The 71,757-nt window shown below is 42.4% G+C and overlaps 1 protein-coding gene across 1 annotated transcript; it reads left to right on the top strand.

Annotated features, from left to right (window-relative positions):
* The first annotated feature begins 15,171 nt into the window (after positions 1 to 15,171).
* Positions 15,172 to 37,966, top strand: ZBTB44 (zinc finger and BTB domain containing 44). Its single transcript, XM_085316782.1, has 5 exons — positions 15,172 to 16,237; positions 20,973 to 21,057; positions 26,848 to 27,011; positions 29,336 to 29,636; positions 31,699 to 37,966. Exons 1-5 carry the CDS (start codon positions 15,220 to 15,222, stop codon positions 31,979 to 31,981), a joined length of 1,851 nt encoding a protein of 616 aa, XP_085172908.1. The 5' UTR covers positions 15,172 to 15,219; the 3' UTR covers positions 31,982 to 37,966.
* Positions 37,967 to 71,757: the final 33,791 nt, after the last annotated feature.

The following is a 71,757-nucleotide window of genomic DNA, read 5'->3' as shown; positions in this document are numbered from 1 at the left end:
GAAATATTCCCTGGTTCTGTTTGCTTTAAACCTGATGCTTGGTAATTGCACTGTGTGCCTCCTGCTTCTTGTAGTACGAGAAAGAATAAAGAATCTTTTTCCAGGCACCACCTCATTTGCAATTTTATGAATCTTTGGCTTCTCAGTTTTCTCTCTTTTTTTTTTTTTTTCAAGCAGAAGACTCACAGTCTATTTAGTACATCTGTCTACAGAGGCTGTACTATATCTTTTTTTCTTTTCCCCCCTTTGAGCTCTACTATATGCTTTTGAGTTGATTTGACCAGAATGTTCATTTCCCTGCTTTGCCTGAGAAGGCTGAATAAAGGCATTTTTTTTTTCAGAGCGTGAAGAGATGTGTTCTTGTAAATGGACACTTTGTAGCTCATCTGTGATAATAATGCAAGCATTTAGTGTGTGTAGTGTTTTACRTTCAAAAGTGCAGATAAACATATTAATTGTGAAAGCTCTTTTACTAGAAATAAAGATACTCAATGTCTTAGTTTATAAATTTGGCTACTGATGGTAGTTTATATGGCATATTGTGTCTGCATATCACAGAGAGAGTGCTTTATGAAAAAACAGCAATTATTGTGAATACTGGACAAAATTACATCTTTTGGTTTTGGCAGCGCTAAGATGTTGTGTCCCATAGGGACCCAAGGGCCCTAGCGATTGCTAGTGGGTTAAGGTGTAAGTTGGTCCTGTGTTAGGACAGGTGGTTAACTGTTAAGATATTTATGTAGTGTTAGGAACTTCGGCAGTTCGTTTTCATTCAGTGCCTTTGTTTTTTAGCGGATAAATATCCATGTAAAAAAGATCTGCCCTGAGACGTTTCTGGGAAATGTTAGTAAAGGGGCCAGAAGCTTAAAAAGGGYGGGAAAAAAAACCCTTCCTATTCCCAGCCTGAACCATGGATAGGGTTCTYCCAGTCCAGGATTTAGTCATACACAGGAAGAAAGTTAGAAAGCTTGCATTGTTACTGTTCATCCGATACCTAATTTGTGACTAAATAAAAGGATCTTTAGTTTTCAGGGCCAGGAAGAACTCCTTTTTGGGTATTTAATTTTACCTACGTAATTGAGTCATTAGGAAAATAAAGGGTAAAAGGGTGATGACACAACCGCATTCCTGCCTTGCTTAAACTTGTTCAGGATTCTTTATAGCCACTTCCGTTTCAAAGGTGGCTGTTTGTTTATACGTCTGTGACACCCTGACTAGCTGGCCATGGGTCACRTTGTCTGGATTAGCGATTTGTTTTTGCCTCTTGAGATTGTGCGTGATCAACGACTTTGCCTCGATCTCTCTCCTTTGCTCTTTATGCAGGTTTTCTACAGTGTTGCTTTTTGGTGCAGGCTTCTGGTACTTCTGGCGTTAATGTGGCTAGCGTGCTTCGGGGAGGTTTAAAATTGTGCTTCAGAAAAATTCATTTGTTTTAGTTAATGTGCATTTCATTAATCAAGCTGTAAGACTTGCTTGCTAATCTGGAAAAAGCGAGAAGGAAAAGTGTCATTTACTGTAATAAAACTTCAAACAACAAATCAGTTGACAGGTAAGCTTTGTGTTGAACTAGTAAAACCTAGCACTTAGCCAGATTTGGCTGTCACAACCCTAACGATTGTGATACGCAGTTACAATYATTTGTTTCTATAAAATGAGGAGACAGGTTTGTCATCTTCGAGTGACAAAAGTTAAAACCTCACATACAATAAGGTGGAAGGCACTGCCTGGGGGTGATGAGAGGGTGATAGCAAGGGGGTGGCAAAAAAGGTATTTTTCAGATGTGGGARTTCTGTTGTTACTGGCAGCTCTTAGGGCATAAGACACCCGATTAGGCCCTGTTCTTGTCATGGAGCAAATGAAGGAACAGTTTATTTTCCGAGCACTGTTTTAACTGTGCCATCMGTTAAAATGGTCTCTGAAACCATGAGGCATGTGCCCTTTTCTTTTTTTAAAAGACGTGTAGTAGTACTTGACAGCATTCCACAAAAGGCATACCCACGTGTGAGGAAGCACCCAGGTTTTTGTTTTCTTCATGGGTCTTGTGTGGTAGTGGAAATCTTGAATTATACTAGAATATTTTGGCATGCAGATACACAAAACATGCCATTTTTCTTCARATCTCCTTCACATGGTACTTCCAAAAAAAAGGACTTGGGGATTTTTGGTTTTGTTAGCAGTTTGGGAAGGAGATTGGCTTGAGTAGTCTTTTTTGTATGTGTTTTTTGTCATGAGTTCGAATTTATTGATATGCTTGAAGAGCTTCTGAAAGTGATGATTGAAATGCTATTGGTAGTCATGGTAAAACCAGAAGAAATAGCTTTCTGGAATTAGTTTAAAATAGGAGGTTGCTTCCATTTGACAAATAAGTGCTTTCTGGATATTTTTAGGCGATTCATAGTGCTTAGATGAATTTAATGTTTAACTTGTATTTTTCCAGCTATTGCATTTGCACATATTATTCTTGTGGGACAGAAGAATTACTTAAACTGGTACTTCCTGCCCAACATACTGAAAAGCTAAAAAAAATATTTGCTACATAGGTATAAGGTATGTGGGAAGGGAAGGAGTTGTGAGGATACCTGAACTGTAACAGCTATAGTACTTATAGTACTGGTGGGAAGCTCTTGGCCCGTCATCTCTGTGGTGGTTTTTACCATTAGTTGATGCTCGTATTGAATGTAAACGCATACAGGTTTGGTCTGTGATTCCACAGGAAGCTGAACTGACCGAGTGACCCCTTGCTTGCAGAAGAGGAGAACAACAGAGGTATTTCCCCTTCCTTTGCTTTTTCTGAGCTGTTGGGTCCTGTTGTGTCCCACCTCAGCCAATTATTTATGTTGGCTCTGGCACTTACAGGGCCTTCATGTGAGCCTCTTCCTTTTGCTGAAGTGTCAAGTAGCTCTTGAGTTTTGTGTTGCTAATTTGTACTGCTGTTAAAAACCATGAACAATAAATGTAAAGCTTGCTGGTTGTTACCCGGCCTGGGGAAAGGCCATATAATGGTTTGTCTACATTGAGAAATTTGAGGGAAAAATAATCCAGATTAGCACAGAGCAATATTTAGATCACATTAAAGTCATGCATAAACACTGTCATCTGGAAATAGCGGTTAAGTTTGAATATGTGCCTCAGGGATGTAACGWGCAGTCCATTCAGTACACTCGTATTTATGTTCTGTGGGGCTTGGCTATAAAAAGGTACAAAGAGGAATATGAATTCATTTGTTGCTCTTAACTACTAAAAAAACAGGAATGCATACTGGATTATATGCTGATGGTGCAAACATATCTAACATGCACTTTCAGGGCAAACTCTCAATCTAATAGTTTGGTCATGTGCTCTTTCAGAGTACTGGTGGAAAAGAGGAATTGCAGGGCCATGAGTCTGATTTGAAATATCACAATAMGTTCTATCCAGTGATATTTGCACATTATTTTTTATTATGAAAATAAATATAGTTCACTGCATAATGAGACCTTGTAGCAGTAACAGTTCATGCTGTTAAGTGAATCTCAGTTTCAAGTACTGTCTGAAAATGTACTTCTCTGGGTTATATGGAACACTACTGTGAGATTCTTGTAATGAAAAGTTCAAAGTGCTAGAGGCAGGGAAAATGACATTTATCTAGTTTGCTTGTTTAACCRTGTGAAAGCTGTGTTAGGCACATAGTTTATACTTTACAGTTTCAAAAAGGCAGCAAGTTAAATCTGGGGTCTTTGAAGYAGTGAATGGTAACATTCTGGTTTTCCCAAAGAGCTGACTTTGAATAGTCAGACTAAAAGTTGGAAAACTCTATCATATCTAGAGAAAAAAAGTTTTTTTTTTGTTTTGTTTTTTGTTTTTTTTTTTAAGTGTGCCAGGGTATAAAAATGTAGCCAAATAAGTGTACCTGATTACCTTCCTGAAACTTTTTTCACGTTCTGCACCAAATTGGTGGAAAGTTACTCTTTTAAACTCTACCAGATKAAGCTTTCTAAGCGTTCAGCTGGGGTGCATCACACATGGAATTTGGAACCAGCAAACTTCAGTTATGTAGAAAGGCACCAAGTCTGCAAAGAATCTATGACACCTATTATCCTTGGCTTTATGCATCTGTAAATGTTTTTTAGAAACATCAGGTCTTCCTGGTCTTGCTTAACAAGTTCAGTAGAATAAGATCAACAATTTGTGTATGGCACATGCTGTTGTACTGCCCTGATTATTGTGATCTCTTCGTTTGATTAGATTTTGAGATTAAGATCTACCTTGCTGATCGGTTCACTTAATATATGCTGTATGGGTTCTAGCTGCTGCATGTTTTTATCTGAAATTCATCTGGTAAAGTCAAATCATTTGAAAAGATTTAAGCATGAAGTATCTCTGCTTTACAGATAAGTTAAGAGGCAGACACATTCAGGGGAGGAAAAAACACACACCCACCCCCAGTGGAACCTTTTAGGAGGTTGAAATGGGTAATGACTAACACCTGACAAAAATAGRTATCAAAACAGTCTTGATTAGTCTTTGGGTCTTTCAGTTAGCTAGTCGGTCAGTCAGCGTACAATCGTTTAATGTTTTGAGACCTTTCTCTATAGCCACTTTTAAGTGATTAGCTTCCAGAACATAGCAGAAGTCTGTTATTAACTCCTGGTACATAATCTCAGGCTTTTACTTCTGTGCTGTTGGATTTCCCATGAATTTCGTTCTGTTCTTAGGAGTCCAGTTCTGTCATTTGTTTTTATCCTTTGTGTTGATGATAAATCTTAACCTTCTCATCAGCATATTTTGACCCAGTGTCTCTACAGAAACACTTGGAGATTATTGCTCAAACAAGTCCTTATAGAGCTTTGCTGGCAAATTCTGTAACCTGTTGTATGAATTAACTCCTCTCACTTTCTTTTCAACCAGCTCCTTAGCTAACTTACCATTCTCTATTCATCTCCTTATTTCACTAATAACTTTGTGTGTCACATTGTTCAGAGATTTTGATGAAATTTTCTTCACACATGGCTTTTCCTTTTTTTTTTCCCTAGGGAAAAAAAATGTTATCAAGTTAGTTTGACGTACTTTACCTTTATTAAACACAGGTCGTATCATTTTTTTTTTCTTCCTTATCTTCAAATAGTTTTCATTTGGCCACATTTCTGCAGTTGTATGCAAACATCTCGTCATAGTATTGCTGCTGATCTTTGAGAGATGAAAACGTCTTTATATTTGTAAACAATCGGAGCTTCAGCACTAAATATTTGAGGGATGGAATTAACACAGTGTTGATGTTGCCAAGCTTTCTGGCAGGTGTGTACCACAGAATGAGACAATCTTTGAACAGTCTTGCCTCTTTTCCTAGTAAACCAGCACCTTTTCATTGAGAGTTAAAGTATTGTTTGCGTGTTTATAATCACAGCAATTTCTAATTGAAACATTCTTTGACTGACTGAAAGGAGTGGTACATGTTTCACACACCTATAATGTGATCTTTAATCTTCAGGTTTTATCTAGACTAGGAGTTGTAGCTATGCTTTAATCTTCTGGCTGTATTAATCTAGCGCACTCAATGCCCACGTACAGAGCACTCAGTTATCTGTCAGAGGTTTCCAAGCTCTTTCTGTTACCAACTGGTGTCAACTCAGTTTCTCCCACCRGTCTGAATGGTCTGCTGTTGGCCTTGGCTGCTTGCAGTGCTGTGCAGACTAGTTTTTATTGCTGAAGAGCCAACAGCACCAAAACCACTAGTAACTTAAATTCCACTACTTCGCTATGAATGCCTTGAATTCTGGCTCTGTGATGCTTCTACAGCAGCCATTTTCTGATTTATTTGTGAATTGATCATGTGCTGTAGCATTGCCTGATGAGAGACTTAGGTAGAGAGACAAGTAAGAGTTTTGGTATTTGCAGCTGACAAACTAAGTGGCATGCAGTTCTTGCAATAGAAACAAAAAATAAAGGTTTACAATAAGATTAAATTCTCTTGCTAGCTTGAGATCGGTCAGAAGAAAGTCTTGCAGGCCATCTTCCTGTAGGCTATATATAAGGGATGATAAGGGACAAGAATAAATCCTGAATTGTCACTGTCATGAGGAAATGACAAGACAGAGCTGCAAGAAGAGTTTGTTGCTAGTATGTGGTTCCTAGTAGGCTTTATGGATGTAGCCTTGGCATCTGTAATCTATTATGTTCAGGCAGATGATTTCTTAATTCTGCCAGATGCAAGGGTTGGAAGAGCTCCTTTCTGAGTTCCAGCACAAGTTTGGGGCTTTCAAATAGATATAGTCTGCAAAGGATACACTGGAAGGTGCRTCAGCCCATACTGGTAAGTTCTGTATCTTGTTTTGTTCCATCACTGGAAAGTTTTCAGAGATGTATGGAGGCACAGTTACCAGCAGGTGTAGCTTGATGCAGGTGTACRCGTGTTCATCTTCTCTGCTGACTTCTCACATAGACTCTTGTTTAGATTCTAGTGTTTGTTCCTGTAAACCTATACCTAGACTCTATCTAATATCTCCTGTCATGTTCCTGGAGTATGGCTACTAAATTTTTACATCTGACTTCATGAAAGGAAACTTACTGTGCGTCGGCGGGGGGGAAGGACAGAGSAGGAACAACTGAGCTGCGCTGCACTAAGCAATTATGTGTAAAAAGAGCCACTCCTGAAAAATAATGGTTTACTGCCTTTTCTTTGCTATGACCTCATGTCACAAGAACAACAACTGTGACATGTTTTCTGTTATTTTTAGTATTCTAAATTCTCTAGATTAAAGTAGTAGACATTTTCCTCTGTTTTTCATTACAATCAGCACTGCATTTTTCATGTATCCAGCAAACATCCTGTCTTTATATGCTGAGGCAATTTTGTAGAGAGGACCAAAGTCTTCCTTATGGTAAGCCTGGAAACTGTACATTTTATATAGAGAACTTCATAGTTTAGAASTAGTACAACCCAGGTGTTTAGAAATGAACCAAGTATTTCTGATTTATTCTTGACCTGTAATGCTTTAGCAGCAGGTATGCTGCTGGTTTTGTTTAATATTCATGGTGTAAATTAGCTCTGCAGAACTGCTGAAGGAAGAGAAAAGCCTTGCTAAGATACTGCCCATCTTCTCGTGAATGAGGTTGAAATCAGGCAGCCCCTTGCTGCCTTGCAGAAGAGATTTAGTAGTATGTTACCAGGGTCTCTAACGAGATACTTTGGCTTCTCTCACAGGCCCCTTCAGTTCTGTTCAGCTCTGAATCACGACACCCTTGCTAAGCGGATGCGTTTCTCGGTCTTCATGCCAGGAGAACMGTAGCAGTTAAGGGACGGGCTACTGGAGTTTTGAAGGAATTCTGGCCAGAGCGCGCTCTGTTCAGTCAAAACTTTGGAAACCGCTTCAAGCTGCTGAATGAGGATGACAAACGATTGTGATGAACAGGCCATAGGCTCATCCTGATTAAAAACTGAAGAGGGCTGAGGTGTTTTCTTGTTTTTGTTTTTTGTAATAAGTATTTTTAGGATTACAGATAAATAGGATATGCGAGGTTTTATCCTGAAAATATTTTTGTTGTTACTAGATTTTTTAAAATTTTAATTTCGTAACTAACTTTTAGGGTAAATAACACTTTTTTAAGGAAACTTTTAAGTAAGTGTGAGCACTCTGATTTGCCTCCTATTCACTGTATATCAGTTTCCTCATCACCGAGCGAACGATGTGTTCAGGATGTGGAGGGCTCARGTGGAATGTTTGTAGCAGCAGTGTTAGTCTCTGATCAGAGCTTACACGCTTCACCCTAGTAATAGGAACAGTTGAAATTAAAATCCTGAATGAGTGAGTTTTGCTTATCTCTTTAATGAGAATGTACCTCAAAAGTTAGGTAGATTAAAACATGGATTAAAGAAAGAAACAACAGCAGCAGTTAAGGCACAGTTGCCAAAGATGGTACCTGGGTTTAAATGACGAATTGCAGGGTGGATAAATGGTTGGGAGCTATGACGTCTTGAAGTGAAGGAATATCAGCTCCTTCTAAATTCAAGACCCAGCAGGAACTGGGAGACAYGGGCTGGCACAGAGGTAATGGCAAACACTGAAGCAATGTTAAGGTTCCAGTCATACAGACTTGACTAGGTAGTCTGAACTCTGCTGTCCCAGGTGAAGGGAGAAAAGTCTTTTTTTTYGTAACTGCAAAAATGGCACTGTCGACCTTCCTTTAACATGTRTATGTAAAACATTGTAAATGTTTTCTAATTTTGTCTTTTCAGAATTGTTCTGTTGCAGCTGACCTACCATCTCAATTTACAATAAAACTATTTTGTAGAATAAATTGTTGTTTTTGGCACCCCACTAGTTGTCTCAATGCTTTCACCAGCTCTGGGAATTAAAATGCATCTACCAGATTTGCACTGCACAGAGCTCACTTTTCCATCATCAGATTCTTTTCCTATCCACATTAAAGGTTAATGCTTTTGGTAGCAATATCAGTGTGAGTCAGCGTTGTAACTGTGATCTAGGACTTTGTCATGCCCGCGCACCTCTTCTTGCTTTCTTCTCATGGCATGTTATAGTTGTGGCTTTGTCCCTCTATTATTATAGTATTTAATTTTAGTGAAACTCAGATGTGTTGGGAATATGAAATAGGTATTTCATGGACCTTCTGGGCYGTTCTTATTCCTGAGGAATGGGTTTTGGAAGAGGATCTATCAAATGCTTTCTCCTCGGTGTCCTTTGCAGATTGCTTTTAATTTATGAATACTCCTTGTCTGTCAAAGCACTGATGATACAGAAATAGTGTGTCCTTTTGCACCTGCCTCTATGTATCTGGTACTGCAGAGGTTTACCTTGGCTGGTATGAAGCAAGTAGAGAGTTATCACGGGTCCTGGCATGGCGCAGAATTTCCAGATGTGAAAATCTTTTCAGTAGTCTTTTTTGTGAAGAGTAGCAGCCTTGGTACTTGGACCTTGCTGTTGTAGCACTGCTGAGGGACTTCCCTAGATCTTTACAAGTTGATTTAAGACCAGTGTAGGGGCTCGCTGCTGCTATGTGGCTTTCATAAGTGCCACAGAGCTCAAAAATTCACTCAAAAATTCTCTGGGCTGTTTGCACAGGCCTGGATGAATGTAGCATTATTTTTGTGCGCTTATGCATTTGAACCATAGCTGTTGCCTAGTAGTGTTTTAGTCTACCTCTCGTCAGCTTCATTCTGCTTCTGGAATACTTCCAGCCATCCCTCATGGACCTCTGCACAGTGGTGCATGGCGTGGTGACTGAAATTTAGGAAGATCTTCTTTTTGGAAGGGCTCTTTGTCAGGAATTTCCAAGATGAAGAGGTGGCTGCTACAGAAGCAATTTGCCACTGGAGTGTCCTCAAAATGTACTCTTACAAAAATGATTAAGTGGGGAGTGCAGGTACAAGCCAAACATAAAGAAGCTAGCAAATGCTTTTTACAAACAAAAGTAGTGGTAGATGGAGTCAATGGCTTCAAAAGCCCTGGCACGTGCGCTTGTCAGAACTGGCATGCTAAGAACAGGTTTTTTACAAAACAAATGGCATTATCTTATCAAGTGCAGTACTTCTGGAGAATGCATGAAAAGCAAAACCCCCTCTTATCTGCCTTCCACTGTGAAAGGGAATATTACTGTTATATGTGATGGATTGCAGTATTTCTCGTCTTCAGCTTGCTACCTGAAATTGCTGTGCTATTAAAGCTCCTGGGGAGAGTTCTCCCAAGTTTCTTATCTCACCATCAGCGATCCTTTTCTGCGAAAAGGGGATCTACGCCCAGAGCTCTTCCGAGAGGGCTGTCAAAACTGCAGTTCAAGAGCCCTGTCTGAGAACAAAACCCCCACACAAAGCAAACCCTTTAGACAGAAAATGTCTGAAACTTGCCCTCCTGTGAAGCGGGGAGAAAAGGATACAGGATACAGATTTCAGTGTCTCAGGGTAGTTGTTGGGAGAATGAAAGTCTGATTCCAGAACTAAGAAGTGTCCAAGGGTCCGGTCAGCCCTGTTACTGAATGCTGTGGTGTGGCGGGAGGTATCATCACTCCAGCCTTAGTTTATAGGCTACTGCTCAGCATTTATTTCAGGTTTTAATGTAATTGGTGTTTATTAAGTAACTAAGTTAACACTAGATCCTTTGTGCCCTTGTAAGTATGCTATTCTAGAGGAAATGGAACTTCTAAAGCACTGCATACTTATCTTGATGGTTCATTCCCCTGGTCCTTTCACCCACTGCAGTTGAAGGTCACAAATTTGCATTCCAGAGATTCCTGTACACCGAAGTGAATGCTGCACTTTGACGTAATACTGAGCAAAGAAACCTTGCTGTGTTTGCTTTTTCTTTTCACAAGTACCAGCAAGCTTGACCATGGTGGGATGAGTTCAAACGAGGTTTACTGAACTGACTTAAAATACTGTTTAAAACAAAGTCTAGCAGGTACTGTTGATTCATTTTAAATGAGAACAGTTTGTCAGTTCCAGCCAACAGTTTTGTCAAATGAAACAAGGCAAAAATTATGGATAGGACGTAGTACGTTTTATTAGGCCAGCGGATGAGCACAGAGTGGTGGGATGTTGACAGCAAGATAATGTTCTTTTCCCTCCTTCCCTCCCTCCCTCCCTCTTTTTCACCCAAAGCAGCTAGTTATTATTTGTTGAAGGAATAGTTAGAGATGAGGTGTGTTGTCAAAACTGTGTTATCAGATTAATATTCCTATGTAAGGTGTAGTTGCAGTTTGCTTCTAATGTAGAGGTTAGAGGATTTTTCAGTTCATGCATTTATTTCCCCAGAAGATTCCTCTGTCCCTGTGCTACTGCCGCTCTTTACAGGATGGTGCTGTAAACTGTGTCCAAGAAGGGATCTAAGTTAAAAATAAATTACCCAGAAGATAACTGTAGTGATTCCTTCTATAACATGACCTCACAGCTGAATGAATGCATTGTGGTGTTAGTGGGAATTTCCTATGCTCTTTGGGCACTAAAGCCAGCATATCTGCAATTTTTTTGTTTTTTTAAGTATTCAGAAAAGTTAGTGTTTTTGTGATACTTTGTAGGTGACTGTAGGTCAGGACACAGAATTTAAAGCTAGGGTGATACTGTTGTGATGCTAAAAAAAAAGATTTAATTCTTCTGTAAAATGATGCACCTAAGTCAGGAATTGAAGCCTAATGGCCGTATGAGTTCGGTCCACTGACTCGTCTAAAGAAAAACCAAGATCCTTATAAGTACCACATTTTAAAAGTAATGATTTGAGTCATAATGTAAGGTAGGAGATGAATAAGATACTAAGTTTGGGGATTATGAAAATAGATGGGTCACATAAGCAAAGATTTCTAATTCTGATGCAGTTTCTTTTCCATTTACGCGGTATAGTATACATTTTCATATGTTTATCATTTCTAAGCACAGAAACTTGACACAAGTGTTTAATCACTGTTGCAAAACAAGATTAACTCTAGTATATATGAACTGATAACTGTTGCTAAAAATTGTTTTTAATAGCCTTGAAACAGTAAGCATGAGCTAAGTTATTTGAAACTGCTTAAAGGTCAGGTCTATATTAGTGCTTTTAGGATTAAAAAAACCAAACAAACCTGGTTTTCCATGTAATTTTTAAGAAGTCTTTGGTACTGTAACACTTACTTTCAGACTGCTTTCAGCTAATAGTCAGAAAATTCTCCCCACTAAACCTCTGAAGTGCTCTTGTTTAAATTTTCGCCTTGTTCCGGGATCGGCACTTTGGCAGGGTGGTGAATTCCCACACGTTTCCAGTGTGGGACTGCACACTGGAAAAACCATTCTCTCAAGCTATAACACAAATGTCTGAGGCAAAGTTTGAAGCACAGCTCTAATGCACATTTAAATGTTCTACTGAGAATAGTTTTAAAACTTCTGAAAATAACTGTTTAAATTTCACTGTGTTTTATTTGACCTCTGAAATACTGTAACGTAGTGTGGGCCAGGGCAAGGGTATAAATATGTGTGTGTGGGGATTGTACGTGGAGAGGAGGTACAGTGGCAACAGCTGGGAAGGGAAGGGAAAGCAAGGCCACCRTTTCTTTGATGTCAACCCTAGTCCAGGCTCAGGGAATCTGCCCTTGATGGTGTGTGGCCACAAGAGAGATGATAACTTTTCCAGCTCCAACTCCCTTATCACTGCCAGTGTGCACATCTTGACCTCTTCCCCTGCACTACACAAACACTCCCAGAGTACCGTGTATATTGGGTTCTAATTTTTGGTCCTTTAATCACTTCTGAAGGTAATACCCCATACCTTATGATGTAGCAATAGCCGCCAGGGTCTGGCTAATAACTGCTAATAAGACATGGCAAAATGTCATTTTGAAACGATGATTCTAAGACGTTAGACTCGAGGACAAAGTGTAATGTCTCAGCTCTCTACCCTCTTTCTTTATTATGAGTTACTGCAGCTGTAGAAGTGCCCTATGCCAACAAAAAATTTAAAATGGAAATGGAACCACTTAAAAACCTGGGTGGCATTCAATTGCCCACCTTTTCATATGGAAAATATCTTCGTATTTTAAAAAATGTTTGAAGTTTTTACTACCTTGCTAAATGTAAGTAATTGATCCTATTTCCCCTGCCTCTGCCAGCTTTTCTGAAAATAACGTGCGTGTGCGTGCAGCCTTCGTCCACACGGAGGACTGCTTAGGAGCCGCTTGCCTGAAAGGTGGTGTCGGTGGAATGAGGAGAAAGTCATTTTATACAAGTGACTTAATGGAGCAACATCCCACGTTTGCGGCTGCCGCTCTGCTTCTGTAACAAATTTAAGTCGTGTGTTCCGTATGATGTATTGCACATCACTGGCTTCCGTWATTTTACTTCAAATTCTGTAATCGGATCAAAGTCGATGAAGTAAAAGATGAAMGGGGAAAGGAAGCCAGGAGAGGGGAGAGGCAGGCGGGAAGAGGGAAATGGGACAAGGAATGATTCAGAACAGAGTTTGAAGGAAGGGAGCGAAACAGAGCTCTAATACTTTGAGATTGGAGGAATGAGAATTACTCATTCAAATGAATATAGAAGGAAAACTGTTGTTAGTCTTCTGGGCTTTCCCAAGAATTGGGAATATTGCTGGCTTAGATTTTGCTCCTTGTTTATACTTGTATATCAGTACTGTTTCTAAATACCCTACGTATATTTTATATTAAGGCTATCAGCAGCCCTTGAATATGTGTTAATATTTTTGTATCCTTTTACTGAAGAAAAGTAGTTCTAGACTTCTGATGTACCAGGGAATTGCTGTAGTTACTGGGAGTTCGGAACGAAGAGTATCCCGAGGCCGTTTTAGAATGCGTGGCTGTGAGATTTTACTGCAGCTTTGGTCTGAGATCAGTTATACGCTTTCCATTCGATTCATGCTGGAGAGCAAACAGGCTGGGTCTTCCGATGCCTCTTGAGGTCAATATGATTTCTTTCACTGAAGACGAGGGTTTTGCCTGTGCTTAACTTCTTCCTCTGTAGTGGTGTGAAGTTTTGTTGTAAATCCAAGTGGCCATCATGATTTGACTCAGGCTTTTTGTTTATTGAGACTTGTTAAATTACTCCACTCTCTAGAATAGATATTTTTTTCCGGTGTCAGAAAGAGTTTGCAGTATGAAAAGTGAAATCATAGGAACAAGAAAATGCCCAGTATAAACATCTGTAGAACGGGGTAGGCTCTGACAGCTGTCATTTAAATATGTATCAAGACTTGTGGGATTTGTTGTAAGTTGTTCCAGACTTGCAGTGCTCCTCGTATCTGCCAAGTTCCACGTGAGCRATTTGCAGGAGTAGTACGTTTTTGCATACTTGTAAAGGGAAGGAGAAGGGTAATGTGAAGAAGCTGGCTGACAGCAGGCAATAATCAGATCCAATTCTGTTGCTCTTGTTTAACCACAAGGTGATGGTRTTTCTGTATCTTGTAAATTGTGTGAAGCATGTAGAATACAGAAGTCTTTACATCAAAGAATCTTGAAAAGGTATCCAGTTGTAGCTTGTTTTTTCTTAACACTGAAATAATTCAGAAGTAATTTGAGCGGTCTCATAAGCTGCGTTTCCTTGCTTGAAGATGCTGTGCCCTCCGCTGCTGGTAGGGAGCGTTTGGTGGCAGCGGAAGCGTTAGGGTTCCATTGCAGGGGATTTCTAGGCACATAGCACCTAGCTTGGCAGAGTGCCTGTCCCCAGCGTACTGCAGAGGGACTGAATCATGGATCAGCCTCCTCTGTCAGCTCCAAGGCATTCAGTTTTCAGACGCTGCTGCGGCCCTAAAGCTGCCAGGCGGTGTGGGGCGCRTCCTGTCCCTCCTAGTTCTTCGGGACCTTGTGCAAAACCCACGCGTCTGCACCTACCACACAGAAGAGAATTGGTCCCCAAGGAAACAGTTTGTATTTTTATATGGAGAAAGAAGTTACACTCCTGTTACTCTTTATCATATATATATAAAATCAGTTTGTGTCTCTTTGATTTAAATCAGAGCTTTACTTTGAGGTTTATCATGCATTGTGTTTTTGAAAGAATTTTCAATAACCCCTCGTTCTAGTCCAAAATMATTTATTAAAAGCAGCTTTAGGCAATCAGTACCTGCATTACAGCAGCAGAGCAGAGCTGTTGCCAACTGTTATTTTATGTTTACCAGCTTGAACTCTGTCCTCTGAAAATTCATGCTATAATTTCTCTGAAGCTTTTCTGCTATTAAATACCTTCTCTGAGAGATTTGTTTGCTCCTGCACATTTCTAAGCAGACCCAAGCAAATGTCGTCTTCACTTAAAAGAACAATTCAACAAAATCCCTAGTGTTTAAGAACCATAAGCAGTAGATTTCTGAGCCCAGAGGATAAAAACCCAAGTTTCTTACACATATGATAGTTTCAAAATGCTTTCTTTTTAGTGTTACAGACATTTGTTTTTCCCAAAACTGTGTTGGGAATTTGTTTTGAGTTTGCAATAGCAGACATGTAGACTATATTAATGATGGATTGCAAATAATTTTCTTTTTACGTTTTAGCAAATTACAGAAATGCACTTACTTACTTGCAGAGTTAATCCAYGATGTCACAGTCTGGATCCTAAAACAATGTGAAAATGTGACTGCAGAGAATTCTCYAGTGGAAGAGTTTTCTTCCTACTGAGCCTTATAATCGTGAATTCGCTTACCTTTTGCTTTCAGAGATGAAATGTACTTTCATGTAAGTGACAGAGCTTTTTTGTTTTATTTTAGGATACCTGTGATCTTTTGCATGTGGAAAGAACGCTAGCAGAAAGGTGAAAAGATGGGTGTAAAAACATTTACTCATAATTCCCCTGCTCATAGCCAGGAGATGCTTGGAAAGCTGAACATGCTTCGCAATGATGGACATTTTTGTGACATCACCATTCGTGTCCAGGACAAAATCTTCAGGGCGCACAAGGTGGTTTTGGCAGCCTGCAGTGACTTCTTCCGTTCCAAGCTCGTTGGCCAAGCAGAAGATGAGAGCAAGAGTGTATTAGACTTGCACCATGTGACAGTGACTGGCTTCATACCTCTTCTGGAATATGCTTACACAGCAACACTATCTATTAATACAGAAAATATTATTGATGTGTTGGCTGCAGCCAGCTATATGCAGATGTTCAGTGTTGCTAGCACATGCTCGGAATTCATGAAGTCAAGCATTTTATGGAATACGCCCAACAGCCAGCAAGAGAAGGTGCTAGATGCAGGACAGGAAAACAGTGCAAACTGCAATTTTACTTCTCGAGACGGCAGCCTTTCTCCAGTTTCTTCTGAATGCAGTGTAGTGGAAAGAACCATTCCTGTTTGCCGAGAGTCACGAAGAAAGCGCAAAAGCTACATAGTTATGTCTCCGGAGAGCCCTCTTAAGTGTAACACGCAAACAAGTTCCCCCCAAGTGCTGAATCCTTCAACTTCTTACCCAGAGTCCAGAAATCAGCCTGTAGACTCCTCCTTAGCCTTCCCCTGGACTTTTCCTTTTGGAATTGATCGAAGACTTCAGTCTGAGAAGGTGAAGCAGGTGGAGAATTCTAGGACTTTGGAAATGCCTGGGCCCTCTGAGTCAAACAGAAGAATTGCTGATTATGTGACTTGCGAGAGCACAAAAGCCAGTTCGCCCCTTGTGATTGAAGARGACGTGCGTGTCAAAGTGGAAAGGTTAAGCGATGAGGAAGTTCATGAGGAAGTATCACAGCCTGTCAGTGCATCCCAGAGTTCTCTGAGTGATCAACAGACAGTCCCTGGAAGCGAGCAAGTTCAGGAAGATCTCCTGATCAGCCCACAATCTTCCTCTATAGGTATGACCGTTTCGGGGGTTAAATGTATGTACAAATAACGTTTGCCCTTGTGGTTTTATCGGAGGAAATCTGCTTAATTTTTAAAATATTTAGATAGCTTTAGTTTCATGAAATTGCCTTTTTTTTTTTTTTTTTTTTTTTTTTTTTTTATGAAATCTTAAATAGGAACCCTGCTGGAGGGACTTAGAGATCTCTAAATAAGTTTGCAGAAGTCAGCTAAGAAAAGTAAGCCTGTTAGTAGGCTTCCCTGTTCAAAAGAGGTTCATAACCACTGTTAACCTCTGATTGCTTAACTGGGCAATATAGTTTTGTTTTCAGTAGTGTCAAAAGCATGATCTAACTTCAGTCATAACACTAAATTTGAAAGGCTTGTGGCTGTAGCTGCAGAGGCATGGAATGGTACTTTGCATCAGGCATAAAACMTTGTATGATCATGACAGAAAGCCTTTGTAGTAAGATTTGGAAAATAAATGGTTGAACACTATCATCTTAATGTCCCAGACAAAAACAAACCCACCCAGTCCTGATTTTGAGAATCTTTCCATTTCTGTGGGATTTGCTTCTCAAGTTGCTTCTCAAATACTGCCAAATGCTGAGAGAAACCTTTTTTCCATGAAAGAYGATTTGAAGCCAGTTTTGGGTTCTTCTAGCAGACTGCTGTTTATTAATAGCTATTATGTAAAGATTGTTACTGTAACAATCCATTTTTTCTCCTTGCTCAGAGTAGACTGAACGTCTTTTAATAGTCAGAAGACAGACATTTTACAATATTTGTAGTTTAATTAYAAAAATTTTGCATAGGTCAGCTATTCTGCTTTGAATTGAGAGGCTTGACCTGTGCTCAGTAGAGGGTTTGTTTACTGAAGGATTTTTAATAAAGCCTGTTTTACTYGAGAACCATAAGAATGGAGAGTGCACTGGTCTGCCTCATTCGAATAATGTATGTGTAAAATGCTACTGCCATTAATAAAATAAATAGAATAAAATGAAATAAATGTAGCCTTGTAGGCTACGTTATTGTTTTTGTCTGGTCAGTGTAACGCTGGGCCTTCTCTGCAGAAGGTGAATGTTCAGTCAATCTTAGCAGGCTGAGAAAACAGTATATAACCAATGCTGATAAACTATCTCAGGTAAAAYTCACTAAAAGGAAATGAAAATGTTGTCCTTTTATCCCAGGAGGCTTTCTATACTGTTGCTTTTGTTCATCACCTTGTATAGCTCCTGTGTTAATGTTTTAGATCAGTAAAGTTTTATTTACTGGAGAAAGTGATATTTACCTTTTCTGAGAAGCAGGTTTAATATCTGTTTAAGCACCTCTAAAACTTGAAATGTAGTTTGTCAAAATAGTGCATGGATTAAAAACTAAAAGAAAGAGTTAGTGTGCTGAGTAGTCTCCAGGAAGAAAGGTGCTGGTTCAAGAACAGGTAGTTTTAACTCAGTTTTTAACTCATTATAGTAGGAGCTTACAAAAGACATTGCCAGGGCCGTGCGATCAGAGATGCGAATCATTGCATCAGCAGACGTTACTGTCACAGACAAAATAGAGCAAGTAGAAGTAACMATTAGGGAAAGCTGAAGAAGCTTATCTAGTGAAAGAAGAGAGTTTTACTGGCTAAAAACATCATATCCAAGCAGGCTAAAAGAACAAACTTGGTTTAAATTCTGGATTACCAAGCAGTGTCATATTAGCTGTGAAAGTTCTCGGAGGGCATCTCTTGGAGGTAGCAGTATCAGAAGAATAGTGTAGTCGTAAGTGGCTGGAATGAATAGGGACATGAGAATATGAGAATAGGAGTGAATTGTAGAAGGAGAGGTGTCATGGAGTGCCTTAAAGACTCCTTTTTTAAGAGAGTTGTGGTGTTACTGTTAAGCAAAAATTCCTTTGGAATATACTCTGCTAACCAGGCACCTACCGAATCCTGCTCTCGCGATAAAGCTTCCTTTAGCCGGTTTCCTCAGCTGTGCAATGATTTCTGTTGGCAGGCAGCTTTGCACATCCTGCTTTGGCTGGTGTCTGCTGAAGTTCTGAAGCCGCATGACATTTGCTAGAAAGTTTTCTGTTCTCTATTTCCTGTTCTTAGTTTCGTACCRCTTCGGTTATGTGCCTTATGTGCCTGATGGTTTGTACAGCGCTGAGCAGGGGATCTCAGGCCTTCGTAATCATAATGCTTAAACTTAGATGTCTCTTATTGAGGATGTTAATACAGCATGTTCTTCCTTAAAAAGGCTGCAGAGAGAAAAACGTATGCTAGCCCAAAAGCTTCGAAGCGCTAGTCTTCTTAGTCTTTGAATAAGTTTGAGTTAGTATTTAGTGGTCTTTGCATTGCATTATTAACTATCTTGATAATAGTTTTTATTCACATTTTGTCATAAAGAGGAATAAAGCTCTTGTTTTTTAGTACAGTTCACATGTACCAAATACATGATAAGGCACACTTTGCAACTCAGAAAGCACTTTTTACCTCCTAAAGATATATTTGCTTATACAGTAATGTAAGAACAGTAAATGGAGCCAGAGAGATATGTTGAAGAATGGCTTTCTCTTCCCTGAACATATTTTCTTTGTATAATTGCATATATTTATCTCARTGTTTTACAGTGCATTTATAAAAGCATTCCCGCCTCTCTCTYTGACATTACAGAGAGCTCTCATTCACTCTTTGGGCAATCTCAAGAATTGTTCATTTGCCATTTGTTATATTTGGAAGCACYTTATAGTATGGAGAGAGACATGAAGCAGAGCCTTCATAAATAAGTCATTATGGTAACAACAACAACTGTGATTGAGAAGATATTTTAATAACTCATTAACAGTGATTCCATTTGAGAGGTGAAGGCTTAGAAATAAAATTAAAAGCTATTGGGTTTATTTTTTTAGTAGACTTTCAGTTAGGTATTTCAAGAGAAAGAAGGATAAATCAAAATGGGATTAACTTTTGTAATTTTACAAATTGCACAGTTACAAAACCACAGTTTGTCAGTCAAGTCATATCAAAATTATAAATTTGGGTACTGCTAGAGTAATTTCCAACTGCCTGCTAGAGACAAAAGTCCCCTCCCATTACTGGCCCCGTAATATGGGGTCACATTAAGACCAGTAATCTTTTACTTCAGTTGGATTTTGTAGAAYGCTCTGTCCTTTATAGGGACAGCCTCTTTTGGAGACAGTACTCTTTAATTGTGCCTGCTTTTGATAAAATAAGCATGCTTACCCCCACCTACTTTCCATCTCTTTGTTCCTTCTCTCTGATTTTCTTTCTTTTCTTTTTTTTCCTGGTATTTTGTCATCTTAGACCTAAGGATACTTTAATTTCCTAGTGTATTTTAGAGAAGGTTTCCCAAATTTAGCTTGCTGTTGTACCATCATCTTAGAAAGCAGGAATGTCACTTACCATAGCAGCAAGAGCAGCTCCTAACACTGTCCCAAGCTGCGCTCGTTCTCAGGATGTAGATGTAGAAGAGAGAAATCTCATTTTCCCCATCTGTTGTTGTCTCACATGCATTCAGTGGTAGAGATGCAAGGGCTGCTTGACTGTTCCAGAAAGTTGAAGCAGTGCTCACTGTTTGTCTCAACAGAGGAAAACGGAGGAAAGATGGATTTTCTAGTGCACCACTTCCAAGTGGCTTTCATGCTGCTAACCGTACATGTGTTGTGATTTGGGAACCCCTGTCTTGGAGAGTAATGACGGCAGTCTGGTCCTGTTGAAATTTGCTGCATTTCAGTCATTCATTTTCCTCATCTCCCATTGCACACGCAGAGATTATAAGTGGARAAGCAGGAATGCGAGGAGATCTAGTCTGCTGTCTGCACTCAGGCTGCAGAAGGAACCAAACATGCTTTATCTGAACGGTCACAGAGAAYCAAACCAGAGGATGTGTTTTTAGAAAACAGTTTCTTGTTGGGGAAGCAGCACAAATTCTACTAAGAGTTGATTCAGTACCGTACCATCAACTTCCCTCTCTGTTACGAGGACATCAGACCAAAATATTCTTGCTTAGTACACCTGAGCAAGGAGTGAGTACYGAACTGCCAAGTGGTGATGAGGGAGGCCCGTCTGAACAACAGTCAGACACATCAGGTGTTGCAAAGGTTTGATTTAGTGCTGAATTTAACCTTCRATTCTGTTTCCAAAATCCGCTTGAGCTAGTTTACTGGAATGTTTGGGTACTGCACAAAACTCTTGAGTGGTTTTCTGTACGCATTTCTCTTGCAAAGAAACGTCTAGTCTGCTTTGGGTTGCATCTTTAATTTCTCATARGACTCTTCCTGTTTCAGCATTTTATCAATAAATGGAAGTATTATCAACATATTAATATATATGGAAGGTAYGGAATGGGAAGGCAAGAAACAGTAGCAGGGTTGAACCCTCTATTGCTCATGAAATAGTGCCCTTTAAGTGAAGGTAACATTTCTGTTTTACAGTGTTATTATTGGGTGTGTTTTGAAAGCTCTAGCTCTATTTTACATAGATTCTTTTCATTTTCTAGGTATGCCAAATATTTGCCATATATTGAGTTGTCCATTTACTAAATAGTCTGTGTAGAGGACAAGTTGATTTGGAACATATTTGCTACCGGTTTTCTAAAGGATTTTCTGAAGAAAAGCCTAGTATCTTGTCTTTCAGGAAGCAGTGCCTGTCAGGGATTTAGAGAACAAACTTTATGTGTGTTTACCCACCCCCAACCCTTTTTGAACACTTATTTTGCATTAAATTGCCCTTTTTCCTTTGCCTAGGCTCAATAGATGAGGGGGTTACGGAGGGATTGCCCACACTCCAAAGCACCTCTGGCACTAACGCTCATGCGGACGATGATGATCGGTATGTACCAATGAAGTGTTCAAACTGTTCTGCAGGAAGTGGTGTGCTGTAACTAACCTACCCARCCTTAATCTCTGAATGTTTAGCTGTTTGTACATATAATTCTCTGTGTTGATCAAAGTACAATCAGTGCCTGAAGGATCAGATGCTTCAGAAAAATGTAGGTGATGAAAGTCAGTATTTGCTTACTTGTTGTTTTTCATTTCCTGTGTATTTCCAGGCTACACTGGTGAAGAAAGATATTCATGTTTTTGTTGTTTCTTCATCACTGCTCTTTATTAATAAACAAAAAGTCTTTACTGTGAAACAGGTGTGGTTGTTGCATGCCTACAACAGCTGACGTAAAGCCACAAAAGCAACGGAGTGAAAACACGTGCCTGCTCTTGGCTTCTCCAGATGTTACTGTTGCCATAAACCGCAGAGCAGGCAGCGCAGCCTTCAGTCTTTTCTCCCAAACTTTCTGCATGCAGCCTTTTACCAACATACTCTGTCATTCTGTGTAAATATTTAGCAGTCTTTTGCTGCGATGAGTGATTTATTASTGCGATAAGGGAAGGCTGGCAGAGAAGGTGGAACTAAGATTGTTCTGCTTGGTCAAAGATGGATGGTAATTCTGTTAGAGCGAAGTTATGCACCTACAAGTGCATACAAGGGTACACACAGTTGGTTTGACTTGTATTTCTTTGCTTTTGTGGTACGTATCAAGTACAGTGCATAGATAGTTACTGTGTTTTATAGCAAAACTTATGAAGTATTGTCAAGCTAGATTTTGTATTATATTTTGTTAAGCAGGTGGGTCTGAGTAAGAAGTGTGAACCTTTGGGAGTTACTCCAGAAACCGTGTCAAGTGAAACTCCCTACAGAGATAACTATCAAGAGCTGCATTTTTATTGCTCATAAAGTCTTTCCTGCCATTTCTGTCTAAAACCTGTGCCACTGTAGGATTAAATCTGAAGGGAAAATAACTGCCTAGAAAAGATTTTGTGTCTGACAAAGAAGATTTTATCCACCTGCTACCTTCTATTGTGCAAATCTCAATTTAAAAATAATATCCAGCACTTAGAGCTTTGATTGATAATAGAAGCACTCATTGCATTAGAATTGATCCCAATTTTTAAAAGTTATAACTAAATTAAAGTTGCATGTGTATTTTCAGCAGTGGATAATTTCAGAAATTTCCAATAAAATTGTAGAACTTCAACAAAAACTGCTTAGAAAATTCAAAATGTATAAAGTCTTTTTAATACACTGTGAAATTTCCCAATAAAAGATCTCTTYCATGTTAGGAGGAAAATAATATTTGCCTTGGTTTATGCACAGGYTTGAAAATAATTAGCTTCAGAATAAAAGAAACATCATTAAAAATGAACTAGAATTTGTGCATTGTTTATGTAATGCTAAGGGAACTCCAGAACTAAGTTTTCTACCAAGTGATGTATTTTATAAATTCAAATAAAAGTTGCAAGACAGTACCTAGCCCATAAATCAGTTAAATTTGTAAAATGGTGATTTCAGGTCATAACAAGCTGTCTTTCACATGCTTGTCTGATGTGGTGTGACAGCCTTTTGAGCACTAGACTTTTCAGTTCCCTTTTCAAGCACAGGACAGGGGCATCAGCAGATCAAAATGTTGCAGGGAGAATGACTGGTCATATCTGACATGTATATGAAAGTGAGATTATACAGGATGCTGAATACAGTCAAATATTGAACTTCAGCTGGATCAGATTAAAACACAATCAGCATATCATACAGATGCAGAAAATTTTCCTCACTTTTTTGGTAGTTTTTAAGTGTATCTTTGGTGTAAGTCCAAATTGTACATTGCTTTATCATTATAGGTTCTCAGAATGTCAAAATTGATTCTGAGTGGACAATGCAAATTTACATTGACATATATATAGTTTTTCAGATATGTGGTTTCCAGAGTACAAAGCAAAAAAGTAGACCGTCCAAAAGCCTTTCARTATGACACTCTTTTCACTGTGGAAACAATTGTAAATATTTTAAAAGCTAAGATGTTTTATCTCTTCATTTTCTTTGTTAAATAATTAACAAAATTAATTGGTCCTCTTCCATAATCAGTTAATTTCAAAGAGCAGGTCACGTGCACATTGTTCTCGATTTAGTAGGTGCACAGGAAACTGTTTATTAAAAATTACTGTTGCATAGTAATRTCTGTTATATTCTTTCTCTAATTTTTGACATTTGGACTGTAATATACTTCTGCAAGACAGATATGTAATTCAGCCTTAGCTGGCTTAACAGGTAGTCTCTGTATCACTTTATGGCTGCATTTAAAGAGGAATTGCAAAGGCTAAAAGCTAAAAGATTTGTAAGGTCTAATATAATGAGAACTTCCATTTTTTAAAGTACATSTTATTTACAAATAGAGGACATTTTTAGACTCAGTGAGCATTCTGGTGCTTGTGTTTGCCAGCATTTAGTTCTACAGAGTTGCATATGCATATAATCTGTGATAAGGAACAAATTGAAAGTGAAATGTTTTAATATTATGATTAAAATATTTAAAACATCTTTTCATATCACTGTTCCAGAAATTTTGTTAGAAATTAAACAAATTAAAATGTTAAATCCCATATTTATCACAAATTCCAAGTCATGAATATTTAAGTGAGTATACGGGGGRAAAAAAAGCAAGAGAGAGAAAATATGATTATATTTTAAATGTAATTTCTTCATTGTCCTAAGGTCCTCAGATATGTCACCAATAGGTATTTCAGCCTGCTCTCAATGTAAGGATGGRAAAAGATTTGTCAGTTGCTGGTAGCAGGAGAACCTCATGTTTCTCGTTTTATTTCCTTTGAACATTCTTTCTCATCATAGTATTTTTTAACAGAAAATCCAAACTTTATTTTAAATTTCTTCTGTCCATGTAGTGCTTCTTCCCTTTCTGAATCATTTGCAGAAGCTGGGGCCAGTRCAGACTTCCGATGGTGAACTGGCCCAAGAGAGCTAGAAACAAAAGGAGAGCTGTGGCTCCTCATTTCTGCCCTGGTTTGAGTGTCTCACTGGCAAACTCCAGGTGCAGGATGCCTTTTGGCCTCCCCACAATCAGCTAGATCAGGAATGAAGGAAGAAGTATCTGAGAAATATTTTACCAGATGTTCCTTATAAAGACATTAAGCATTGTCAAAAAAAAAAAAAAAAAAGCAATTCTTATTTGAGAACACTACATATATATGTACATATATACGTTTGTATGTGTATATGCATATTTGTATGTGTAGATGCACATAATATGTACATCTACAAGCAATAGTTCTTGCTCCCCATTCARCCATCCTTTTATCACCCCTGCATTGCACCTCCACATCTCTTGGCACAAGCTGTGAAAACCTTTATTGTAAATTCTCTCYGGTCAGTTAAGTGCAAGGGAACCATTTTTGAAGGGAATCATCACCCCTTAGCTAAAGAGGTTGCGTGACATTTGTCAAATACCAGATGAGAGGAAAGGTAGCTCTCTTGGGCCCCAATCAGTTTGGCTAGTGTAGTGGAAAGCATATGGTCACACCAGCTCCAGAGAGAAAACCAGCATTTCCACATCTGACTAGAGTGAAATTTGTTCTGTGTCTAGTGATCTGCTCACAGAGAGAAAGAGGAATGCCAGAGCTTCTGGCGGAAGATTGGCTAGACAAATCAGAGCCTGCGCTTAGAAATATCCTCATTCATTTCAGGTGCATTTGGTGAGCCATCAGTTGACCTTTTTTTGCACCCGTAAGTGKCAGCCCAGGATATGAGCTGATAACTTCCCTCTTGGAAAGTCTTCCCTCATGCAAAGATCAACAAGTTCATCAGCATCTGTCTTTTCCCCAGCTCGCTGGGACCCTACTGTGTGTAAAGAGAAGTGAAAACCAATGAAATTGCTTGTCCGACTCTCCAAAAAATGATATAGCTCTGAGCAGGTTTGTACTAACTTAGATTGAGCAGTGTCTGTTTCTCATAGCAGAAATCTGCTGCATATGTACAGTTCAGGCCTGCCCAGACAGCACTTTGGGGCTCAGTTCAGCCCGACTTGGCCCATTAGTAGTGTCTGCTCAGCACTAACCGTGCAACATGTGCTGCCTCTGCACAGAGATGTGTGTCTGGTTTGTGTTCCCTGGTACCAGCTTTTCCATTACCACAAATATTAGAAGCTGATTCGATRATATTATCAGCATGGGGGAAAAATTCTGTATGAATCCCAACAAAAAGTTTCCTTAAAACAAATATTATTCCAATATATAATATTGCCAAGATCCGGCAGCCAAGAGATCCGCATTGGTTTTATAGAGTAATTGTAATTCCTGCAAGTGACTCTCTTATGTTGCGTCCATCAGGAGATACTTTCTGGTAGCTGCTTTCTCTTACCAGACAAATTTTTACAGCTGGAACTTTTGCAGCTGAGACTCATCATTGTACTCAGAATTCAGATATCCAGTTCTCACAGTTGTCTGAACAGTCATTTCCAGAGTAAACCAAGGCAGTTAAGACATTGATTTTAAAGAGATGATCCTACTTCTCATCCTCTTGTGCAGATCTGGTCTGTGGGATTTTGCATGATGCATAGGAAAAAGTATTTGTGCTTAACTGCACATTTCATTCCTGTAAGTGTTAGAAGTCCACAAACTCAGCCTAGCCTAGAAACCAACAGTCTAGGCTAGAGACAGCAGTAAGAGTGCAGAGCTCTGGATTTGTTCATTTAGGGAGAATTTCTGACTATCTGCCACAGGAGACATTGTTGCACCTTTTTTTCACAATATATGTAATACATCAGAATTTAGAAAAACAAAATTGCATTGTTCTGTCCGTGGTAGCTATCACCCGCAGGGAATATTCATGGTCAGAACTGTTCCCTGCTGTCAGTGATGTCTGATCTGCCATCAGGCTATGAGCAAGGTGAAATGTCTATTTAACAAAAATATAGACCCTAATGCTCAAGGAAGGGAAGTACCAGGTAAGTTCAAACTCCTGTTGTTTCTATGTTTGTACCAGCAGGTTGATTTTTATTTGACTATGGCCTTTAGTGAAGAAAGTACCTTGCCAGAAGACTTGGATTGTAACACTCTAGTTCCATTAAACAGTTTATAGCTAGAGGGTTTGCAGGAGCGATTAGTCAGTTTTAAATAACTTCTTTGAAAGTTGTATTGTTCCTTTATTGCAGTCTCTGTGCTGTTTTTTTAAATACAACACTTGTGTTATTCTCACAGAGTTGATTGAATCGGACAAGTAACATGTATCAATTAATTAGATTAATATTTTAAACTTAGAAATATGTAATTGTAGATACTAGTGATTGCTCATTAAGCCTGAGTTGAAATTAAAATGAATCCATTTTAATTTCCTTTGTAAATATCACTGAAACTGCAAAATATTCCTTTGCTTTTCAGTTTGCTTAGTTCTTTAAATTCTTCCTCTTGGATTATTTGATGTCTATAGATCATTGATATGCTTGAAAAAATACCTACACTTGAAAAAATGCTCATGCCTAAAAATGAAATTGAGTTTGCAGCTGATATTCAGACCTTTTGCCCAAAGAAACAAAAGTTAGAAATTATTTTCTGATCGGGTGTGCAAGGTCAATAGTATGAGACTTTGGATGTAGGTCAGACCTGAAGTTATAAAGGAAGAGATTTCCAGTGTAAACAGAAAACAGAAATGGTAAAGGCCTGTCTTTTTTTTCTCCTCGTACAAGTATGTTCAATGTTCCAATTTTCCAAGGGAAAAATAATCCAATTTTCTCGTTTTCTCTCTAGCTTGCTTGTAAATCAGTGTATTTTTTCTTTGTAGTTTGGAGAACGTTCAGTATCCCTACCAACTCTACATTGCTCCTTCTACCAGCAGCACAGAGAGACCCAGCCCAAATGGCCCAGATAGACCTTTTCAGTGTCCAACCTGCGGGGTCCGGTTCACTCGCATTCAGAACTTAAAACAACACATGCTTATCCACTCAGGTAAGAAATACTTCCGTTCTCAAGAATTATTAATTTATAGACCCACAGAGGTTACACTGTGCAGGAAACATAGTAATGCAATTCATTTTTAATCATCTGTCAAGTGCTTGAGAATTGATTTTAGAAAGATTGGGTAGAGGTATGCCTCATTGAATGCATGTTTTGATACATCAAATTTGACTGATAGTTGCACTTATGGATGATTAACATTTGTATGGGCTGAAGAAATTCTGATTGCCTGAAAGCCATCCAAATAAATCAATCTCATGATAAAATTTGAAGTGAAATGCAGTATAATTGGCTTTTCTTTATGTTAAAGAAGTGGTGTATGTTAAAGAAGATTGATACTTCTTCTTAGACATTGTAATTGTCTACTGTGTTGTAAAGGAGACTCACAGCCATAAAAAAAAATGCTGTTTCTCTTGCATGCTTGTGTTGAAGGATGTCATATGCTTCTGAATCTCATAATTTGCCGGGGGGGAGGGGACTTAAGAACATTTTGATTGGTTTGATAATCAATTTATCTACTATAGATAGTACAGGTAGCAAAAGTTTTGTGTCCATGCCTCTACTGAGTTGGTCTTGATCAGCAAATTTCATTGTATTCATTTTGATTTCTTACCTAACTATAAACTGTTAATATCTTTGCTTTTAGTATTTTTCAAGACTTGTCAGCCCTCTCTGATAATACAGCATTGACATTTTAATGAATGTAAGGGGAATATAAGGGGTTAATGCAGTTGAGCAAAAACTTAATGGTTTAGTATCTCCTGGTTTTAGCATGACTCTTACCCACACAAAGATGCAACACTATTTTTGTGCAGAGTCAATTCTCAAGGCATAATTTTTTCAGTGTCAACATTTATTTGTCAGATTCCTTCAAGCAAAATGACCGTGTTCTGTTTAGGCCAGCAGTAATAGTCTGCATTTCATATTTAACAAAGCAAAGTGGTTGTGCTTGTCAGTTATCCCAAATAGATTACTGAAGTCTTAATTGATAGCAGACCAGCTTCAGCAAAGCCTCTCTGGCTGTCCTGTCCTCTAGCAACCCCTGGGCAAAGTTGGGAGAGGTTTGAATACATATTTTAGAATAAACTGTGTATAAAAGAAATTCTTAAATGTTGGGAAAGTTGAAAGTGTTTTCACATAAGCAAAATGGCTGAAGAGATTTGCCTCAAACTGTATGAGGAAATAGATGCCCTTGGACAGTAAGCAAGCCCGAAAAGTTTAAGATCCACAAGAGAATATTTTAGAATATTAACTTGTTTTCACGTGCTTAACAAGGACTTTCAGTGTAACTTTAACTATATTTTTCGCTATATAAAAGCCCCAATTAAAGGTTCAGCTTCTACTTTGAACATTAGGAAAGCAGAGTGAAAACCAAGCAGAATTAACAACCTGCAGGGGCTGATGCACACTCAGCCGTTTGGAAAAACCTTTTTTTTCCTCCTTGACATCTCTAGTATGAATTGAGTTCCACATTATTGGCCTCATTTTTGGATTTCCACATTTTCTGGGGTTCAGACTTTCTACCGAATCTGACTTTTTCAGTGATTCAGTCTTATGTTGTAGTAGTTTTGTTTGGGTGTGACTACTTACTGTGAGCCACTGCAACATGCTGCAAAGCCCATATGTTTTGGAGTTTTATTGGTGTGTAAAATAAAAAATGAACCAGTAACAGGATTTCTAAATTAATACGAGAAAAAATGAGAAGCATGAACTTAAATGGTCTTAGAGAGTTGTCTGAAAATTTTTGTATAGAAGGGTTCCCACAGAATACAAAGCCTGTTACTTCACCCTTTTATCACCATTCCTGCTGCATCACAGGGGCATCCTTGTGCACAGACAGTCCTGCCAAAAGACTTCTCTGAGGCCAAAGGCAGCCAGAAAAAGACATTGCAATTAAAAGTAGCCTGATAATTGCATTGTTGGGAACCAATCTGGCACAAGAATCTTCCAAGATCAAAAGTGTTCAAAGATAGTTTGAGATGCCGGCTGCATCAGATGTTTTTTAGCTGTGGCTCAGGATCTTAAGCTTAGTCTAATCCAAGGAAGTTTATATTCATTTTAAACTGTGAAGAAGTAGTGTAAGAGTTAAACAGGGATCACATTGTTGCGAAATTTATTGACTGTTGGTTCTGAGTAATCGTAGTTCTGTGCTAATTGCTTCTGCCATTTTAAAATTAAACAGATTGTTTCTTCTTAAAGCAGCACTTCATTTTGACTGACCACAGCTGGTGTCCTTTTGTTGTTAGAAATCCGGAGGGATTTTGCCAATGACCTCTGATTACAAAAGGTGAACATTTTTACTCTCTCTTCTATAGGCATTAAACCATTTCAGTGTGACCGCTGTGGGAAAAAGTTCACCCGAGCTTACTCGCTAAAGATGCATCGCCTGAAGCACGAAGGTAAACGCTGTTTCCGGTGCCAGATATGTAGTGCCACTTTCACTTCCTTCGGGGAATATAAACACCACATGCGGGTTTCCCGGCATATTATCCGCAAGCCTCGGATTTACGAGTGCAAAACATGTGGCGCCATGTTCACCAACTCTGGAAATTTAATCGTTCACCTGAGGAGCTTGAACCATGAAGCGTCAGAGCTAGCAAACTACTTCCAGAGCAGGTGAGGTGCACAGCAAAAACCTAACAGGGAACCTTTTTTTTTCTTTTTTCTTTTTTTTTTTCCTAAATCATCTTTTCCTGCTTTCAGGGCAGCCTGCTGTGCCTCTCATCAGGTTGCCAGCTAATTCCAGTCAAATTTATTCTTGCACCGCTATCTGTTTTATCTGATCTGTTTTACAGTGTATAAACTATAAACAAGGGCACTGAAGAATCCAGTGATATGCAGAAGCTGCTTCTGGGCTACTTATTTCTCTTTTCAGTAGTATCTATGAACAGGTTAATGATGCTAAGCCATATTATTCTGTACTGTAGTATCTGTTTAAGATCCAAACTCTTGTACATTCCCTGTTCATTTACACAGAGAGTAGACTTGTGACTTAATTTTAGGTACTTACTTGATAGGTGAATATTGTGGAAAGATTGCATGACTCTGTACTTTCTCTTTTTTTTAATTTTCTAGGGGTAACACGTTGCTAAATGATCAGACTAATAGGATTTGATATCTTAAAAAAATAAAGGCCAATTAAATATTTCTTGTTTATCAGGGTGCAAAAGAATTGGCTTATCTCACAAATACACTTCACTGAAGGCTGTTAAAAGGCATCTGCATGTGTTMTCAGTGTCAGAGTAGCGCTATATTCTCATATTGAAATAAATGTTTGTAACCATTTGATTTTTAGATAGAAAAGTATGAAAGTAGATGAAGGAAATCTGAAGGAAGATAGATCTCAGAGCTCTTAAATCTATTGAGAAGATACAGCTTGATGTATACAAATTTTCAGAATTGCAGAAATCTGTTTGCTTATCTTGGAAGTGATACAGAATGAAAGAATTACAAAACAAAGTAGGAAAGCCAGTCACTGTTTTTTTTCCAGAAGAATATTGTTTAAAAGTACAAGTGCCCTGTATCTGTGGGTTTGCGTAGTTCTTGTTCTTAGCACTTGTGCCAAAGCTAAGAGTGAAAACTCTGCTAAGAAATGATGCCGTGATTGTGGTAAGCACTTCATTGTTGTCGTCAGATGAAAGTGCATGATTTTTAGTTGTTTTAGTTTGAATTTCCAAACATTAGATTACTATAGCCAATTGTTAATTTGGGTTTGAAGAGGTGAATGCTTTTCTGCAGAGTGAACCTCAGCTGCCACTGAAGAAAACTTACTGCTTTTTAATGAACTACAAGGAGGAACTAAAGCATGCAAATACTTGTGTTTACGTATGTGTGTGTATATATGTTTGTGTGTGTGTGTATATATATATGAATATATGTTTGCCTCTAGGACAAACTTAAAACATGGGTATKTCTGGTGCTGAGTATTTGCAAAGAAATTTAATTTTACTCATGTACTTGATTTCTGGAAATACTACTAAGAGGTCAACAGATTTTCTTTAGATATGGTTAGCCCTCACTGAAAAGAGTAAGTTATAGAACTGTTGTGCAGAAGGGGCTGTAACTGTGTGGCTCAGAGAAGGAAATGAAATTCAGTTCTTTTCGTGGTGTTATGATGTGTTTCAGCATTAGGAAAACACCATCACGGTTGGTGGCCTCCTTACACTTTAAGCGGAACCTTTGCTTCCTCTCAGACTTCTGTTTGCAGCCTCTATCCTTTGAGAGCAGYGGTACTGCTGTTTCTTGCGTGGGTCTTACCTCCGTGGTGGAAAAGGCCCACTTTGCCAGTACTGAACTCATTTTTTGTTTTTAYTTTTCAAAGGTTGAATGTTCCCTTTTTTTTCAATGAGATTTTCAGGGCCACACGATGTTCCAGATATTAACTTTCATTCCCATCACGGTGATCCAAATAGAAGTTTCTGTGTAGGAAACAGAGATGCACAGCAATGCAAAATAGGTTTCTTTCAATAAATTCTCCTTGTATATAAATGAGAATCAGGTTATAATGCTTAGTGAAGTGTGTTGCTATGATGATCTTAGAACAATGTGCAATGATTATCTTTGTTATCTGTGCAATGTGGTACGTATCTTGTGTGGTGTAACTGATACAAAGAAACTGATATATCTGATGTTTATTTGAGAAATGACATTTCTCTTTTGTCCTTTGCCCCTCTTCTAGTGACTTCCTAGTACCGGACTACTTAAACCAGGAACAAGAAGAGACCCTCGGGCAGTATGAGCTAGGGGAGCATGGCTTTGAAAGCAACTCTTCTGTCCAAATGCCTGTCATTTCACAGGTCTCGTCGACTCAGAATTGTGAAAGCACTTTCCCCTTGGGGTCTCTGGGTGGGTTGGCAGAGAAGGAAGAAGATGTGCCCGAGCAGCCAAAGACTAACGCCAGTGCTGAGGCAACCGCAGGTGATCCTCCGAAACCGGAGCTGTCATCTATTACTATTGAATAATTCATGGTTTGTTTTCATTTTTGTTCTTTGGAAAGTGCCTGTGTTTGGTCCTGTACATTTTAATTTAATTTTTTTTTAAGAAAAGTGGGGAGATTTTCCCTTTTCACTTTGTAAGCTACGCTTTAAACAGAAAACTGCAACAGATGTTACATTATTTTTCATGACTGAATAATCACTTCTGTGAAAATACTTAAGACTGAATGCACAAAAAAAGCTTGTCAGAACATCATGGAAGCTGTGATACACTTCTAAAGAAGAACCAACTGATTCAGATCACTTAACTATTTCTTCTTCCACAGTTAGAACAGCTCATTAAGTTTCTCTTGCTTCTGCAGACCCTCTGGTTAAGGGAAAGAAATCAGAGGAAACTTTTTAAAATGACAAACAAAAAGGATGCATTGGAAACCATTATTGAACAGTTTTGACTAGTTTTGAGTGGATTGCTTTAATCTTCTGCTTATAAAATGACACTCCTATCTCTGTGCCTGCTGATTTTCAAAGCGCTTACTGTAACCCTTTTCTTGGAAATGGTAAGCATTTTTGAAACTAACAGTCACACACTTTTTTAAAAAAAACCACATTGTCCCTTTTCATCTCAGATGAATCATTTTTGACAAACCAAGTGATATCATGCCAGGTATTCCTACTTCTTATATTCCAGTCCTTTTAGAAACTGTTTGGTCAAATAGCCTGTCCGGATTTGCCTATTTAAGGTTAGGCATGGAAATAATATGATCAAGAAAAGTCTAATGGTGCATAATGAACTTGGGATGATGGAAAAGTATATATACTTTGCATATCCATGCAAGCCTGACAAATATCTCACGACTGTATCTTTCTGTAAAAGGGAAACCACATACAAAAATGAAGGTTTTCTCAAACTGAAGTTCTTAAACCTTGACCAGATCGTTTGCAATTCTGGTCACTTCCCCCTACCATGTATACTGTGTTTTTACTAATCTCCAAAAGCTAGCTAGAGGGAGTTTACAGATGGGGAAAAAAATGAGCTCTTTTGTGTATTATTGCACACTTTTTTTTATATACATATGCATGTATGGTTTCTGAGATTTTTATTAGTCTGTTTTGGGCAAAACACACAATTTATTCTCTTTAGAGGCCAACTTTCTAACCCAACAGGGGGTTGTTTACAAAAAACCTATATAGCAATGATAAATTGTTCCTGTTTCAAAACATTTTAAATCCTTGCCAACTCAGATTAAAGGCCATTACTCTGGCTATGTACACAGCTCAAGTAAGCAATAAATTGAAAGATTTGCAATTTCATTTTTCCATATTTAGAAAAAGCTGCAAATTTAGGGTATGGGATTTTCAGAGCAGTGATTCCTGTTTGGTCGAGGCTGTTCCGGCTCTAGTACTGCTTTGAAAACTACATTAGGAATTACATGAGGAGGTTTGTGGGGTTTTATTACTGATCAGGTTAACTCTGTGTTTGATGCCAAATGGCTATCGCCTACATACAACATGCAGAGAGAGTAGGTGTTRTTTGATCTTAGTATTCAAAGGGCAGGATATACTCCCTTAGTTTTGAATCTGCTTTCTGAATTCTTCTCTGTCCAAATTTGTTTTACACAAACATGAGGAGAAAACGAAACCAATAGAGAAAGGGTAGTTCTTCTGAAGAAAGAGAAATCACAAAAGTCGTATTATATTGCAAGATCAATTTGTATTCGATTAGCAGAGGCAGCTCTGATACTCTGTAGATCTGAGGCGTTTCTACTGTAGCAGACATTTTTAATGAAGAAAGCTTATTGCTCTTTGGAAAGAGCTGAAAGGGTTTCAGTGGCTTTTAAGTATTTAACAGTTCTTCTTCACTTTTTTTAGGTAGAAAAAAAAACACGTATTGTAGTTGTATAGAACAAAAATAGTTGGGATTTCAGGCCTTTGCAAGTTACTGGAGTCAAGTTTCTCCACCAGATCTGAAGCGTTTTTCAGAAACATGATGCAAAGTTCTCTGCTACAATCCAGTCCTGTATGTCTAGGTTTGTGAATCTTCATAAAAGGGCTTGGAGGAGAAAAGGGCTTGGAGGAGAAATTCTTCTTTTGGGCTGTTGTACTGTGAATTAATCTAGTGTCTGTTGATGGGCAGAATTTAAAGATAAGTTCTCTTCCACTTCTGATTTCTATAACTGAGAAGCCAGTGAGACAAGCAAATGCCTTTTGCTGAGTTTTATTCTGAATTATAGAGCTGTGACACTGAACTCAAATGTATGGTTTTCTTTTTCAATCCAAATGCTACACATGTTTCCAGATATATTAGAATCCTTTCCTGAATGTTGTAGTAAAAAGTACTTACACTAAAGACACAGTCCCAGAATATATAGATATGATATTCGAAAGTCAGATATAGACTGACGTAATCTTCTGTTAGAATCTAGTGATTTTCTCCCATTAGATATTTTGCTAAACAGTTTACTTGTCATGAGATATGCAAATACAGAATAGACRTATCTGGATATTGGGTTTTTAGAAGACTTTAAAATATGTGTCAGAAAGTAGACTACTTTCTGAATACCAAAAAGAAATTAAAAACCAGTTACAAGAACCTTGTAGCTCTAATCTGTTCTTCCTTGAAAAGAAATGAATATCGTTAACTATTAACACCTTGGTGCCAGGCGAATCATATGTTTCATTGTTCATTGCAATGTGTTACACGTTATCTTTTCAACCCCTTAATCTCTGTGTAACATCTTAATTTTTCTCACTTTTCAGTCTGATTCAACTGGAGGAACAATTGAGTTCTTACTCTCGGAATTTTTTTGTTGTTATTGTTTTAGGATTGGGATTTTTTTGATAATTTTCCTGTTTGTAATGTTGTTTGTTTCTTGTTAATATCCTTTCTCCATAGAACTCAATGCAAATTAAATTCAAGTATCATTTTGTTTCTCCTCCCTAACTTTTTGAAAGTGTTCAGTGCTTTGGAATGCTAATGTTCTTCACAGGAGAGATGTAAAATATTAGAACATCTTAAAGCAAGCTCTGTTGCTAGTATTTGGATTCCAAATTGAGTGAGATATATCTAAATGAAACTTGCCTTAAACTATGCTTGGGATTAAACCTAAAGCATAGATCTCTTTCAGCAGATTATTAGAGGATTTTGATCCCTGCAGTGCATTTTTCTTTTCCCCTAAAAAGGTTTTTTAGTATGGACTTCTATTTCCTCTTGACAAGGATCACAGGGTCACAGAATCACAGAATAGTTGAGGTTGTAAGGGAGATATCTATATCCAGTCCCCCTGCTCAGGGCAGGGTCAACTAGAGCAGGTTGCTCAGGGCATTGTCCGGTTGGATATCTGCAAAGATGGAGAGTCCACAGCCTCTCTGCGCAACTTGTTCCAGTGTTTGACCACCTTTTCTTAAAAAAAAAAAGAAAAAGAAAAGAGAAGAAAAGAAAAAGAGAAAAAAGAAAAAAAGAAAAGTTTGTTCTTACGTTTAAATGGAGTTTCTTGTGTTTCAGTTTGTGCCCATTGAGACTCCAGCTTTTTTGCAGTCTCCCATCAGGTATTTTTACACATTGACAAGATCCCCCCRGAGCCTTCCCKTCTCCAGGCTAAACAATCTCAGCKCTCTCAGCCTCTCTCCGTATGAGAGATGCTCCAATCCCTTAATCTGCRTGGCCCTTCTAAGTTGTTTAGAATTTCTTCCAAATAGCCACATGTAGGTYCCATTGCCGCAGTTTCTGCAATGGTGAGTAGTCTCCAATTCATTCACAAAATGGTTTGAGTGTATTTTCCTTTTGCATATCCTTCTTCTGTGTGGCACTGTTCTTTGCACTTAGTGGAAAATCCTTTCCTCCCCCATTTATTTTGCAAGTAGAGTGCCTTCACTACCACAGAACTAGCAAGGTTCTGCCCTGGGCTGGGGACCCGTATTCTCGGAGTCTGTGCTTGGTCTGTACCCCTCATGTTCTTTACAGAACAATATCTCTGATGGGAAGAGTGTTTTGGGAAAGGGGAAAGAAATGAAAACCTTCTAGTTCCCAACGAAGAGCAGAAGTAGTGTTGTCTTTAGCTGCATGTGGGATTTGACCAAGTTTTAAGGGTTTGATTTGTTTTGTATTTTGATGCAGATATTTAGCCCAGCTCCCCTTAAAATCCATTGGGATGCCTTCACAGTCAGCAAATTAAGCTCCCTCTGAGAACTATGTGTCAGTTTTCTTAYGCCACATTAACAAAAGGTTGTGTTCCTGGTGGTCTATCTTACTACAGTTGAGTTCAGTTGTCAGGCTCGCAGATACTATGGTCAGGTCTCTCATACTGAGAGATTAGTAGACTAGGTTTTTGAAAATGGTTCTGGGTTCACATATATCTTGAGTCTAAAAGGTGTGAATTTAAACTTTTTTAAAAAGTAATTGCTGCCAATGCAGTAAAATATATTTTATAAAACTATGATCCCTATATGTCCCTTACGGGATGAAATTTTATTGTTTTTAAGCTATGGTTTAAAGTTTTTATATGAGGGCTTCAGTCGCTTCTTGGTTGCTGGCTTTCCCCTCCAGCCCCAGGATGTAAGAGCATTGAGACTATTGCCAGTCTCTCTCTAAGATAAACCATGAAGCATTTTATATGCAAGTAGAATGGGAGCTTTGTGCACCCTGCAGGGATGGAGAAAATGCAGATGTAGGAGCACCTGTTGTTCCTAGATTCATTGCGACTTCCGCACCATCAGAATATGGAAAATAGCTAATTTTCATTCAGATCGATTAAGTTCAAGTTTTGCTTACAAGATGAAACCCAGTTTTGGAGGGTTCTCGTCTCCAATTTTTGGACATAATAAACTCCATAGCATTGTGATKACAGATAAGAGGGTTCAAGGCCAGACTGTGCCTCAGCCACATCAGAGGTCCCTAGTACCTAGAGTTGGTTCAAAGTATTTGAGGAAACGTACCGTAAAAGAAATGTGAATTTTTTTAATGCAACAGTACTTATTGCTCTGGGTTTTTGTTAACTCAATGTGTGCTATCGCAGCAATTCAGTGTCCCACAGGTCTCACCTGCAAACCTGGTTGCACTAAGCAGAGAGCTGAATCAGTTTCTGGTGCTGCCAGCCTGTGTGGCAACTGTACCTACAGTCTTCCTGAGGGTTGCTGAAGTCCCCAGAGGAGTGATTTTGTTTAACCATTCGTTTAGCTGATGCATGCTTTTGATATTCTGACATAGACCTGGCTACACAAAGTTCTTGGACAGCTTCCTTGCCCTGTTCCTGCAGTGCCTTCACTCTAGGCGCTGCCCTATGGTGAAACCCTGAAGGGGGAAAGAGTAAAGCTGGAGCAAAAATGTGAATTAAATTATTGTTGGGCTTCTTTGTGCATTTTAGTAACCGTGAAACCCCCTTAACTGTGCCAGTCGCCGGTCACCAGCCGTATATCCAGTCGTCATCTCATCCACAGTACAGCTTCTCTTGTTGATGCTGGCCACAGCTAGATTACTTGGCATGTTTATTGACTTAACAGAATTGTTTTTTGGTTTTGGTTTTGTTTTTTAATGTATACGATGTTTAAATACACTTCACATTTTATATAATACTATCTGGCTATTAGTATTTTTCAGGAACCATAGTTCTTGGTGGCTATATATATTTTTGTGACTTTTTTTGTAAACTAAGTGCCGTTTCAACGTTACAATCATTTTTAGAGTTATTGTAATCAATGTGAATATCATGTTTTTTCAAATCTGTTCTGAGCCTGTAGTGTTTGCTTTGTGATCATATGTGTAATGTATATATTCTGTATAGTTACATTGTATTGAAATACTAGCTTGTTTGATATAAGAAAAGTATGTATTGGGTACCTTTTTGCTAGCCTGGTTGTTTAATCTTTAAAAAAAAAAGTTCTAAAATACAAAAAAAAATCTCCAAACTGGTCCCATTATAGGTTAAAATAAAGGGGGAGAAAAACTAGTTTTGAGTGTCTTTGGATAGAAACATGACGCTAAGATTTTTCATTAAAATATTAATGTTTTATGGAGTATCTCCTTGCTTTGTGTCATTATTTAACCATACCAGCGTTTGTCTTACAGTACAGAAGACTGGATTTGACCTTATGTAAGCTCCGTTAGTAGAGCTACATTCTCTTACAACTTTTGCTTATAATTAGGCTCAAAATAATTCAATATGATGAGAATTCACTGTTGCTTGAGCTGTTTCTGGAAGGAAGGTAGTTTAAATCAAAACAAGTATTAATGATTGAAGAGGCTACATAAGAGTGTTAAGAATAAAGTACACATTGCTGTTTAGTTTTCCATTGTATAGTACATTTACTTTTGTTAAATGTTCTCTTTTAGGCTGTATTCTGCAAAAGCAGTGGGGCCGTCTTTTGAACAGGGTTTTATTGATGGAAAGCCAGCCAAGAACAAGCCTAATCAAATTAGTCAAAGCAGAAGATGTTTAAAAAGGACAATAGACAGAGTCATCAGGATCGCAGCTGTGAGCTTCAAAATAGTCATGAAACAGCCTAGAGCCATGGGACTTAAAATACACCTCTGCTGGTTTCTGGCAACCCTTGCAATTAAATTAATTTGCCTCCTACAGATCCACCTGTCTGACCGAGCTGTAATGCTGGCTGGATCAACACATAGCTAGGGCACAGGTAGGAAAATGAAAGTTTTGTAATTGCTTGGCTGAAACAATTATAACTCTGCCCAGTAAGCTGTATGAATAACAAACAGACTCACATGATTAATACACTAGAGTCAAATTGTGTTTAGCATCTGACATGGGAATGAAAAATAAATGGAAAAGCAGTCACAATGAATCTTGGAGAGAGTTAAGAGTTTAAAGATTCCAAATTTTCATGTTCTTGAAGACCTTGCTTAGGGACAGAAGTATTTTATCAAAGCATAATTGGAAGAGGGAACATATCTGGTGAAGGCTTTGGAGAGAATTAAAGTTTGAGACGTGGAGGCTTTGACTCTTTGTTGGTCTTTCCCAAGAGCAGAAGTTTAGCTTCCTTTAAGACRCAGGCTGAAATTAGGAGTAGGCAGTGATGTATAGCAGACCATTACAAATCTAAAGCCTGCGGAATTGTATATGAACATACAGTGTCATAAAGCTGAGGCAAGGTTGTTAGGATGCATACCTTCAATGGGTATCAAGGTTCAAGTTTGTGACCAGAGTGGATTTCTGCAAAACATATCCATGTGTTAAATTTAGCCTGAAACCTCTTTCAAAGGTCCTTAACAAAGTGAGTGTACACTATCGAAGATTTCCTGTGGCTTCCTTATAGCACTTGAGCATTTTATTCCTGACAGTAATGAAGTATCATTTCTTTTGCACAGAGGAGATCAGCTGAGATGAGGTTGAGCTCATAGCTACCGAGAATATAGTAGAGCAGGGAACAGAGTTCTCCCAGGGCGTACTGCACCATTCCTACTCATGTGATATGCTGGGGAAAAGGAAGCTGCTAAGAGAAACCTGGCTTGGGTTATGTATAAAATGCTTTTCACAAACTGCTTGGGTATGCTGCATCTCCAGAGTACTGAGCAYGACTATCATCACCTTTCTCGGAGCACAGATGGCTGCGAGACCATGAGCAAGCAGAGCAGTGGTGAGTGCGCACGTGTTAGAGCTTCAGTTATAGTGCAGAGCTCTTCTAAGACCCATGATTTTCGGTTGTTGTGATTTTTGGATCCTTTAACATTTTTTTTTTCCAGAGGAGACGTGTGTGATAGATTTACACTTACTGATAGTAGGCCTACTTTTCTTAGTTATCTGTCACAAATCCCTTAGAAATAGGCCACTGGCTCCCAGAGTGAAAACCATGTGTCTGAAACCACTCTGAAGGCTTGAGTTAGCCGCTTTTAATCTGCTTTTTGTCTCAGTCACAAGGTCCCCTGGTGAAGATCAGAGAGCAACTCATGGGGCATCCATCCATTAGTGTATCTCGCTTGAACGTGTACCTCTGACGGAGGAAATCTAAATTCTTCCATCAGAATTTTGAAGTTAATGACCTCGGTGTAAGAGGTGTGCTCTGCTTAGCTGTGTGTTAATTTGCTTGGCTCTGCTAGTGTCCTGACTCTTAGACCTTCCTGTTTTGAATACAGCTGGGTTTTTTCGTACGGTTCTGATTGGATCTATATGGGAGTATCTTTGAGAATACATCCACTGCATCTGGCTATGCTGCCTTCCCGGTCTTTCATATGCCTACATAAAGCCAGATGTTTAGGTCCTGTGTTTGGTAATGTCTCCATCATTTAGAAGATAAGGGRTTTTCCTCACGAAGTGCTGCTTGTTCCCTTGTACGTGCACGTGCACACACGGACACCCGCTCTGTGTGTGCTCGTTCGGAAGGAATTTTGAGCAATGGTCGTGCAAAACATTGATTGACTCTTTCCTTGCTGCTTCCTTGTAGAGACAGCTGGTATTGCTATGCTTTTCGTGGCTATTTCTCATCAGGATGAAACAGGTTACTCACCTAAGACTCCAGCAAGAGTCTTACTTCACTTTTAGGCTTTACGAGCTTCTCTTGAGCTTGGAGTGAAAAGCAGAGGCAYGGCTTCCTGTGACCCTTTCTAAACATGCCTCTCTTCCACAGAGAGGAAGGACTTGCGAACAAGGTGGTCGTCAAAAGGGAGCAGACGTATTTCGTAGCCTTGAGAGGTTCTTCCTTGGGAGATACTGAGGTGTTGGTGGTACTTCAGCATATTTTCCTCTTTAGCCTTTCTTCACACAGGACTCCGACATTTGCCAGACCATTTCTAAGAAAAAACAATGTCAACTGCAGAGTACTGTCAAGTATGAAGTAGTGCTGAATAAATTTGGGCAATATTCATTTGCATGAAAGAAAATACAGTCCTTAATTATTTGTTGATTTAAAGCATTTATGTCTATAGTTTCGAGCTACCTTGGACAGAAGATAGCTGCGAGGATACTCCTGGCGTTTAGAAAGACAAAAAAACTATTGGTAAACATGGATGATTTTAATTCCTTGCGGTCAGGGGAGAAGTCTCCCGGGTAAGTACCTGTCTGAGTCRAAAGGGAATAAACAGAGATGTTGAGAGAGAAGCAAGGAAACCAGGATGTGTTTAAGGAAAGGCAGAGATAACTAAATTCCTGGATCATAGCTTGGTAGCTGTGAGTATTGGTGTGCATCGSTGAAGAAGACATTCTGGCGCACAAAAAGRGAGATTATTCCTCAGGGTTTGGTGCTGTATCACTGAAGGGTACCAGTCCGCTGGCTTCAGAAGAGCAAGGTAAATGACAGTCCCGTCCACCTAAGCACTTAAATACGTAGTCTGCCTTTCCCAAAGTGTGTTTAAATTGCTCTTCAAGAGCTTATCCATTTGCCTTCTTTACTATCTGCTTATACTTCTTACTCGCACCAGTTGCAGCCATGAGTCAGCGCAGTGTGTTTTATAGCTTGTGTATTAATGGGGTGCACAGAACTGGTTTTGGAGAGTTTGTGCACATAAACAGACCCATGCACTCCSTAAGAGAAAACGGGAAAGAAAAGACACCAAAGCACAGCATAATAGACAACAGAGCTCAGAAAACCAAAACATCTCTCTGCGGCTGGACTTCRTCTTCCCACAATTTCACCGAGAAAAATAACAAAACCTTTTATATAACTTCAGCGTTGCAGTGATCGGTTTCAGGGTTGACGTGACAGCAATTATAAATAACAGTTACGCAACCGCCTCACTGATTGCATTGAAATTAATACAGAGAAAGAAAGAGCCAAACAAAAAGAAGTGGCTTTGGGGGGACTTGTTACGCTTTAAATAAATTTTCAAAATACGCTTAGGCCAGCTTCTTTTTCAAAAGCGAACCCAAGTCCAGAATGAAAAATCTACTTGAAGAGCAGAGAAGGTGAATTGYTCTTAAAAATTCCGTTTGTGTTGGAGGCAGAATTTTGTTTATTTTCTAGACTTAGGGTTCTTTTTACTTTTTTTAATCTGACAGTGAGGCAATTCAATCTTTTGTCGTTTATTTGAATTTCTTCTACTTTTGAAAATCCTTTTAAAAACTACTTAACACATTGTATGATTGGGTGTTGTGATTGCAGTGTCACGGTACTGATTCACACCATCTGAGGTTAAGGCCCACGTATGTGTATTTGTGTGTACGTTATTTCTTTCGTTCACCATCTGGCAGGCACTGCAGTGTTTTTGAGCAGAACTCAAGGCAGCGTGGCTGCCACACATTGCRTGGTCAGCAGCTGGTATCTCAGGGAAGAATTTTTCCTTGGAATGAATACCTATTTGGTAGTGTGTGGATTCGTACAAAGAAAATGSCAGGAATCTCTTAGTCCAGCTGGCTGTACAAGGCAAAGCCCAAGTCCTGACTGTATCATACAGCATATAGTGTCTGTACTGTATCTGACTCTAATATTCTGTGATGTATCTGATAGAGGCAGRATGCAATTACTGTTCAGTACCATTAAAGGGCTTGTGTGGACATGAGCTAACCTCCTGGAATGAATTTGCCACGGTGGGGTAAATGTATAAAGCAATGCCAGGGATGATTCAGGGAATAAAACATCCAGGAAGAGTTGGGGGACTGTTGAAGAAAGTTGATCACAAAGCAACCAGCCTTAGCAGTCGGGTTTCCAAATGCCGCTTGTTTACACTGACAGCCAGTCCTTGTCTTTCTTGCTCCAGTAACTCAGTGGTGCACATTAGCCTTGGAGTGCTGCTAGGTGACGCGGAGAGTCTGGTTTATGCTGCCATCTCACTGTCTTTGCTTCCCTTTCCTGCTGCCTTCCTTTCATCTGCTGCTGTGGATTGTAAAGGAGCAAGGAAAAAGGGAAAGATCATGCAGCCTTTGACATCTTTCCAGGCCAGAAATAAAGCACTGGAGGTTAAATTTTATGTTTTGCTTAGCCTGCCCCTTTGGAGACATGAAAAGAATTATAGGAGTTTGATCTATAGCGTGGCTAGGCAACGCTGATGGGTGCTTTATTAAAGTCTATAGCAATCAAGTTAACACAAACCAGAACCTTTCCCTGTAGCTTTATGTAACCCTTTAAAAAGTGATGGATGTTTTGCAGCAGGAGTAGGGGGAAATCAGTAGGTTAGGTCAAACTGCACACCATGATAACCAGAACAATTAATAGCACTTAATGTGAAATAGCGTGCTCTGGGCTGCTTGAATATGTATGGTTTATAACCCAGGGCAGGTTTCCTCTAAAGTAGGGCTTGGATGAAAAGCACATCTGCAGAACCCTCGGTACAGTAAAGCTGCTTCATGGAGATCGTCCTTTGCCCCATCTGTGGTGTCTTAAGTAGGTTTTTTGCTACTGTTTTTGTCTATTCCCTTTTTGTCTCAGCACTACAGAAGCAAGGCACCTTCGGGGAGGGGAAGACAACTGCAATCTTTCAGGAACTGCAGCAGAACTGTTAGCTGAACTGCAGTGGCAAGGAGGCCTTCCCCCGTCAGCTGCTACCCGTGCAAGTCCACTGACCCAGCTGCAGAGCTGGAACTGCACAAGATCTGGTTTTGTCTTTATTCCTAGTGGTGGTGCCGGAAAGCCTCCAGCTTGAATTCCACATCTCCGAGTGGGTTTCCAGTACCCGCGCTCTGAAAAAGCCTTCTTTTGGTTTGCTTTTTAACAGAGCCACTGAGCCGGATGGTGTGAGACACAGAGAACTTAGCAGCGCCGAATGCAGCTTGCTTGACACACCAGTCCATATGTTCGTCTCCTCCAGCACCTTGGCTATTTTGGCCCCTTCCTTGACTTGGGGTATTCCATTTTCTAGGTATTTGCCAGCAGACCAAGCAGCTGCTTGTCTCTCTTCTTTCCTAAAGCCAGAGAAGAACGAATGAAACTAGGTCAGGAAGAACCAAGAAGTAAAAGGCAATTCCTGCTGAACAAGCATCACCCTTACTGGGATATGCAAAAAAAAAAAAACCCCAACCTCCAAGACCTCCTCGCCATCCCAGTCTACGCCGGGACTGTAGGTGTAGGTCTATACTCCATCTCATCGTGCAGTGTTTTACGTAGAGCTGTATGCTAGCGTGACTTTCTCCTACACAGGGCACAGCCAGATCGTTTCAGGGATTTCCTGCATTGTGAGACCGTCATAGAAGCATTTTTAGTGCACTTTAAGCCTAAAGGCCTCATGCATTTAACATTGTTTATACAACTGCATAAAATTCATCGTTGTGGCTATTTTTTTTTTCCAATATCTAGAGAGTCAAGTGCCTCCTCTTTTCTCATTAAAACCAACTCCATTCTTAAACTCCTGGGGGCAGAAGTGGGGGAAAACAATTCAATTCAAGTTTTTTTGTCAGAAAGAGAATTTCTGGACTATTGTAATTATCCCTAAGGAAAAACGATGAAAACCTCAAAATTGGAAACTACTTTTCATTACAATTTTTTGTTTTAGAAAGCAACGTTTATTCTGGCTTAGTAGTTCATTTTGAAAAGTCAGACATCTTTTGACAAAACACTTCTATGTCTTTGAAATTTTCTCCTGGAAATGCCTCAGATTTTCTCTTTCCGTGACAGAATACCTCGGTATTGCAGGGTTTTCTTCTGACTTGGGAGGCAAGGTAATTTCAAATCGTTAACATTTTTCCCAAAGAGGATGCAGCTCTCCGCAGAGCTCTGGCTCAGCCTTTTGGCAGGCTTGGGAAGCCAGAACTCCCTTACTTGCATTCTAGTCATGTTTGGGAGGTTGATTTGGGGCGGACGGGATTTGTCACAGTTTTGAAGACTAGAAAACAGTCCTTCTACTCTTCTTTTGAAAACTGAGATGGAACATGGCAGCCCACCATAAAATGCATCAAGCGGGCCAGGTATTTGCAGCCCTCTTTCACCTAAGACATACGTAGTTCCGTTGCCAGAACGATGAAGTACACTGCTTGCCCTCTCTTTTATTTTTAAAAACCAAATATAATAATTTCATTAGACCAGGAGGGGGGCTGGACTTAGTAAATTGCATTACCATACTGGCAGAGTTTAAATTCCTATCCTGTAAGAGTGTCCTTAACAAAACAATCTGCTTAATTACCCCAGGGTCCAACAGCCTTGAGGGAGAAAAAACAGATTTTTTTCAAAGTAAGACCAGTTCGGCTTCTAGCTTTCCAGCTCACTGTGCTTGAACAAAAAGGTTGCATCTCTGCGTAACCTTGTAGTGAATGAACTTCTCTAAGCCAAGTCTGAATTTAGCTTGTGTTTTTTTATCTCCAGAGGTGTTTCATTAGCTCAATTACAAGTGACATGTCCCACTATGGGCTGCTGACTGAAAAAAACTCAGCCAGCCTGAATCCCTCTCCAAATAGCATCCAATTAACCTCTTACCCCCCTCCTTTAATCCCCCATGCCTCAGGAATTATTCACAACCACACCTTTTAAAGAAGACCAAAGTAAGCTGCTTGAGGCAACTATGTACTTAGCAACTGAGGTGTCAGTACTTGATTTTTGGTTCGGTTGTGTCTGCTGTTACTGTTCAAATGGTAAGAGCCTATATTTTTTTGTGGCAGCTTCCAGTGACAGTTCTCTGTTGTATAACTCACCGTTTGGGCAAGATCCTGTCCCTAGGTTTGCCAGGAAGCGGTTTTCTGTGCCTGAGTCTTCCCGTCTGTACGAGGTGGGTAATGATTCTCACTGGCGTTCAGGAGGAGCGTTGAACTCTTTGGATGCAGACCGCTGCCTTAGCTGCAAAGACCACGCAGAGACCTAACTGTTGTTACTAGCGTGCTTGCTAACGATTCTGTCTGCTTACGTGCACCTCAGATCCCGCGTACGCCTTGTTATGAGCATGGTTAAGGTGCCTGAGCGTTATACCGGCTTCCAGCTCGGGGCTGAGTTTTGCCCTAGATCCATCGATGTTCTGGCAGCAATGCTTCCCCACCGGTGTTGTCAAGACTGTTTGATGCTGAACTCATCAGTAAGGCATACAACCCTAAACGGGTGGGTTGGATCACTGACCTACTTTGGCGTACAAGTCCTAGACAAGTCTGACCTTCTCCGCACGGTCTGGCCTGACACCTCGTCAGCACAACCCCTTTTAAARCACCCCGAGCTCTGTTCTGGCTGCCCGTTGAAGTCCTACTAGCAAGGCAGCGAGTCCCTCAGCTAGGGCCAGGAGCTGTGATTTGGAAACCCTGAGTGCTTGATTTGGCTACAGGCTTGCTTTGCAAATCCACACAAACATCTCATTTTCTTGATTTTTTTTTTCTGTCATATCCGTGGTCTATACTCTGAAGAACTTGTACTCTCTGTGAATTAGTGGTAGGATTATTACTGGCATTTTGTCTGYTTCCATGCTTAAATGAGATCTCAGTTTGGATTGAGATTTAGGCTGCAGGGGTTGTTGTTGGGTTTTCTTTTTTTCTGTTTGCAGAAGGGTTTCTTTTGAATAGTTCTGTTTTCATCTCCTCATAAGTGTTTTCCTCCAAATTTGACTACAACAAATAAGCAATAAAACTTAAAGGGAGAATGGTATAAACCTGCTCTTGAGGCTGAATTGGCCCTGGGCACTGATCTTCCTTTGCAGAAGAGGTTGCAGGAGAGGTAGCAGAGGTTCTCAGTAGCAAGGGTGAGGCCCAGCAAACTTGCCACGTCCTGTAAGTTTAGGAAKACAGTGCAAGGCATACCGAAGGAGTCAGTCTCTTCCAGTAACGAGGCCCTATGCATGCTGTGAGCCTTGGGTCAGCACGATCAAACTCTGTTTTCCAAGCTGAGCTAGTTTTGAAAGTATTGCTACAAGATGCAAGGTGAAGTTTCGTATTTTTGTTGCATTTTACTTTCTAGTCCTKTAAGTTTGAATAGAATCATAGCCTAATAAACATATTTTCTAAAAATTTAGTGTGGGGATTTATGCTGCAAATGTGGTATTACTGCCCCAGGTGAGTTAACGTGTTATGTGGGATAGCCTAGAAAAACAGACATCTGCCTCGGGAAGGCTGACAGCTTCTGGGTGGTGGCGAGCCTGAGTCCCAGGAGCTGCTCCCTGCCGACGTGGCATTTCGCAGGGGTAACACCAGCGGACGGTCCAGACTGGTGCGTGCCTGTGCGGTATTTGTGCGTGCGTTCGTGCAGCTCTCTGAGTGATAAGGCAGGACGACCGCTCTGTAACGTGGGAAGGTAGCAACGAGGATGTGCTGTACTGCAAAGTCAAGCCGGAGAGAGTTAGCCTGGTCGGGTTTTCCTCAGACAGTTGTCTACTCCTACGACATCTCCGTAAAGCCCTTTTTGGCGTTTCTGCTTTTAATTCCCTTTCCCCCCCCCCAAGCTGAACATCCATCCTGCCTGTCTCTTGCCCGTCTGAAGCCCGGTCATACCAGTGGTCTCCGTGGCCATCGGACAAAGCCCGTGCCTGCCTGGTTCCCTCGTCCCCTGGAGCAGCAGCATCTCCTCCCTTCTCCGCACCCCCGGGCAGCTCAGCACAGTTGGCTGCTAAMTGAGCTTAGGCGGTTTCTCTGCTTGGGCCCAGCTAATATATCTGGCTTTTATGCAGTGATGGGCCCAATCCCAACCCTGATCTAAGCCTGCCTAGGGGGGGTTTACCCAGTCTCYGAATCAGGCTCAGACATTCACCGGTGTCTGCCCAGTTCAAAGCAGGGGTGAACCACATCGCTCAGTGCTTTGGGCTGCTTGAAAGCTGCGCAGCATTTCTGTGGCTTCAGCCTGGTTCTTCATTTAATGCTCTCTCTTCTTGAAGATGTTTTGTTTTTGCCTATCTCCTTAAGAGGTCAAGTGCTTCCACGGGGAGGTTAACCTGTAGTTCTCCAGGCACTCCGACTACTCCATGCACGAGTGGATTTTTCTGTGATAATACAGCTAAGCAGGCAAACCCAGAAGTAAATCAGACTGGGTTTTTTTCTACTTTTAATAACAGTTTACTATTCTGTAAGTGCATGTAAAGCACATGCCCTGTTTCCCCAGCCAAGGAGCTTGACAGCTTGTCAGCAAGAACTACCATAGGTCTAGAGTGACTGATTTATACAAGTAAAAGTACACGTGCCAAGACCTGGCAGCAGCTTGCTCCTTCTTCTTCTTCTTTTCTTTTTCTTTCTTTTTTTTGTAACAACTTGGCAAACCTCTCTCTTCGCCTTCATCCAAACTTTTGCCTTTTATAGTCTTTGAATAACGCTTTTTTTTTAAAATATATGTAGCAATTTTCCCTCCCTTTCAGCCATTTKCTCTCCTTATCTGAATTGGCCGTGGGACAGGGGATCTTGGCTTCGCAGCAAGCAGTTCTTGACTGAGTACACACAATSACAAACTCGATTGCTCAAAGACTTCTGGTTTTTGTGCCCAGGAGCAGATGCATCACCAGAGCTTCAAAACATTTCCATACCTGTGCTCAGGCATTCACRTACTTGCGCGTTGTACATGCCTGCGCACAAACTCACCTGCTTGAACACACGTAGGTCCAGTTATGAAGCCTTCACTGATTCTCCTGTGCTCTGTATGGACACTGAAGCACAGACTCATTCAAATTTGTCTCTGTATCCAAGTGGGAGTTCTTACATGCATGCATACTTAAACCTGTAAAAGCCACCCTGTGTGTTAATACGGCCTCAGACGTAAATTCAGACTGGGTTATATATGAGAGCTTACTGATTTGCTCTTTCTCACTCACTCAAGAATACATTCAGGTACGGGCTCATACACAGCCGTGCAGCCACCCGGTTTCTCAGACACAAGCGGTCTCAGGCACAGACAGTCTCTCACACATGAGCTTATAGATTTATGATTTGTTGTGAGAGTGGAAAACAGCTGCTGCAGGCTAATCAAATACAGCAGAAGATTTAATGCAAAATATTGAAAAACAGTGTCTGGTAGGAGGGTGAAATTCTTAAAAACATGCTGGTCTCATGGCTCGAGGCCAGCGCAGGAAGATTTGCACCTGGCCTTGATAAACATCAGCAACGGGTCTGGAGGAGGCTGCTTCACCCTTAAACGGCTGTCAGACACATGTGGTAAAATTTGCATTGGGTTTGGCCCTGTGAATAAGCTGCATAGGCTGCAGACACTGGTATTTCAGCAGCATGGAAGCTCAGCTGCTTAGCATGGACTGGTAGCAAAGAAGAGCAGTCCAACTCGAGCGAAAGCTTTACGGCACATTGGCAGAGCAGGTTGAAGTTCTCRCTTGGAGCTCACTTCTGCCTGCCTCTGTGGACGAACAGAAAGCCTATTTCTGCAGGGCTGTTGACTCGACACCTTTCACCAGTTCTGTAAGGCTGCGAAGGCTTGGAAATAATTAACTGCAAAGGAAAGAATTCCATCTCAGGTTTCTGCTGACTGACGACACAGGCAATTTATGATGCCACAAGAAGCTCAGGCTAGGATTATTTTTGTGTAACTCCCCATGCTGCTGCTTGGCAGCTTAGTGACTCTGTTGGAAATGACTGAACTAGATTAATACCTTGTGGATTTGAACTATAAACTTTGACGAGTTTGGAGTTCTGGGGCTTAGCTTAGCTGAGTACAGAGCAGAACTGCAGCTCCTACAATGYTCTTGTCCCTCTTCCTTGTTAGTAGATGGGACTTTCTCACCTGGCAGGTATGATCTCCACTCGTTCGTCTCTAAAGGTTAAACCATAGAGTCTGACTAAGGTTTACCTGGCACTTGGCAGAACAGACACGCAGGGCTGGGCTGCGAATAGCGTGGGGTCAGTCTTCAAAGCATCCTTCCAGTGGAACCGCGGCTTAGCGGCCTCAGCCGGTCTGTGCTGCTGATCAGTCTCTGGAAAATAAAGCGAGTATCTCCTGCTTCCTTGGGTGTTAGACCGAGAAAATCTGAGCAGGTATCTGAGCCTGGCACTCAGATGTCATGGCTAAAGGACAGGTGTCCGCTCTTGGTCTGCAAGGGCAGAAGAGAGGCTCCAGCCCCACTAGYGGTTTCAGTTGCAAACCCAGAGCTATTTTGCAGTAGATGGTCTTTAGTCCCTGTTATTTGCACACAGGTATGTATCAGTGATCACAGACATGGTTCACAGGCTGAACCAGCAAGTCGTTCTTCACATGAACCCTGCTGTGAGTTGAGAGAGAACTTTTMCTAAAGAGTAGGCCCATGGGGCAATTGTGCTGATCCCACAAATTTTGTACACGCTTGTCTGCAAAATMTTCAGCCAGTTGCTTACTCTTAATTACCCCTGGATTTATTCTATCCAGATTTGGGGAGAATACCTCCCTATCTTTGCTGAGCGCTTTGCGATCATCAGGTGAATAACACTGTACAGCCTGGAACTGTTCTTTGCAATGAGACATCAACTGCGTGTCTATGTATTAAAGAACCAACATGACTGTCTGACTCATGACCGATGGGAACCACTCTGCCAAGTAACTCGTATTCCCTTTCTTCGTGGATAGACAGTTCTGGGTGGCATAAAGTACACACTGAAATACACTGTCCAGGGATATGAGAAGCATCTGTTCCTTCCAGATGCTCAGTCATCTTATTGTTTGTTAGGTTTGAGGAGAGGAACCCCCTTYAGTTATGTGAAGCACTCGCTGTACTCAGATGGCCGGGAGCGTATGTGAGGTGTGTGGGGGGGGGGGGAATGAGCTTCGTGTGATGTCAGCAAGGACTAGAARCAGAGGTTTCGTGCTCTTTGGAAAATACTTGAAAGGCCTTTGAGCTCTGGCTAATCTCCATTGTTCGCGTGCTTTCCGGCGGCAGAATGAGAGAGCAGGCGTGGAAAGAGGCAAGAAAGCAGAGCTGAGAATCAGAACCGAAAGCCGTTCCCGTGCTCAGACTAGCTTGGCAGTATACATCGCGGCAAACGGAACTGGATACAGCAGAATCCAGGCTTAAGCTTGGCTCAGCTCTTAGGCCCAGCAGAGCCTCCTTAGATCTGCAGGAGCTTTGTGAGTAGATTAATGCATTTCAGTCAACCTCACTGAAGCAGGCKCGAATACAGCTGTTGAATTCAGCTGTGGAATGGGGCAGAGAGTAGCATTGTCCATTTTTGAGGACTTTTTGTCCACAACCAATTCACATCTTTAATTTTTTCAGATGTACTCTTTTTTTCTTTTGCAGATCTTTTGTAGTAAGAACTACAGAAGTACTGCAAGCTTTGACCCATTAATGTAGGTAACCTGAGGCACCAGGCAGCACAACGACTTTCTAAGTTACCAGGACATGTTTAGCAGAGCCGAGTACTGTACCTGAAACACACTGAATTCCACATGAAGCTTTCCCCTCCCAGCACACTTCATTTTAGCTCAGTACGTGCCAGTTGCAGAATGCAATTTTGATCTTTTGCCATCATTATATCCTAGCTTGCAGGTGGGCAGTTTTAGATACTGGGTTCCTGTCTTACTTTCATCTTGGATGGAGACATCTCTAAGTGCAGCGATACCTGAAACAGATGTGACTTGAGAAACAGAAATACTTTGACTTTTTATTTTTCTGTGTGGGCTCAACCAGGCATAGACTAGAGCAAGGCCAGAGTAGGAAACCTGGAACTGGATAGAGCAGGGACAGAAAGTGCTGTCTCTTCCCACTTTTATCACTGAAGGAAAACACCATACAACCCCCGAACTTTCCCACTCAATACTTGTTCCCTTTCCTCTGCACCAACAGAAAAGCTTGGTTAAAAAGAGTCATTTTCAATTCAAGGTCTTAAATGTTTTGTTCCTGATGGTGAGTCAGTGATTTTTCCAATCCCTCCCCCACAATAAACAAGTGCAGGCTGAGTGTGGTCCAGAGGAAAATGTGAGTTACACATGTCCTGGCCACATGCTTCTCCGGTATCAATGATAACCATATGGTGGCTTTCAGACCCCATCTCTGCAGTGAGGAGAACCGTTCGCAAGAATCAGTACAAGCTCCTGCAGAGTGGATACTTAACCCAGCCTTGCCTGTAGCAGTGTGCACGTGCCAAGTGAACACCTTCGCAACCTGCCACTGTCACAGCGCCTTGTTYTGTGGTTCGGCTCCACCTAAGCTAAGGAGGGTTGTGCCGATTCCCTAGGAAAGAGCTGTGCCGGGGCAGGCGTGTTGCCACCCCTTTATGTTGAGCCCAGACCACGGAGTAAGCAGGCAATTCACTTTGCCTCTGCTTAGTAACTCCATGGAGAGAATGTTGTTGAATTTGGGGCATTTTTTAAGACCAGTTTATTTGTGACCCTCAACGTGACAGCCAGAAATATGTAGAGTATAACCAGGAATCCAAAAGGATATTACTATGTCATTAAAGTATCAGGGGAGTTTGGGGGAAACATATCTCTCTCTCTCCCTCACTCAGTCTGTCCCTCTTCTTTTTCCCCACCTCATCAATCAGCTGCTCTTCAGCCATTTCATTTAGCCATGGTGTTGGGACTTATTCCAGACGATCTTCACATGCCTTCATCAAGGTCGTCTATGCTGGAGCAACAGAGTCCTTCATCTTCCAAGCCTGCTAGAGTACAGAAACCCTAAGGCACCAAACTCCCCTCACTGAGCTCAGCGTAGAGGAGCCTAAAGCTCCTACTGACCCTGCCTGCACTTCTCTGCTCCACTTCTCTGGGGAGAAGGAAGAGCATTGCCCGTCTCAAGCCCTTTCCCTGACAGCAGAGAGACTGTATCATGAGCTCTGGGGAAGGACACTAGAGGGGCTGGGGAAGGGCACAGACATTCATGCCTTACATTCATTAAACATATGGCCTTTGCAGGATAACTGTTCACATACCATGCTGGCAGAGTTCTCAGGTCCCCATAAATTAACATCATTTTTGCCATTTTCTGCAGAGTAAAGGGAAAGGAAAAGCCCAGAGATCCCAGAAGAGCTAATTCCCATCAGGTGATGGGATCAGGGGAATTCTCATCCTCAAATGAAGATTTGGTCATGAAAGAAGTCGAGGGGAAAGAAGGAAATAATTTAGAACCTCCTCAGTTTGAGGATGTTTGAGGCTAATGTCCTGGTTTTCCTTTCTCTGAGCTTGTCCTGGCATTTTCAGGCACGGTGCATTTCCACATGCATGGTTTCCCATTCCTCTTTGGAAAAAACTAGTTCTGAAAAAACACTCTTTTTTCTCAGTTACCTGTCTTTCTACTTCCTTATTTTGAGTTCCCAGGGGACCAAACAGGAGGAGGTTCATTTATTACTTCTTAGCATAAAATCTTAGCTAGGTTACCTTTATTAAGAGCAAGCTAAATGCACAGCAAGCCTAAGCTTTACTCAGGCACCAGTTCACAGGAACTTGGCAGAGGCCTGCTTGTGTTTCAGAATCCTTGTCCTTTTTCTAGATGAAAGCCCTGCAGAAGGATTTGTTTTTCAGACAGAAGGCAAGCCAAGTTGGTGATTTCATCCCAAGGCAGGCTGTGTCAAGCTGGTCCTATTCAAACACGCAGGAAATCAACCTTGGAGCTCGTTCAGAAACGAGGATGGAGAGTGGGGGCAGAGAGGGGGGCCGTGAGGAGGACAAGATCCTTGGTTCTGAAAACGAACTGCAAACAAGCAGGGGAGATACCTGCTGTCAGTGCTGTGCCCTGGGGACTGCTCCCTGGCACTTTGAAGGATTAGCTGGCAAGGTTTCAACTAACATTTCCTAATTCCCAGCTTTTCCAAAAAGCAATCTGCTCTCTCTCCTCCCAGAGCCTCGCGAGGGCCGTGYGCAGCATCTCGCTGATAAGAGGTCGGGTGGCTACCACAGGCTAAGGCAGTTTTTCCCAGGGTGCCATCATTCCAGTCCATTTTTTTTCTGCTTAAAGCGATCGCTGTCTAATTAAAACAGTTGCTTTCTGAGCTTCAAGGTGGATTCCTGAGCGCAGAGATTCACAGGTACTTGTGCAAGAAAGAGCCTGCGTATGAGAGGCTGCGACCATCGTTTCCCAGGCTGCCCAAAGGAGCTACTTTGGGGAACGAGGGTGGAAATTCTGTTTCAAGGCTCCCGGTGGCTTTAGTGGCCTTYAGGTTTACAAACTAGTGTGAATATCCCAAGCAACACTTTGCACCACTTTAACTGCACTGATTTAAAAGAAAGGAATCGCCGCTTTACTGATTTTTTTCTCTTGGTGAGCGTAGACCAGTTCCCTACAAAGACCCTTATTAGAAGCGTGACCAAAGCAGCATTTTCCACCTTCTCTCCCCAAGCTGCATCTGCTCTGGCAGGGCCCAGTTTTTCCCTTTGCTTGTCGTTGCACAAAAGGCAAAGATCAAAAGAGCCTGCAAGACTTTTGTTGTGTGCCCCTCAATTAACTGCAGCCCAAAGCAATGTGGGAGGCACGGCGCAGGAAAGCTTAGCACAACTTGACCTATGGCTTTTCTGCACCAGCAGCAGACTTGCCTGTTGGTCGGCAACGATGTCACTCCAAGAACCTACATAACCACGCAGTATTTCAAATACCGCTAATCACTAGGGAAATCAGTGAGAGAAACCTGTTCGGGGTATGCACATGCACATGTGCCCGATCCTGTTTATTCCACAYCCCTAAATAAAACCTGCAGGGGTTCCCCAGTAAAGTAGGCAGAGTCTGCTGTGRCAGTTTGAAAAAGCTTTGCATTTACTCTGTCTACAGATGAACTTCAAGGGTTCCAGGCTCTTCTTTCTAGTAATTGCTTTCATGGATCCAGATTTTTGTCCTTTTTATTTTTTTTAAAACAAGCAGTTTCTGATGTGAATAATACCAACAAAATGTTTGTAACTTGGCCTGGAAGATGGGAAAAATGCAGAGACCAGAAGCCAGGACAGTTTCTTAGTGTGGATGCTCATTAGATACTACTTAACTTCAGTGGCTGGTGCTGGAGTCTGCCTACATAGGCTGGAGGCTGAGGAAACATTATTTGAACACATCTGCTCCAGGAGAGACTGTCAGACTTGCGGATCATCTTGTGGTAATTGGGGGAATTTGTTCCCTTACTTAATYCAGTAGAGCTTTTTCTGATTGAGTTTTGGGTTTTGGAATCTTTTAAAGTTTTATTTTCTGCATTTTTATTTTCAACAAGTGAAAGGTTCCTGGGTGATATTAAGACCTTGTATTCACGTAGTACCTTCTCCGCTGTGAGCTGCAAAGCACCTGGCAAAGCTGGGTAAGAAGTGTTTCTGAAGTGGATGAAGAGAAGCTTGCAGTCATGGGCTAGAAATACACTATAAAATCTGCGATTCCTAATAGCCTTTCCACTTTCCTATCCCTGCCCTATCTTCTCCTTCCCCTGCTTCCCATTTCCCAACCTACACACGTGCGTCCGCTGGTACAAGACCCCCTCCTCCCTGCGCCTGCCTGCTTTAAGGCGGACCAAATGTCTTCCTTCGACTCTATCCAAAATGCAAAAACTAYCCAGAGCTCTTCTCACCCAATTACTGTTACTCCAAGTAATGATAAAAGAAAGACGTTAAACCGGATCAGCCAGATGAGGTCCAAGACCAGAATCAGCCCAGACAACATCTGATGAAGCGAGCCTGTGACTCACTACCTGCCCTCTTCTACTCAAGCCTCACTTATAAACCATATTTCTTTGCTTTCGCTACTGTATTTTTGCTCTTCGAGTTGGTCTTGTCAGAGCTGGGGTGCCCGTCCTCATCCCCAACTCAAAACTCARTCCCCCAAGAACTTTCCTCTCCCCTCTGTGTTTGTTCTGTATTCTGGATTCTATMACAAAATCTTTTTAAGAAGAGGAAAGATTTAAGCCCCTGTCCTCTATCTGAAAAAGGGGCCTTTAGTATGATTTAATTGAAAGTTCGTTCTGCAGAGCTCCTTTGATTTCAGTTTTGAAATTCTGTACATTTTGTTTTCATTCTTATTCTTTTGTGTATTTAAATGAGTACATTTCCAAATAAGGTTTTCGTGTGCTCGCTGTGGATCTCTGCACTCTCTCCTTGAACCTTAATGCTTTTTGCAGTGTTGAGCAGTGACAGGGTTATGTTAACCTCTCTGCTTCACTAGGCACATTTGTTCCCTCAAAATCAACATAGCAGCTGTAGGCACTGACATCTGAAACAGTCCTGGCTCGCTTTATGGCACAGAGTTTCTCTCTGGACGGTGTGGATTGCACAGAGCGGCTTGCAATGAGCACAGGCCAGAAAAGCAGGTGCACAAGGGAGACGAAAATCTAGGAGAACGTGGGCTCTCCTGCTGCTTTCTTGTTGGCCTTTCTTTCCTTCTGAAYGGGCTAGCCCTGCCCTGAGACAGAGCCGGGCGGGAAGGAGCGGGTTTGCCAGGGGCTGTGTCGCTTTGGGGACAGCGTGGGAAGGGCGCTTCACAGCCACCTGAAGACCACCGCAGAGCAGACAGCTGATCCCGGCATTGCAGCTTTAGCATGGAGAAACGGCGCAACTTGGACCRAGCCGGGAGCCAAACACGGCTAACGTGACTCCTGGTTCGGCAGCCCCGACCCGCAGGGCAGTTTTGTTTGGCCTGGAGGAAGCTGCTCGGGCAGCGAGCTGGCTGGATTGGGTGGACACTGGCGCGTGAATGTCTGCAGTGGGGGCAAGGCAGGTTAGGGTCTGGCTGGGCTTGGGGCTGGGTGCAGCTCCACCCAAATCTGCCTGTGTGAGCACCTAAGTGTGAGCACCTGGCTGAGCTTAAATGCTGCTACTCAGAGGAGAGCAGCTGGCTGCCTGGGCCTTCTGCCCTGAGAGCTTCCACCTTCTTCCCTGTGATGTTGTGGGATTAAGGGAGAAAAAGAGGCAGTTTGAATGCAATAGAAGTGCATTTGAGCAGCTTGGGATGGTGGGTTTGTGGTAGGTGAATGCCGCGGATGCTGCCTCTACCTGTTCTCTGTGAGACCCAGGAGATCAAGCTGCTCTGCTTTAAGGGCCCTGAAGCTGGAAAGGTGGACACCAAGGTGGACAGTGAGTGATGCAGCACAACGGTAAAGCATGAATGCTATTTGATTTCTTTGCTGGGGAAGGAGCTGTTGGGAAGGGGGTGCTGGGTACTGACTCTTTCCGTTTGGCCACAATCTAGAGAGTAAAGGAGAGCTAGGGAAAGCTASTGGGAGGAGAGGCAAGTGTAAATGTGTTGTAGCATTTGAAAGTCTCTTGTTTTGCAAAAGAGATGTTTATTAGAATAATCCTGGGTTGGTGGAAAGGCCTGAGAGCCCAAAGCATGGGGCCTGCTTTGCCGGTTGGCCAGGTGAGCCCAGAAATGGGACCTAGAAGCCCTTTCCCCTTGCTGAGTGGAGAMGAGAAGAAGATGCCACAAATCCCTGTCCTGAAGCACCCAAACTTCTATTGGAGCAGCTGTCTGCAAGTAGCCAGATAAACAAGCTGGGAAGAAAACGTAATCAAAAGGTGCCCTAAGTGCTGGGAGGATCGAGCTGATACAGGGGCAGTGAAATGTAAGAGGAAGAATCTACTTCTGTGTGATCTGTTTAAGGTGCCTGGGAGGGTGAAGGTCCTGCTTTTTTTTCCTGTGCATTTTGCCAATGTCATGCCCATGTTAGTGCAGAGATTTGAATGGTTYTAATTTTATTCCTAATTTTATGCACTGTGCACGGATCATAAAAATCAGTGATGTGTTTGCCCAGTGGAGATGAAAGCTACTTACCTGACATGTACGTTGAATAACAATGAGAATTAAGTTGCAAGTGTCAGAGTTGTTTCCGCTGTTTTAGGTGCACGAAAGTCTCTGATGAAATAGTACGTTTCCTCAACGTTTGTTTTCATGCAGCTTTTTCCATTTGTTGTTCTCTGCCTTTGGAAGCAAAATGTTTAAAGGGTAATTGCCATGGTCTGCCTGTCTTTATCAGTTCTGAAATAGGGAAAATTGTGACCTGTAAGTAAGGAACTCTACAGCTTCCCCTGGATGTGATGAAGGATGAAAGGAAGTGTATTTGTTAGTGGGTCTCTGATTATTATTATTTTAACAGGAAGCCTTTTGGAAGTCTTGAAAAGCTTTGTTACATTCCAGTGAGGTTTTGTGTGTGCCATGACTAATGGAGAGCTCTCCCTGGAGAGGTGAAATGGAGACAGGGCTCGTGTCTTCTGGAGTCTCTTCTCCTGTCTGATAATAAGAGATGAGTGGTTGTCATGGATACTGGCCTCCCTTTCCTTGTCTTCTCAGAAGTCTTCTCTGGAGTCTCAGGCCTGGAGCGGGATTCTGTATTTCTCTCCTGTTGAGATCATGCTTTGATCTAAGCATCTCAAATCCATATATGCCTGCCTGGCATACTCATGTGAAGACTATGCCTTGTGTATCTCAAGGGTCTTCAGTTTTCTTTTGCTGTTATTTAAGAATGGGAATGAAATGGAAAAGCAACTATGGGTTTACTTAAGGATGCATCTCTGACCAACACAGCCCTGTGTTTGTGAGCTGGAGGGAGGTGTAGGATGTCTGCATGGGCCTGTGGGCTCTAACAGTTCCCTGTGTCCAGCGTGTGGGGTCAGGAACTTGGTACAGTCCATGCCTCTCATTGGAMAGCCTTTTATGGATTAAAGAAGTTCAGGTGAGTTATTTCCCTCTTCTCTCTGTGTCCAAACAACAATATGTCTAGTTAGGAAGTGACCTGAACCACAGAGGTCAGTCACCGCAAACCTTCTTCGTTGAATCTGGTTCTCTTCCCCACCCGCTGCTGGCAGATGATGCTTGAGTGAGAGGTGAGCAGGTTAACAAGGAGTCCAGTGTTRAGCCAGATTTGGCTGGCATTGCTTTTTAGAGTCAGTTGAGGTCTGAAAAAGGGCTCGTGTGAGCTGTGCTGGAGCTGCATGCAGGAAGGAGATGGCAGGGATAGCAGCAAGCCATGCTCAAGAAATTCTTGGAGTAGGAGGATGGTGAAGAGTCTCAAAGGAAGCATGAGGTAATTTCCCTTTTAACATAGTACATTTTAGAGATGCTTTAGCAATTAATCAGCATCTAAATCTGCAGTCCATTATGGGCCTTGGCAACATGTTGTTTTCTAGTCTAACAAATGGGAGACTGCCTGTGCTAATAGGTTGAATCCCTGGGCTGCAATAATGGTGAGCGATAACGTGCTCCTCCCTGCCTCTTTGAGACGAGGGCAATTGCATTTACCATTTATGGAAGATGATCTTCCAATTAAGATGACAAGGGTGCAAGAAATTCACTTTTGGTTTCTGTATTGTACRCTTTTAAAGTAGTAATCTCTACCAAAATCTGGGAATGAGGGGCGGGGGGATCTCTCCGCAGAAGCAGCCAAGTGTTGCAACACAGCTTTGGCTTTGGGCTCTGAGGCTGCTGCTGAGCCCCTTTGTAGCCCATACTGGAACATCTGGTCYGTCTCATGGTGGAAGGTCAGCCTGAACAGCCAGATGAGCCTGAACAGCCGGGTGACAGAGTCTGGTCCTGACTACCGCACCGCACTAGCGCTCAGACTGTGGAGGCTGAACAGCTGTGTCCGAGGTACTGAGTGCAGAGCTGCGAGTCTGAGTAGCTTGAGAAACTCTAGGGGAAAGAGCTCAGCTTGCAGTGTCACACTAGGAGCTGCAGGCTGCAAACCCGCTGCTCTGCTTTTAGCTCCTGGACAGACGGAGCGCTTCTGAGCAAAATGTTTGACTTGCAGGTTGACTGGGCTTCCCYAGCACTTAGAAGAGGGTCTCAGTGAAGCTTTCCTTGCACGAGATAGGCATTTATGTAGGCCTTGTAGTTAGGGCAGTGATCCCTTTCTACTCTAATACCTATACATGTGCTGATCTTTGGCCAGTATTTATCCTTCTGCCTCACTTGGTTAAGAAAAAAAGCTTTGTTCTCCCACCTCTTGTCTGGTTTTGCGAGTTAACTAATTTGCTCATAACTTTTTCAGGAAGAGAGAGGAACAGAACACAAATCTTCCTTTCTTGTCCCCCCCYCCCCATCCCTTTCCTTCTCCAGATAAACTTCCACAAGGAAGCTAGGGAGGTGAGATCTGGTTATTCAGTGTAGTGGACAGTGAGATGAGCAACTCCTGACTCTCCTATTAGATAACCTTGGTCTCCCCTGGAGATGGAGGAGGAGTTGACTGATGTTTGCCTCATGGGTTATCAGTGAATGGCATCGCAGGAGTGTAAAGACGTTAGTCATTTAATTAGCATTAATAGGGTAATTATTATCTTAATAAAATGTCTGATTATGACACCTCAAAGTTGTATTTGAGGTTTAACAGCTGCAGCAGCCCGAGTTGTATGTTTGTTAATCTTCGATGAGGGTGTTCTATTTCACTGAGCGATGTTTATTTAACGTGCAATAAGTGTCTTAGTGAATCTCTATTAAAGGCATATGTGGAAACCTTAATTTGAAGCATTACAGAAGAGTGAGACTGTTCAATTCATAAAATCCTATTTAAACACTGTGAGCTCCAAAACCCATCTAGTGCCAAAGCAAACTGTATCCTGTAAACCTTGTGCCAGATGTCTCATGTGGGGTATACTCAAAGTCCAAAGAAAATAAGGTCTGAAGGGAACAGTTTGGCCATTGAATCTCCAATCCAACCTATATAAAGGGATTTCGTTTCCATGCAGGAAATGCACTTTGAACGGGATCCGTGTAGAAGTTTGTGTTTGCTGAACAATTCTCCCCAGCAGCAGCAGCGATTCTCASTAACACCTACACTTGTGAGCAGAAATGAGATCTGGTGGAAAGGTCTGGGAAATACTCTAAATCCCTCTCTAAATTGCTGAGAAAGAGGAGACAGTAAATCAGTCAGAGCAGTCTGTGGGTATTTTTTGTGGCACTGAGTAATGTCTAGCCTAATATTAGACAACCTAGCTATTCTGATGGCTTTCTGGGTCAGACATGAGATGAAGCATTTGCAGATCTGGATTCATCCTTTCCTTGTGTGTCTCATGCCCCTAGGTAACTCGCTGTACCATGTTCCCCGTGATTCATCCTGCTTTAGCGGGGTGCTCCAGGGTATTGGGAGTTTAACCTTTGGGAAACTGCAGTGCTGCCCCTAGAGATCCTGACTTTGCTCTGAACCTGACCTGCTTCTGTTTGAATACTTTGTACAGTATTTTGCAAGTAGATGCATGTTCGTTTTGCCTGTGTTCAGAGACACTTGGACTCAAACCAGGTCTGAACCGGCACTCTGTAGCAGCAGCGAATGCAGTTAAGAGGCAGGATACTTCAGYGCTAATTTGGCACTGCGTTAATGCAGCAACAGGACTTCCAGTTGGCTCAGGTGTAGGCAGAGCACGTGTATAGACATGACACAGGTGTATCTTGAGCCCCTCAGGGTTTTGTGATGGTTTGGCTCCAAATCCAAACTTTTGGGCTCTGCTGCCAACCTTCTGGGCCAGGTTGGGGCGTGTGCTCAGCTTTCCTTCCACCTAGATGTGACCTGYTTTCACTAGGCGAGGGAGGGGATGGGCAGTCTTGGCAGCCTTGACTATATGAGTTATGCTTGCTTTGAGTGAAATCTAGTAATTAGAGAGGGACCAACAGTTGAGGCTCCTAGGAGCTCTTCCCAGTTCTGCACTGTGTTCTCAGGTGAGTGCAGTGAGCTGCGTTCTCTCTGCAAAACAAGCTTGCTGGGATGAAGCCCTCCTSATGTCTGTGTGAGATCATGTACTGCAGTAGTCGTGTCCTGTGCATTTTCTCACTGCAGAGGCAGTTCTGAAGGTATTGTCTGAAGGTATGGTTTTAGAAGAGGCAAAATGGAGGGTCTGAGAGGATTGCCTGAGGCTACCAAGCGTGGCAGGCTGGCATAAACCTGTTTCTTGTYCGAGAGACTCATACCTGGCTGCAGTGGCTCCTGTTGTCTCTTAACTTGTGCTTTGCTTCAGCCATGGTGTAACGCATGCTTGGAACAGCTTTCCTGCTCAGCCTTCCTCACGCCTGGCCTACGTGCCAGCAAGCCCGGAGGCATATGCCAGGGCATGCAGCTCTGAGCCTGCAACAGCTCTGCTCAGGGTGGGAGTCTTGGTGATAGCAACCTGACTGCTGTGTGATGCCAGAAATCTTGCTGCTCTTTGATAGCAGTTTCTCTTTCCTTCCTTGTAGCCTCTTTAGGGTAGCAAGCCAAGCAGGCCCACAGGCACGATCAAAATGTGGGACAAATATTCCGAGTGGCTTGATCTATAGGAACAAGGGTGTGCAGGAGGGAATGAGTTCATCTTCTCCAAGCTCTTGGCCATGGCACGGCTATTCCTACATTCCTCTGCATACTGCAGTGGGGTGATAAGTGGGTAGCAGGGAGAATGTTCTGTCTCTTCCCTGGAAGAAGAGACTCATAGGAGCCTCCCTCTTGGGAGCAGTCCTTGATAGGCAGCTGAGATTTTCCTTTTTCTCTCATCCCATGACTCTTGAGGAATATCCAGCCCCTCATATTGTCCAAAATAATTCCACCATCCAGCAGATCAGAGTGTTTTGGTATCTGTGGGCAGGCCGTTTCTTTTCCTGCACTTTTGAGTTGCTTTCTCCCAAGTTTGTGCCTCCAGCTCCTAARGATTTTTCTTGTTATTTATTGGAACAGCCGATTGTTACAGGTTCCCCGTAAAGAATACACRTAAAATGGAGTGAAGGACATCTCTGCTCCTTCCCTGCCTCTGCCACCAGCTGCCTAGCTGTGCTGTGGAACATGCAGCCCCTCTAAAACACCTCTAGTAAAGGAGCACAAACAAACAGATCCCCAAGACCCTGGCTCCAAAGGTGTGTCTTAATGTGGCCTTTAAACCAGCCTGCAGGTTTCTGGTCTCCTCAATGCTTCAGGAGATGGGGAGAATCAGCAGGTGATCATGTGGCCATTGAGATGTAAAATTTGACTAAGAGGTGATAATATTGAAAGGGGACCTTGCATAGGTCCTAAAGAGCTAGACAGAAGTAGCTGGCTTGTGCTGTGTGACTTTCCACCTGGGGGAAAATGCTTTGAATTCAAAAGAAGAAAAACCTCTGTCTTGTAATTTGAGGAGGAGAAGAAATTACCAAGTGAATGGCCTCAGACAGCATGGATTGCTGGCTTAGTAGTTTTCTGGCATGTTCTTGTTATCCTGTTTTAAAAAAACAGAAGTTTTAGCTTTTTTAACAGTAAAAGTTGAAGTTACCAAACAGAAGGGATGGAACTGGCGTGAACTTGGTACACTGGGTTAGATCAAGCAGTTGAAAAGGCGTGTGGTGAAAGGTGACATGATGCCATGTCAGGTCGAAGATGTTTGGATTGCTACAGTTTTGCTGCAGAGACATGGGGATAAGGGTGAACGGACACTGTGTAGGGTGGGGGGTGGAGGACTTTTTTGGTGTTTGTGGGGGGTTTTCTTTGGAGGGGGAAGGAGGTGAGACAGGAAGACTCTCATTTCTGATGAAAATGATTTTAACTTCGCTTGCTTTTCGGTGCGTCTGTTGCCAGCTCAAATAACTTTTCTGTTCTTCCGTGTGCTTGCCCAGGGTGATTGTATATGACTGTTTAAACAGTGTTTAAGCAGACATAAGCCTGTTTATTTACTAAGGCTATAAATTATCTCCAAATCAGAATTCATCATCTTGCAAATACCTTGTTTCAACAGGCAGGCTGGCTCTCTGCTAGAATTACAACAGCAATAGACCTCCTAGCTGCTTTGCTGAGTTTCTGGCGAGGACAAGTGTCCTTGCATGGGCAACYGTTGCCTTTCAGAGACGAGACAGCCTCTGAGGGTTGAATTCTCTCTTTGGGTTTAGCCACTAGTGTGCTGGGAAATACAGCAGCCGGTACAGSTCTCTGACGGATGAAGCGTGCATTAGTTGTCTTGTGCTTGCTGGGGATTGCTATGAAGCTAGTGATCTATCCAGTCTAGTATCTTCCACGTACTAGCAGCAGGTACCACAAAAGAACGTGTGAGATGCTGATAACCAAGGAACGAGCTTTTCCTAGTTTCTCTGGTCACTTGCTCAGACCGGGCCGATCTTTGGGCTTGTGCCGATCAGGTCAGATCGCTTTGGGGTGTGTTTGATAGCAACTGCTAACTMTCCGACTTACCTGTTCCACACTCTACAAGCTAGCGAATTTCTAGAACCAAGAAAACTGGAGATGGGAAAGATCTGAGATCATCCAGCTTCTCTGTTTTCCCCTATGGGGAAAGGCTTGTTCCCTCCACTAGATTTTCCTGTACTTTGTCCAGTTTYAAGTGACTCAAGCGGCAGGGTTTTCATCATTTCTCTTGGGAGTCCTGGCCRGTTTATCACCATGAGAGATGTTTTCCTAGCCCTCCACCTGATCAGTTCCTCTCCTTGAGGCCAGCCCTGGGYTGGAACAGGAGCCAGCAGAAAATGTGCAGTGGGTTAATGTTCATCAAAGTCTTTGAACACTGCTTAACTCTTTTCGTGCCATTTCAATGCGGGTTCTGTTTAAAAGGCTTTTTAAGGAGGTATTCTTTAACACTGGAGAGTAAGTCTCCCTTGATGTTGCAGCTCATTTGCCCATCTAATTCATTCTCTGTCATCTTGTTTCCAGCTCTTTGGGAGCTGTGTTGATTAAAGGAAGTTGTAGCAGAGTCAAGAGCTTTATTGACAGGAAAGGACTGATGATTTGGACTAGGAGTGAGCAGTTGTTTTGAATAAAGAGGCCAGGTGCTTATCATGGAAGCACTAAGGAAGGCTAATGTGTCTGAGGCATCACCAAACAAGTGCAACTTCACACTGTGTCCTTTTACTAGACTTTTGCTAGCCTAGTTGTCTTTGCAAATAGCAGCAGTTGGTTTGACCCTTAAAAATCCCTTATGCTTTATTGTGCTCAGGAAACTTACYCTCAAGACTAATGAGCATTGATAGTGTAGGTAGCTCAGATACCAAGAGCCATGGTCCTTTTTAGGAGTTAGAGTTCTGGAAGACTTTTATTCTGCAGAATGTAAGCAGACGTGCAACTGGTGAAAAGGGGAAAGCTAACCACTGAAATATCGAGTTAAGCGGTCAATTGAACCTGTGGCAATTGTTGTCTTTTATTTGGGCTTTGTTTGTGCCTGGCACGCTTAGTCAAGAAGCTTGTTTTTCTTAACTAGCTGAAGATTTTCCCATGGATCGCTTTCTTTGCTTATTCTGTCTGTGCTGCCAATGCTGTGTAACCAGTAGCTTGACTCTAATGCTGCAGTAATTCTTAAAATATCATCTGCTAAATAGATGGGTTGTGATGAAATTAAGCCGTCTTCCATGAAGGATGAGCAAATATAGTGGATTTTTCTTCTTCTAGTCTTTTCGCTATGCTTGACTACTTTGCTTATTTAGATAATAAATGAATGAATATGAAGCAGCATTACGACCAGCAATACAATCTGGTCAAATGGGAGCCAGCACAAGAAGTGGGATATAAATGTCTGAAGCGTGGCCATGCAAGGGATGAAACTAGAAGCAAGCCTAAGGATCTGCATTTAAGAAAATTGCAGGAATGTTTAGGGTTGGGCAAAAGCTTGGTAGCGCTGAAGTCGTCTGTGGTAGTGTAATGTGGTAGGTGATGGGGAGGTTTTGTTTTTTGTCAGTTGGCTTGGGAGGCTCTTCCAAGGCTTACCCAAACAAAGCAGTGCGGTCTTCATCCCTTGTTCCTCGCTCCGGCTCGGCCGGACGTGGGGAACTCTCATCTCTGCTGGGGAGCGAGAGGGTGGCTATTGAGTCTCTCTTTCCTCATGGCCTGGAGCCCCGCAGCAGTCCTGCTAGCCTCTGCGTGCAAAGGGAGGAATCGCTGTGTTTTCCGAGGGAAGAGGCTTCCCTGTTCTGATGAACGCCAYTGCCATGCTGGGGGGGCAAAGCCAAAGAACATGACTAAACGGTAACATAAAAAAAACCACCTTCTGTGCAGCCTGATTCACCCGATCCTTAGACAGATTCAGTCTTTCCTTCAGGAATGTTTGATAATGCAGCGCGCGCTGTTGAGATCACCCTTCTGGCAAGTGCCTGCTGTGGTATGAGACCCAGTCATCTGGCAGCACGTTGCTTACTGCTGTCTCCAAGACAACCCTCCATGCTGTTCTTGGTTGGAAGCTCTGTGCATTCATAAAGAAGCTGTCATCCCTCTTACAGTAAGTGCAGCAGATGTGAAAGGTTTTACCTGTGCCAATGAACTCCAGACCAGGATGCTGCTGCCCTGAAGAGCAGTGCTGCCTCGCTATTGCACTTGCCTCTGAAGGACCCTGTCCGTCCACTTGCTTGTATATTGCAAGTGTCCTCTCACATCACCTTTCGTCACAAAACRTCATCCTTTCATGCTAGTCACCTTCTCTGCTAGCTTTCTGAACCCTTTACTGGGCTGCCGTGAGGATCGCTGAAGATCTCTACTGAGACCTTACAGTGCTGTGTGTGTCACAAAAAGGGTTTGTTCCAGATGGCTGGTCCCACGGTGGATTTACCGGTCCTTCCTTTGTTTGCTTCTCACTGACCAAAATATGAGGCTTTTGGCTTGTGTTTTGTAGACATTGCCTGCTTCTGCCTTTCTACTGGAGTCTGTCTTTCCAAACACGGATGGACATTTCACCTAGCACACCTCAGTCTGTGCTTTGCTCTATCAGCCCTAGGTTTCTCCCAGAATGTCTGTCAGCTGTGCCGGAGATGGTAGGCGTGTGTTCAGTCAGGCGCTTTCCAGGAACTCGGCAGCTGCTGCCATATCAGTAGATAGTGTGACCTGATGTTTCCCAAGAGGCAGGGGAGAAGAGGCGTCTCCAACTTGCTGTTGGGTTGATGCCGCAATGCTCGCGAGATGGGAGCTGGTTCACCCATCTGGGATCTGGGCCTGGGAAGGGTGAGGGAGGGGAACCTGCCCTTCCAGACTGAGGAGCCCCAATCCAGTAATAATAATAATAAAAAATCTATATTCAAGTTACTGAGCAGAGAAACCAAGTGGGGCTGAGGCACTCAGCATTTACAGTCAGCCTTCAGCCATGATAAGGTAAGAGCTTGAGTAACTGTGAGGCAAAAAGTCTGCCTGGTGGGTTGAGATCATTGTTGTTGAAGGATGTTATGGAGACAATCCACTTCAGATCTTGGCTTCTGTGCTGCTTCTGTTTCTTTTTTTCCTGCTCATCTCCCCCATCAGCAGGCTGAGGAATACATGCAGGAAACAAGTCGACAGACAGACAGTGGCATGTGAAGCGATTCTCCCTGTCGGGACAGATGTGACTGTGAAGAAAGAACACAAGTGGYGATTTAAAGACCAAAGATAACTTCCACTTCCTTGTTTGCAAGCCCTAAAATGGGTTAGAGGAAGGGGGCAAGAACCTGAGCTGACTAGWTTGTGAGGGATGTTGGAGCCTGCACAGTGTTCTAAATCTAAGTGCTTCTACTTTTTTATCTAAGCGCTTTCTCGAAAGTCGTAATCACTGGGGACAGGCTAATGTTACAGCACGCCTACTTGTATGATGGTGTGAACTGATGCTTTACTGGTAGGGAGGTACACGTGCTCGTGCAAAAGGCTGTGGCTTCCTAGATAAGACAAGCTCTAAAATGTCTGTGTGTGGGGGGGGAAGGTTTGTTTTTCGCCCTGCAGCGGCCAAGTCCCACTGGTTAGGATGCGCTCTCTGCCCTTTGCCTGCTCTTGAGAGCCTGCCTGGCAGATCTCCATCCCCACTGGGTTTGCTGTGGGCGTGCTAGACAAGAAGGAAGCAAGGTCTTTTCTAAGCCTTGGCGTGCTCAGCTGCAGGAGCGAGCAAAGACCTGGGATAATGGATGTAAAAAGAGACGTGGTCATATATGGCGATATGCGCGTATCGGCGCTGGATGACGTTTTGGGGGTGAGGAGAGTAGGCACAGGCTTGCCAGAAGCACAAGACTGGTGGAAGCTGGTGCTTCAGAGCACAAAGAAGATCTGCTGGTGGGGGGGTGTGCATCGCAGCCCTGGGGCCAGCCAAGCAGAAGGGCCGGAGGCAGGGGAGCAGTGATCAGCCAAGCGGAAGCGATCAGCCAAGCTGGCACGAGATCTGGGGCCAGCCGGGCAGGAGGGCAGCGGGCGCCGWGCCGCCTGTCATCGAGCGAATCGCCGCCGAGGCGCGGAGCAGGGGGGCAGCCGCTGTGCCCGTCGATCGCTGCCGGCGCGTGGCGGCGGGGCACGTAAAGCACGCTTCTGTAGAGCCCGCTCTCTGCGACGTGAAACAGGCCGGTGCCACGCGGGGTCTCTGTGTGCTGATGTCGCTCTTGGCTTCCTGCGAGAGTGGTTTCTTTTTTCTTTTTCCCCTGGAGAAAACTGAAAGCTCTCAGGGAAAAGACTGTARAAGAAAACGCTTCATGTGCTTGGGGCAAATTCTCTTTGACCCCAAGAGGGCTTTTTGAGCACCCAAGACTACTGTGTTCGACTCATACCTTAGCGATACTGCCTTGCACAGCATGCAGAACTTGAGAAGGGACGTGGAACAGGGTGGTCTGCGTAGTTCAGGACACCGGTGCGGACTCCTAGCTTTGCTTGTCCATGGGAGCAGGCAGACCACCCCTGCTAGGCAGTGTAAAAAAGATTTTTCCAAGTAATTGTGTGGGATGTTTGATTCATCAGCTGAAATTTCTCCCGAAGATCTGGCATGCTTTCCTGATCGCTTGCCTTCAGCAAATCATCCCTTCCCGTTTGGGACTGGCCGCTCGAGTTGCTGACTTCCAGGCAGCCTTGTCCGGGCTCGCTTCTGTGGGATGCATCCCTTCCTTCCCCCCGAGGTGATCCGAAGGCGCCCAGCAGCAGGAAGCTTGCAGCTCCCCGTTCCCTGACCCCGTTGTTTGTGTTGGCTTCTGGGGGGTGAGAGGTTGCCCCAATGACTGTGTTGGTATCCTTGATCTCTTTACTTTTCTCACAGTTTCTAAGACGACCGATGCRGTGAGACACAAATGTCAGACCCTCTTGTATTTCATGTGCACGGGGACAAGCCCGACCCTGCTCCACCTCCAAGCTGCTGCTGGGTTATACGAGAGCCCCTTGTTTCCTTTGCTCAGCGTGACTGTTAACAACCCCTGACTCCCAGTTCAGCAATGTTTCACCCCTACCAGGTTTGAGGGCCCTAGCCTGGGGCTAAGGCTGGGCTTACGTTGCTGCTGACTTGTGTTGGAYGACTCAAGTAGCTTTCTAATCTGCTTGGAGGCTTGGATTTGTGCTGTGTTAGGGCTGTCGGGCTTCAAGCGCTGAGCTATCTCACGTAGAGGAGGACGAGCGTAAGCCCCTTCTTCCTTGCCAAAGATGCCTACATCCCATGGTGACTGTAGCTCCCCTCCTTTTGTTTTTATTTTTTTCCCTTTCTTTTGCCCCCATTAAGAATGCATTAAACAAGTGGAGGGCTATTTCTCCTGATGTGTTTTGGCTGCAAGGCTGTGATCTGAAAGACTGTGGAGGGGAAACAGTTTGGGAACTGTTGATTGAACTGGGGGGAAAAAAATCAAGTAGGCTGCTGGCTATCAGCAAACTCTTGGACTTGGACCTTAAAACTGAGAGATGGGACTTTCCAAGCTGATTCAGAGCCACTTTTTYCCCCAAAATACCTCATGTAGCCACCTTGCAGGCAAAGCAGCTGCTGTAAACTACATGACTGTTCTCCCTCCAGCGCTGCCTACGCTTGTTTCCCTTCCCTGCCCACTCCTCCTTTCTTTTCCCACTTGTTCCTCTTTGCTTGTCCGCTTTGGGAGGGGGGCCAAGGGCTGCCCTGCGGGGACCTGCCCCTTCCTGGCTTTTCTGGACCTCTTCCCTGGTGATGCTTCAGGAGTCCTTGTGCCTTGGCTAAGAGAGACATCTAGTGGGATCTGAGCTGAGGGGCCCGGCTTTCTCTAATATTTTTGTTCTCCCCCCTCTGATTGGTGCAATGGTCTGGTTTCTCTAGGATTAGGAACRGAGCTTGCTGAGCTGAAGTTTCAAAGAAATCCTTGTGTACTGATTGCGAATAATGGAGACAGGCTTTGGGGCAAAGCGGACCTTTGGTAGGCCAATTTACYGGGGCTTTCTCTTAGCTGATTGATGCTGTATGAATTCTTGTTAAGACTCTCTTGTTTCTTCTGACCCTTGTCTGTTTAGCACAGCCCCATTCCCAACCTGTGCTGTGCCGAAGCACTGYGTTTGGTGGCCTTGCCCTGGGTCTGAAGGGGCTGGAAACCCTGGTTCCACCTACAGCAGTGAGTGCAGCATCACTGTTGAGACGATTTGAGGTGCCGCTGACGTGACCGCATGACAGGGATGCTGCTGCGCTTTCCTGTGGGCACCAACGAGCTTGGTGAATGTTGCAGGATACAGCTGTCTGGCTCCAGACACTTAGCTGAGGCTCCCGCTGTAGGAGCATCATTGCTCTTGGCTSCTTGCGTGGCCTACCTAAGGAGACGGAGATTTGAAGGGAGGTGAATTGCTCTCTGGCAGTGCCTCTCCTGACTCATAGTGCTCATAGTGCTTCTCCTCCAAATGCTAAGAGTTCCTGCCCTAAACCTGTCTGAGCCCTTGGGAGGCTAGCTGGTCTTCACCTGCAGAGGTGAAGAAATGCAGCAGGGACTGCTGCAGAAGCAGGCACGCTGGCAGGGTCGTGTTAATGGGTCTTCCACCGACCTTGACCACTCGTAGCTCTGCAGACAGGCTGACTCACGATATCGGGCTCTTGGGCATCGCCCCTTGCTGCGGTTTCCCTAGGAGAACAAAATGCTCCAGCAGCGGCTGCCTTCGCAGAAGGGCGAATTGGAGCGGAGCGTGTCTGCGAGTGCTTGGAGCGGTTTCTGCTGTTACACAGGACCTGTTTGTTTCAGACGCATCCAGGCCCCCAGCTGCCCCCCGCCTCTCGCATATCTCCCAGCTTCCCCAAGACAGGGCTAATCTTTAACTTGATGTTTTGTCTCTCGCTGAAATCCCACTCTTGGCACTCCTCCTCGCCTCGCTCTAATAAGCTGCACAGAGGCTGAAATAAGCCAGCAAGAGCAGCAGGGAAGAAGGCACGTGAGGGGAAAGATTTGTGTTCTCATGCAAGGCTGGAGAATGGGGGGATTTTGTGTAGGGGATAAATAACTTCTGACTCGTTGGGTGCAGAGACCTCTGGACTCCAGTGACAAGAGTCCTTTCTAGAAGGAAGCAGAGGGGCCTCACAGTCATCTGCTTGCTTGTAGCAGGACAGTTGAGGGAGGCCCCGGCTGGGACACGGGAAGCTGTGTTAGATGCTGTGGAAAGATGCAGCAGACGAGCTGTTCTTGCACCGTGGAGCTTCTCCTTGGAGGGAGAAACATAGGWTGAGTGAGGGGAAGCAGTTGGTCTGAAGCTGAACAGAAGGGAGTTAACTGGAGCCTTCTTCTGTATGCATGCATGCACGCCCCTTGGCCACAAGAATATTTTTGTGGCCTCTTTCCAAGAGCATGAGGTGCTGTGAAGAGGAGAGACCAGACTCGCTATCTTTGTGCTCTGGCATAGGCATGTGCTGTTGTGCGTGTGGGAGCTGAGCTCTTTCCTTGCACGTGTTGGGCAGTGAAGTTGACTCCGGAAGATGAGCCCGCTTCAGCATTGTAACATCCGAAGGGAGAAGGGAAGAGCAGCAGAGGCAGCTGGGTAGACTCAGGAGGAGAACAGGGAGCTTTGGAAGAGTGAATTATTCCTTGTGGGAAAAGCTTGGCAACTCACTTGGCAAAAGAAAAGGGGGAAAGAGAATTTTCCAGTTGCTTTTGTGCATGATGAAGGAAGGATCAGACAAAATCTTCCTCCTGAATTTTGAGATAGGATCAGGCTCCTTGCACTGCTGATAAGGTTGTGGGAGCTACACATGCCTGGGTTAACCTTAGCAAGCTTCTCATCTGCTGCTGCACAGTTCTGGCCGTAAAGGTGCCTCCAAGTGAAAGCTCAAGTTATGGGTTTGCAGGGCAGAGATGCTGGTAAGGCCTTGCGTTAGGTAACAGGAACTCGAGAAGGGAAGAGGGGAACGAGAAACCCCACCACCACCACCCCCCAGGACCTTTCCCTCTGGTCTCTGTTCCCTTTTTGCAAAGCCAAGGCGATGGTATATCAGCTGCCAGGGCTGAGAAGCTGACACCTAAGATCAGAACTGATGTGGCTGGTGGTGGCAAAACAGAGCTCTGCCCTCCTTGCCGCTTGGTTGCTTCTCTCCCTGTTCAAGCTGGGGTTTAGTAGCCGGTG

This window comes from Rhea americana, unplaced genomic scaffold (assembly GCF_003343005.1).
Source record: "Rhea americana isolate MKP2758 unplaced genomic scaffold, rheAme1 scaffold_48, whole genome shotgun sequence".
Taxonomy (NCBI): Eukaryota; Metazoa; Chordata; class Aves; order Rheiformes; family Rheidae; genus Rhea; species Rhea americana.
The sequence above is the reverse complement of the archived record's forward strand: the minus strand, read 5'-3'. Positions and strand labels throughout refer to the sequence as shown.